The sequence below is a fragment of the Zingiber officinale genome, chromosome 11B (genome assembly GCF_018446385.1).
Source record: "Zingiber officinale cultivar Zhangliang chromosome 11B, Zo_v1.1, whole genome shotgun sequence".
Lineage (NCBI taxonomy): Eukaryota > Viridiplantae > Streptophyta > Magnoliopsida > Zingiberales > Zingiberaceae > Zingiber > Zingiber officinale.
In genome coordinates, this window is record NC_056007.1 from 36,790,783 (window position 1) to 36,862,871 (window position 72,089).

At 34.9% G+C, this 72,089-nt stretch overlaps 1 protein-coding gene across 2 annotated transcripts; it reads left to right on the plus strand.

The window, feature by feature from the left end:
- Nucleotides 1–5,022: 5,022 nt before the first annotated feature.
- On the plus strand, nt 5,023–54,069 carry LOC122033671 (peptidyl-prolyl cis-trans isomerase CYP71-like). 2 transcript variants are annotated; one of them, XM_042592766.1, is made up of 14 exons: nt 5,026–5,296; nt 5,419–5,504; nt 23,585–23,673; nt 44,225–44,464; nt 44,596–44,717; nt 44,913–44,988; nt 45,123–45,230; nt 45,315–45,491; nt 47,552–47,769; nt 47,918–48,050; nt 48,936–49,159; nt 52,960–53,113; nt 53,192–53,298; nt 53,624–54,069. In XM_042592766.1, the coding sequence occupies exons 1-13, from the start codon at nt 5,127–5,129 to the stop codon at nt 53,273–53,275; spliced, it is 1,881 nt and encodes a 626-aa protein (XP_042448700.1). In that variant the 5' UTR covers nt 5,026–5,126; the 3' UTR covers nt 53,276–53,298; nt 53,624–54,069. The 2 variants fall into 2 exon arrangements, with proteins under 2 accessions (XP_042448701.1, XP_042448700.1); XM_042592767.1 differs by lacking the exons at nt 52,960–53,113; nt 53,192–53,298; nt 53,624–54,069 and adding an exon at nt 49,803–51,164 and having other exon boundaries at nt 5,023–5,296.
- The last annotated feature ends 18,020 nt before the right edge of the window (nt 54,070–72,089 follow it).

The window sequence follows — 72,089 nt, forward strand, 5'->3', positions numbered from 1 at the left end:
CGAATCCTTTGAAAAGTTCAAAGAATTCAAGAATGAAGTATGTAACCTTGGCAAGAGTATTAAGATACTTCGATCCGATCGAGGTGGTGAATACTTAAGCCATGAGTTTCGTGACTACTTAGCTGAGTGTGAGATTTTATCTCAACTCACTCCTCCTGGAACACCACAGTGGAATGGTGTATCCGAAAGGAGGAATCGTACCCTATTAGATATGGTACGATCTATGATGAGTCACACAGATCTTCCGACATACCTCTGGGGCTATGCTCTAGACACGGCAGCTTTCATTCTCAACCGAGTTCCATCTAAGGCCGTGATAAAGACACCATATAGGATATGGACTGGGAGAGATGCCCAGGTGTCTTTCATGAGGATTTGGGGTTGTGAGGCTTACGTACGACGTCAAGTCTCAGACAAATTAGGACCCTAATCCGACAAGTGCTATTTCATTGGATATCCCAAGGAAACTAAGGGATATTACTTTTACATTCCCAGTCAGCACAAGGTAGTTGTGGCAAAGACTGGGGTCTTTCTAGAAAGGGACTTTGTTTTTAGAAAGACTAGTGGGAGCGCGTTCGATCTTGAAGAAGTTCAAGATGCGAACAATAGCACTAATGCCTCGATGGAAATTGAACTGGAACCACAAAGTGTTGTGGATGATGTTGTTCCATAAAGAGTTGAGGAACAACAACCAGTTCAAGTAGACATACCTCTTCGCAGGTCTGATAGGGTACGTCGTTAGCCTGAGAAATACTCATTTCTCTTGTCTGACTATGATGACATTATGTTCATAGAGGATGAGCCCACCACCTATCAGAAAGCTGTGATGAGACCAGATTCCGAGAAATGGCTAGAGGCCATTCTCGGAGCTGGAATCTTCGATTCGATGATGCGATCAAACAGTTTGGTTTCATCAAGAACAAAGATGAGTCTTGTGTCTACAAGAAGGTTGTAGAAAACATAGTTGTCTTCCTCATATTGTATGTGGATGACATACTACTCATTGGGAATGACATCCCTATGCTTCAGTCTGTCAAGACCTGGCTAGGGAGTTGCTTCTCAATGAAGGACTTAGGTGAGGCATCCCGCATTCTTGGGATACAGATCTATAGAGATAGATCTAAGAGATTGCTTGGCCTAAGTCAGAGTACATACATTGATGAGGTACTCCTACGGTTTGCCATGCAGAACTCCAAGAAAGGATTTCTGCCGATGTCACATGGCGTGAGTCTTTCGAAGACTCAAGGTCCCTCTTCTAGAGAGGAGAGAGACCGCATGGATCAGATCCCTTATGCCTCAGCCATAGGATCGATCATGTACGCCATGCTATGTACTCGACCTGATGTCTCGTATGCTTTGAGCAGATACCAGTCAGATCTAGGTGAAAGTCACTGGATAGCGGTCAAGAATATTCTTAAGTACTTAAGAAGGACTAAAGAATATTTCTTGATATATGGAGACAATGATAAGCTAGCTATAAAGGGTTACAGTGATGCTAGCTTCCAGACCGATCAGGATGATTAAAGATCACAGTCGAGGTTCGTGTTTTGCTTGAATGGTAGTGCTATGAGCTGGCAGAGTTCACAGCAGTTCTACAACGTTTCCATCTCATTCGAGAGATTATCGATAGAGGAGATGTGAAGATTTGCAGAGTATCTATAGAAGCTAACATCGCAGATCCCTTGACCAAGGCTTTGGCACAGAGAAAGCATGATGGTCACACTAGGTCATTAGACCTTAGAGCCTATACTGATTGGCACTAGTGCTAGTGGGAGATTGTTAGTTAGAGCCCTAGAGCCAATCATTAGATGATTGTATGGACTCATGTATATCATATTCTTATATATATATTAAGGCATTTGGTTTTTGGTTATTATGCTTATTTGTATTAGTGCCAGATAAAATAAGTATAGTAACGTCCTTGAGTAGAAGGTTCTTACCTATATCAATCGATTGGTTGAATCGATAGTGAGATGATATAGGGAACACTACTCTAAATCATTCTTAGTCGAGTATTAACATTCAGGGACAATGTTAATAAAGAATGTAGGTCAACTCGATGACTTGATCTCACAAGTCATAGATATAGAGATATTAGTTGATACATGAGAATATTGAATGACCCGCCATGAGAATGTATCATGGATCGTTATATGAGTGTCATATACTTTCTCATGGCTATTAGTATGACTATTAGTCTTTGAACCTGAAGTCACCATGGATCCCTACATAAGGAGTTATGTACTTTGTTTCATCAAACGTCACCCGTAACTGTGTGGACTATAAAGGCGATTACTGGGTATGTAACAAATTATGCAGAGGGATGTGAGTGATGTAGATGGGATCTATCCCTCCCATATGACGGGAGCGACATCGGTATTCTTGATAGAGTTAGACCACGAAGTGCATGGCCATGCCCAAATGAGTCAACATTAGATGTTGAGCTCATTTGATCGAGTGAGTCTACTTGGAGTTCAAGATTTAGATTGATTAGAGGATGACACGGTCTATGCCTCATATTGATCAATCTAGATGTCTAGGATAGAAGGACAATGTCACATATTGTGAGGAGTCACAATTAGTAGTCACAAGGTGATGTTGGATCTTAACATTTCTTGTAACTTGGGTAGCAATGATGTATTGCTAGATGCCGCTCATTGCTTATGTTTCTAAAAGAGTTTAGAAACATTACCAACGTTATAAGAACCTATTGGGTCACACACAAAGAACATGTGGATGGAGATTAGGTTCATATGATGAACCAATTGGATTAGGTTCATATGATGCACCAAAGATTGGATTCAAAATTAGACTTATTGAGTTAGACTCAATTAGATTCAAATGTTGAATGAGTCTAATTTAAATTTGATTCATTGGGTCAATTTATATTAATGAATTAGATTCATTAAATTAAAATTGACTTGAATCAAAGGTTGGATTTAACTCAACAAGGAAGAGAATTGGTCAAGTTTGACTTGACCAAATGGAAGTTGAAACATCAAGTTTGACTTGATGTCTTGCCACATCATCATGAAGGTTGACTCATCCTACTTGGCATGACCAACCTAGCCACATCATTAGCCACATCACCACCTCATAATGGTATGCCACCTCATTGGAGGTTACACATCCAATTGCTTTTAATGTGGGCGGCCACATTAATGAGGGGCTTTATGGTGTGGCCGGCCACACATTAGATGGTGTGGCCGGCCACACATTAGATGGTGTGGAGGTTTTTGTTTTGTGTATTGATGTGGTGTCATTATTCCTTCTTCTTCCTTGGGTTCCCCTCTCCTCTTGAGTTGCTGTGGTCGTGGCTATCATGGTGAGGAGAAGATGTTGAGTTGTTTCCAAGAGCACAAGGGAAAGTGAAGGTCACAAAGGAGGGTACTAAAGGAGTGTATGTGATTCTCTCTTCTATTTCTCTCTTTTCTCCTTTTTGTTCCCATCCGAGAGCTCTAGAAAAGTGCTAGCACACTTGGGGCTCTCTTCTCCATCTTTGAGTGGTAGAAGACCACTCCTTGTTCGTGTGGATATCACTAGAGGAGTGTCTACATTGACACTCTCGAGATCCAACGCTTCCTTGGACGAGCGGGACTAAACGAAGGGCACGCATCGAAGGTAAAATGGTTTTTCCTTTGTAGATCTACTGTAGATCGTAGTATAAAACTCGTATTTGTGTTTTCGAAATTTTTCCTTGCACGGATCTACGGCTTTGGGTGATTCGGGGTTTCCGCGACGCGAAAAGCGGTTTTCGCGGCCTGAAAAACCCAACACCAGCCATGCAGAATCAAACCACGGTCGTGCCAAAAGGCACGACCGTGACACGGGTCATGCCCTGCTCTATTTAAGGGGAATTCTTTCCCTTCTTGAGAAGAGGAAGCTTCTCCCCTTTAGGAGATATATTTTGGTTCAGATCTACGTCTTCTCCACTTTCTGATTGAAGATCTAGGGTTGTTCTCATCATCTCCTTTGACTCTGGAAGCTTGGGATTACATCCAAAGAACACTCAATGTCTTGGATAGGTTTCTTCTCCCTACTTCTCCATTCTTCTCCTTAGATTGGATTTTGAGTTTATGATTTTATTGTCTTTGGATTCTTTCCTCCTTGTTATGGAGTAGATATTATTGTTCTAGGATTAATAGAGTAATTGTGATGTAAGATTGATGTATACTTTTGGATTTGTCAATTTCCTTTCCATATGACATTACTTATGCCTTGTATTCATTCGATCTAATGTGTGCATGATGTGTATGTGCTTAATTTACATATTTGGTTGAATAATTATGTGGTTTTGTTCACCCTATAGAGGGAATACTTTAGATCATATGACCGGGGATCTTAGTGACAACAATAATCATTTAACCAAACATCTAGAGCATTGTTTCGAAAGGAGGAGTAATTCTCTATAAGAAAGTGTAGAATTATGCTTACCGAGCTATTTTTATGTTTACGATATCAAGTGTTTTATGTATTCTTATGGATGTATGCCCGGGGGCTTAGTGACAAGGGTAATCCTTTAACCGGACTTTATAGGAATCACTTCCATTAGATAGTATCGGATGTTAATAGAGATGACACTTCAACATGATCACCACAGGGAAAATGTCGGTAATAATTAAATCTTCCTATATGTGGATAGGAATAGAGGATGGGTAATCGGCGATTCTTAATTTATTGATTTGTATTACAATGAAACCGAACTCTTATAACGTTTCCTTCAACGTTTCCTTCAACTGAAGGTCCTCACCCAATTCTCAATCCACTTTCCCTCTCTCTCATTCTCTTAATCTTACTCCTCTCCACTTATGTAATTCTTAATCATCTATTGTTTAACTAATTTGTTGTTATTAATTTTTAGTGCTTATATTCAATTTTTATCATAAGAATCGATACTTTTTATTACTTAATAATATACATTGTACATAGCAAGACACAATAATGAACTTGTGAAAAAAAATTATATTATTATTATTATTATTATTATTATCTGCTGCTTCTATCTGATGTTGTGATTGGCTTGGAACCAAAACCCCACAGGCCTTTGGAACCCTAGTTGAGGTTCTGCTTCTTCAAGTCTCGCCCACCAAGCCATTGCGCTACTCTCGTTTGTGAGATTTCGAAAAATGGAAGAAGGAAAAAGGAAGCCGGCGGCGGATACATCACTACCGACGCCACCGGCGGACGATGGAGACGAGGAAGCGATCGTAGGGCCTGGTCCCGCCCCGCGCTCTCGCCCCAAGCGGCCTCTCCACTTTGAGCAAACCTTTCTCGACTCACTTCCCAGCGCCCACATGTAAGACTCCGCGTATCCGTTCGCCTTCTCTACTACCACTTCGTGTATCCAATTTGCTATCCGCTGTCAGCCACCGTGCTCTTCCTTTGATTTTTGATGATAAGAAGCATGGCGTTTTGCAGGTATGAGAAGAGTTATATGCACAGGGACGTGGTCACTCATGTGGCCGTCTCATCTGCCGACTTCTTCATCACTGGAAGCAGTGATGGTGCTGTGCTTCCTATCTCTTTTTTATCGTGTCTTTTCTATCTAGTTTGTCCCAACCTCTGTTAATTTTGTCTAGAACGTTTTAAACTAAAACGGAAGGAGAAGAAGACAAACCATAGCTTTTCCTTCCGAGTATTTGAAATATCACAGTGCATGACTACAAACATATCCACAGCCCCAAAAATCTAATATTGGAGAAGAAAACAACACTGCCTCTTTTTTAATATCACTTAGCTTGTAATTTAGAACTTTGAGAGTCTTTCCCATTCATAACCATCCAATCCTACTTCTGCTTTCTTGCACATGAATAGAATAATATTCTTTATTGATGATGAAGCAAACAGGTAGTGTCACATGCGAGAGTATTCAGAAGCTCATATATACAGCTGTTACAAACTGAAAATACCATATATAAAACCAGAGATAGATTATTTGTGTCTTCTATAGTCTCTACTCACAAGTGCTCTAATACCATTTGTTTAGATTGCAGATCGGTGTAGCACCAATTTTGAAATTAACACTACTAACAAAAAACCAGTGATAGAATCAACCCTCAAGGTAGATGCTCAAATCAACCTCTCAAACCCCTCTTTGAAATCCAAATTTGATATCTGCACCTACAGAATCACCTCCATCCTGAAACCATGTTGTGAATTTTTGTCTCCCATGGTAGAATAACACAAATACACATGAAGAACATCTACTATGTAATGTTGTTCTTCATACGTCTACTCCATGAAGAAAAACCAAGTCTACAATAAATTAAACTACAAGCGAGAACTAGTCAAACCACTGCACACATGTCTATAGCTGCCTCTCAATCCTTTGTAGACTCTTATCTATGATAAAGAAAACAATGAAATTTGAATCTTAAGTGGTTATTGGCATCAAACGCTCTCTCCAAGAAGAAAACTGCCATATCTACTAGAACTTTGGTCACCCAGAGCCCTCTACAAACAAGGGGCTCCTTTAGACTCTGAGATGCTTCAAAGGTGAGAAATGTGGGAGCATTCTCCTATGCACCCCCACCGTCCCACTTGAAAATCATTAAAATATTATGTAAAGCCCTAGTTAGAGGATTTTTTTTTTTTTCAAATAGGTTGCAGTTATCGTGTTGCAACCATGCTTGACCATTACACTGGGCTACAACTTTTGAAACTAGGCAGTTGGCTGTAGCTCTAGCTGACTCACACCTATTCTTAGTTTTATGTTTTGTTTGACTTTTAAGTACTACTTTCTTGAAGTACTTAACCATTCTTCCTAAATGTAGTGAAAGGTATGTTTAAGTTTTTTCTGAGAAAGGAACAAATGAGTTGACTGATCAACTAACTTGTAAACATTGTATTATTCTATTTTAGACTATACACCTTGCATTAATACTCACTTGCTTCTCACAACCTCTTGGTTCCTGGGCGACAAAAACTTGTGTTTGCAGTTTAAAGCTTGAATTCATGACTCATGAGAATTGAGAAACCAAAATGCATTAACAACCGCATTACACCAAGTGATGCAGTTATGATAGTATTCTAGATTGTTTATTAAATGTTCATAGACTCTGGTTCCAAGCAAAACAAAGTACAAGAATATACTATACCTTTTCTTATTAAGAATTTGGTTTTTATTATAATCACATGTATGATGTTTGCAATTTAAAGCTTGAATTCATGACTCTCATGAGAAACCAAAATGCATTAACAACCACATTACACCAAGTGATGCAGACATAACAATATTCCAGATTGTTTATTAAATGTTCATAGACTCTGGTTCCAAGAAAAACAAAGTACAAGAAAAATATACTATACCTTTTCTTGTTAAGAATTTGGTTTTATTAGAATCATTTATTAGAATCACATGTATGTGTAGGATTAATTTCGGTGCTAGATAACACCCACTTGTTTTTTCACATATGAATATGTTCAATCGCAACGGAAGTAAAGTAAAACGATAGATATCAATTATGTAATAAGACACCAGAGTTTTAACATGATTCACAACCCCGATGGTTGCTATGTTGACGACCTAAAGAGCTCACAAAAAAACCACTACTTTCCTCCTTTATGGTCTTAACTAAAGTTGGAGAAACCCATTACAATGTACTTTCTAATTGTCTTACAGGATATATATAATTAGTGCAAAGACAATCTATAAAGAAAGGTTACAACAACAATACCAACCAAGCCTTATTGATGCAATGAATAACTATCAGTTTCATTGATTCTTGTACGAATACCGGAAGCTACTCAACGTTTGGGAAGAAACGGCGTGACCGCATATTCTTATTAATCTAAAATCAACTAAACAATGATTTAAATAGACTCAAGACCCTAATATTGCAAAGACGAAAATACCTTCAAAACTCTAACTTGATAAAATAATAAAAAGACTAAAATTGTTCTTTTGTTCCCTCATCATTTTCCCCCATAGTGGAGACAATTCACCCTCAAATTATTGGTTATAAATGGAAAGGAATCAAATGCTTAACATGAAAAGAACTTATCCTCGAGTTTAGAGTAGTGTTAAGTAGTAGCTCAGGAGGATGATCCTTTGCCATCAATTCGACAAAAGTGAGGGGGCTGCTATTAGGTGACTGAATAAGGGAGATCCATATGTATAAAAGTTTATCGCTTGACGAGGAGGTGCCATATGCATGCTAAGATATTTGGCATACAATTCAAGAACAATCTTATATGGATTATAACCCAATCTATATAGGTCTTGCTTTGGTTGCACTAAGGTTTTAAAATCCGCTAGCTAGTCGGGCATTGGACCAGTGCCTAGCGTCTAGCCACTTAGGCGGGGACTAGGCATTGCTAGACTGATTCCACGATATCAATATAAATTATATAATAAATCACATATTATAACTCCAATATATTAACATCAAATTTAAAATTAGTTTAAAATTATACAACTAATAAAATATCACATATTTATTCTACTTATTCTCCATAATTTTCAACAACTTATTTTTCATTGGACACAAACTTAATATCATCATTGTGATCCTCTTCTTCGGATGCAAAATCATATTTGTGAAGTTCTCTCACTCTAGAGCTTCTTTGGGTTGTAGATTTTCATCCGCTTCTTGCTTCATCAATCATTTGTTATGTGAGCCCAGAACCTAGTTCAACTTCATTATCTTCTCCATTATCCACAATCTAATCTTGTGCAAGCATCTTTTGCAAGAAGGACATCAACATTTATTTATTTTTTTCTCTTTTTTTGTTTGTTCAACAATCTAGCATTAAATTGGAAAAATACTAGATTGTTTAACCTATTGACATCCAACCTATTTCTTTTCTTTGTATGAATCTGAAAAAAAAAAGAAAGTAAATATTATAATTAGTGATATGAATATAAACTTTAAAAATTAATACTTTAATTAAAGACTTAAAGTTTAAAGTTTACTCATCCAAATTCACTCCAATTTTTTCCACCCATATGAATTTGTAGTTAATGAAAGTATTCTCAGTGCCATTTTTAGCAAGTTGGGTGTGTGTATGTACTCCACAATGCACATGGATAAAATGTATCATCATTTTTTTACATACTTTGCTACCAATATTTTTCCAAATAACTCAGTCTTGTCTTTGTATTTTACAAATTCCTTGTTAATAATTGTTTTTTGTAGATCTAACTCATCGACATTAAAAATTTCTATGCATTCAAAAATACTCGTCGCGACCTCCTTATAAAGAGCGAAATTATTATCTTTATAGTAAAAATAGAGATTCAACAAAAATGCAATGGTATGCAATGATGTATCAAGTTTATCCTTTCTTTTTAACTCAATAATCACTATGATAGACTGATAATTTAATTCCACGTTATTCAGGGCCACCTTGATATCATCTTTATCTTGAATAAGCTCCCTATATAGAAATCTCATGGATGACTTTCTATGTCTATCTACTAATTGAAGAACTCTTACCAAGGAGGAAATATTTTAAAACGAAGTGTCACACTATTCCAAAAATTTTTGGTCATCACAGTAGAGTAAGCCAATTTCCTTTTATTTGTTTTTGACTATTTACATGTCTCCCACATATCACTTATAAACATGGCTCTTAAACTAGGTTTTTTTTAATCAAATTTTGCCATGTGAGGAAATTTGATGCAAACCTGGTAACTCTTGGCCGAACTATGTCTCTCATCTTCGTGAAACTTTTCATTAATGATAAAGTCTTGTGGTGAACATTAATCAAGATGGTAAAATACTTGGATTACTCAATAACCTTTTTATATCGTGGAAGTTTGCCAATACTTTCAAGTATGAGATTAACTGTGTGAGTTCACATGAACTCCAAAAGATCCTAAATCATTTTTCTCTCATTAATTTAGCTGCACCTAGTTACAATCTGAACAATATTTTGAGCTCCTACTTGTTCAACACACTTTTCAACATACTAAAAAATAAGTTCAATTGTATGTGCCTCGTTTGAAAGCCCTTTACACTCTAAAATGTAGTACCCTGCTTACAATTAACACATAAATTTAAGATACTTCTTGTTCTATCACTCTATGCATCTGTCATGATCGAGCACCTATTCTTTACTCATTATTCTTTATATTTCTTCAACAGTTGTATTGTTCTTTCAACTTCAGCTTTCAACAGTAGCTTCTTAAGTTGATATTGAGTTGGAGGCTTGAATCCTGATCCAAATTGACCCATTACCTCCATTGGTTGCTTAAAGCTACCATTATCAACAACATTGAATGAGATTCCATTTTTATAAACTCATCTCCCAACATATTGTTGAACTTGTTGAGTTCTCTTTTTAAAAAGTCTCATTTATATTTTTTGGTGAAACACTTTACTCCTACTTGAACCTACATTTTTTGGAGCAATTATCGATGTATATCTATCTATGGGGCCAAGTGGAGGAGATTTTTTAATTCCATCCATCCCTTCAATTTCAGGACCTTCGTCTAGAGAAATAGTCATCTTTCTACAACTTTGTTCTTTCATTGTTTTTTTTTTTTTCTGTTCCTTTCTTCTAAAATGACCTGTTTGCATTTATTTTTATCTTGTTGAGATGTTTTTTTGACAACTAAATACAATTCCAGGTATATTTCCCTCCTTGATCCTATATTACCTCAACATCATTTTCTCACACAACTTGCATTTAATTTAGAGTCATTAACAAGTCTAAGAAAAAATTATATGATCTGAACATGCTGCGTAACTCCAAGCAATATCTTTTCGAGTTGATGAAATTATTGTATTTGACATGATTAAGATTGAAATCAATAAATGAAAAAATTTAGTAAAATAAAATTATCATAATATAAATATGATTTATATGAATTAATAAAATTTATTAATTTTTTAATGTTAAATATAAAATTATAAATATGAATATGATTTAATGAATTAATAACATTTATTAGAATTTTTTAATTTTAAATATAAAATTATTAGAATATAAATTAATTAATAATATTTATTAGAATTTTTTAATTTTAAATATAAAATTATGAATATAAACCTAATTTATATGAATTAATAAAATTTATTAATTTTTTTAATTTTAAATATAAAATTATTAGAATATATATATGATTTATATAAATTAATATTTATTAAAAATTTTTAATTTTAAATATAAGATTATCAATATAAATGAATTAATAATATTTATTAGGATTTTTTAATTTTAAATATAAAATTATATGAAAAAGAAAATATTTTTTTATGTAGACGCTTTTGGCGTCGCGGGACATCTCCGACAGCGCTGGAAGCGTCCCGCGACGTGTCCAGCACCGCCAAAAGCCTCCTGTGACATGTTCAATGCTGCCGGCATCTTCTCGAGATGTGTCTGGCAGTCCTGCGATGCATCTAGCGCCATTGGAGGTGTTGCAATGCCGCGAGCATCGACGATTGTTTTATTTATTTATTTATGACTTATTTAATTCAAACAACTCCTTACTTAAATGGGATAATTAGAATAAACTTTTATAAATCCTAATTAAATTATCTCAAAAAATTATATAAAAAATCTATTTAAAATTAAAATCTTTTGATATTTATTAATTTATTTATATTCTAAATTATAAAAAAATCAAAAATATATTCTAAATATATTGTCAAGCCAATCTGCATTATTAAATTTATATTCTATATTAATAAATTATAAAAGAAAAAGTGAAAACTTACCGATTGGTGATCGGACAGATGCTTCCGGAGGAGGTGAGCAGTCGAACCAACGCGAGGGGCAAATGAATTGACTGAATGATAGATTTAGGGCTTTAAATGAAAAAAAGAAAATTTCTGTGATGTTAGGCGCCACATAGGGCTGCATGGGCGGCTGGGCCGCCTAGGCTGGCCGCCCAACACCTTTTTGGTGCAGTTGGCGGCCACTAAGCGCCTAGGCGGCACTTAGGCCACATTTTAGAACACTGGTTGCATCACATATTTAGGCAGACCTTTAGAAGCATTGTTGACATTGACCTCTCTTTCATCATATTCTACGTAAGTTGAAACATGCGATCCTTTTTGTGATGGTTCTTATCCTCCCTCATTATCAGGAAAAAGCTAGGAAAGCTTTTCTAGGTTCATATAAAGAATGAGCATGTGCATCCTTAATTGAGTGACCATGATGCCATCCTATTTTGAGCAACAGTTTTTACACTAATCTAATTTGATACAGGAATTACTATTTCACCAGGTAGAATTGAACTATTGTTCTCATGACTACCATTCAATTCTGAGTCGCTGCCCTCCATTTTATCAGACTCACACGTCCTTGATTTATCAGATGAAATAGTTTCTTAGTTGCATTGGTTGCTTCAAGTCATATGAGGTAGCAACCTCAGCCACCTCTTTAGTTGGTGCAGTACATGATTGAGATTCCTCAATGCCCACCTTTTCTGATTCTTCACTGCCTGAAGCAGCAACTGCAAGTTGACATACATCTCTAGTAGCAACTTCTGAGAGACATGTACATCCATGTTTGGACGAGTGCAATCAATAAGCTTGCTTTTATCTGCTGATGTGCTTCTCTCTTCAAGTTTGCAATCTGTGTACTAATCCATGAGATCTTTATCTGTCACTTGTTTTTTTTTTCTAACTGAGAAGTTCCTTCATTGTTGTGTTTCATCACATCATCAGGCTCAGACTCAGATAGAGTTCTACCTCTTTCTTCCTCTATTAGTTTCCCTGAATTAATGCAAGAATCTCCATATTTATGGGATTTTGCAGCAGTATGAGATTGTTCACCCTGACTGCTTGGCAAGTTATTGTTTCGCAATTTCTAGGAAGAATGAGCTCATTGGGGTATGGGGCTTTGTCGATAGCAGGTTGCTTGCTGTCGCTTGTCGGACAAAGTGGGCTTCTGGTCTTCAATCATCGCTTCATCTCGGTCTATCTCCTCTTCGTTGGGGTCTTCCTCTTTGTTATAAATTGGATCACCAACTATTTCGATCTTATCGTCCACATCTTCTTTATAAATAAAAACTCTCTCCTCATCAAAAACATCCTCTTCCTCCATGTTTATTCGGCAATTGTTATTGTATTGGACAGGACTTCCTCTATTCAAGATTTCCAACATCGTCGTCATCCTTTCTATTATTAGCCATCCACAAACAGGAGAAATCATCCGTTCATCATCTCTCAAAACCACTGCTCCATATCACAATTAAAAGTGTTGTCGATGCATTGTTGTCTTCTCGGTGGGATGATTTTACAAGATTAACTCGGCTTTGATACCAACTGATGCAGTGGCAAACTATCGTTGCTTTGCGCATGAATACCGGAAGCGATCTTCTAAACCTTGTTGATTTCGTAGAATTCCAAGGCAACCAAACTCAACGTTTGGGAAGAAACGGTGTGACTGCAAATTCTTATTAATAAAAAACTAAAAACCTAAAACCAACTAAACAATGATTTAAATAGACTCAATACTCTCAAAATCCTAACTTGATAAAATAATAAAAAAACTAAAATTGCTCCTGTTCCCGCATCATTTATCCCATTAGATGGAGTCGACTATATGAGTCCTTCTGCGTCATTGGCTTTATCCCCCACTGTATCATCATTTATATTTAAATAAATTTTATCTTATTTTATTATCGATAACCAAGTCTTTTTTAGTATTCCTCGTTTGATATGTATATTTGTCATAATTTTATATCGCATAACTAAAACATTTATTGATCATCTAAGTACATGTCTATACCATCTTAAATGTGTCTCAGAATTTTCTCTCAATAAATGCAACATTGACTTTCTGTTTAATTTTTATTTCTTATCCTGTCCATTTCATATGTCCACACATCTATCTTAACATCCTCAATCTACAACATTCATCTTCTGCTAATGTGCTCGAGTCATAGCTCAACATGTAACTTCATATAATATATCAGGTCTAACTATTATTTTGTAAAATTTTCCTTTAAATTTTAGAGGTACTTTAAGATTACATAGAACACCTAACATTACAATACTAATAAAATGAAATTTACATAGAATTTTAGTAGTCGAATAATCTTGATCTCTTTGCACAATTGCTGTTGATAATTTTATTTCATCTCCGTTCGAGTGTCTGTCATATAACAGTCAACTATGGACTGAGAAGTCTACATTCAAGTTAAATTTTGAGCCTTTTGTTCGTCCACTCCATTTGTTGATTGTAAGCCTTTCTGTTTGATTCCGAATTATTTCAGTCGATTTTTCAAGTTAACTTGCAAACATTCTATTTGCTCCTATGCCAAACCACAAATTCAAATCATGGTGAGGTAATCATTAGTCGACTTTACATGGACACCAATATGCATAACTATAAATCTCACGATTTTTGTGGAATCAATTAGTCAATTTCATATATCACCAAGTCGATTGATCTCATATATCAATTAGTTGATTTATTTGAATTCAAGGTTTGTACTATCCTTGTGCAACAGTTGACCCTCTGTATCAAACATCATGACTCAACCTATATGCTAGTCGAGTTCGCCTAACTTCGAGTCTCCCCTCGTTCTCGGTATCAAACTAAAGTTTAGTTTCAAAACATTATGTGACCTTTATGCCCTTTGGACTTTCGTGCTTGGAGTCTCCTTATCTTCAAGTCTTCACTTGCCTAACATTCGTCCTCGGCTTGTTGGGACTTCCATCTTGCCAATATTCCTCTTGGACTTCTATGCCTATCATTCAGCCTCCCTCACCTGCAAGAAGTTTCATTTGTTTATCTAGCCATCTGCTTTGCATGCTTGACACACCATATCAGATTACCATAATCACGTAATTTAAATCAAGGTCCAAACATCAAAACTAATGCAACACACATGTTTGAGTGTGATTGCATCTTAGTTGATCAAAGGGGGGAGAGTAGATAATCATGCTGCCTAAAACCTAGAGTATAAACCTATAGTATACAAAAACAACCACGTCGTATCCCATTAGATGGGTTGACTATATGAATCCTTCTACGTCATTGAGCTCTATCCCCTACTAGATCATCATTTATATTTAAATATTTTTTTTGTTTTATCGTTGCTAATCAAGTCTTCTTTGGTCTTCCTCTTCCTCTTTCTCGTTTAATGTGCATATTTGTTATAATTTCATATCGCCTAATTAGAGTATTTATTGAATGTCTAAGTATATGTTTATCTCCTTGAGTTTTCCTTAATAGGTGCAACCCTAACTTTCTTTCTAATGTTCTTATTTTTTATCCTGTCCATCCTGTATAACCGTACATTTATCTTAACATATCTTTTGCTCATATACTCGAGTAATAGCCCAAACATTCAATTCTCTAACTGTCGTTTTGTAGAATTTTCCTTTAAATTCTAGAGGTACTTTACGATCGCAAATAGCACCTGATGTTCTCCTTCATTTCAACCATCCGATTTGTATTATATAAAAATATCTCTCTTAATCCCTCAATCCTTTTGCAAAAATAATCTTAAATACTTAAAGTTTGTTGACAATTCGTCTTTTCTTATATTAACAATACTAATTACGTCTAATATTGCTAAACTTAAATCCTATATTGTTTTTACTCTATTAAGCTTAAAACCTTTCTCTTTCAGTATTTCTCGTCAAAATTCGAGTTTAGCATTTACTCCTTCACGTTCTCATCTATCAAAATAACATCATCTGCAAATACTTGCACTATGAAATTGTGTCTTAATGTATCCAATCATCCATGATTAGTGTAAAAAGATAGAGACTTAAAGCTAATGCATAATATAACCCTATCTTCATAGGAAACACTTCGGTTAATCCACTTAGAATCTTCACTTTTGTTATTACATCATTATAAATATCCTTAATTATTTTAATTTATGCTATGCTAATACCTTTCTTTTCTAGAATTCTCTATAAAATTTTCGTTGGGACTCTATCATAAGTTTTTTCTAGGTTCACGAATATTATGGGTAAATCTTGCTTTTGTTCTCGATAATTTTAAATCAGTTGCTTAAGAAGATGTATAGCTTTTGTTATTAACCTTTCAAGCATAAATCCAATTGATTTTCCATCGTTGTGGTCTCTTTTAGTATTTTTTTTTCTATTACTCTTTTCTAAAGTTTCAAAGTACGACTCATTATCATTATACTCTTATAATTCACATAATTTTATGTCTCCTTTTTTTTCTATATAAGGGGATTAGAGTACTCATGCTCATAATTTTTTTCATTTTTAATTTCAAGTTAAATAACTTCGTAAGCTATTAATACGTGTTGCTTCCCTAGGCACTTTTATACCTCTATCAAGGTAGCATTTTTTTCATTTTGTATCATATTTAAAGCTTATTCTATTTTTGAAATTTGAATTCTACTATAAAAATTTAAATTTCTATAGTCATACTAAAATTACTTAAGTTAAGTTGGTCATCTAAATTTTTATTAGAAAGTTGATACAAATACTTCTTTCAACGCTATTTTCTTTCCTCATTTTTATTGCATTCATCTTTCATGTATCTTGTTTGGATAAAAGCTTTTGTCTCCCTTTCTCTGATTTTAGCTATTTTATAAATGTTCTTTTCCCCTTCTTTTATATCTAGATGTTGATATAAGCATTTAAAAGTTTCATTCTTGGCTTCATTCACCGTTTTCTTGGTCTCTTTCTTGGCTACTCTAAAGTATACTTTGAAAAGTTTTTTTCGTTCTTATAAGTGTATAATAACTTATAAGTTATTTTTTCTTCACCTTTTTTTTTTTGTACTTCTCATTCCAAAAAAAATGATTAACCAGGTCAGGTAACGTCGAACCTGGGGCGATCAGCCCGACCCAACGGAAGTTTCCCATCGATCGTTATACTTTCTCATTCCAAGATTTATTACTTGGTGGTGCATGCCATTTTATTCCAAGTTGTATTCGAGTTACCGTGTATTTCTCCTAATACTTGTACTCCTACCCTCTTCTTAAATATGTTTTTCTTCCCATTCTTTAACTTCCATCATTTAATTTTAGGACTGACACACATTTTCTTTCTGTTGATACTATGCTTGAGGTACATATTCAACACTATTAATCTATGTTGTGTAGTTAAGTTTTCTCCAAGGATGATCTGATAATCTTTACAAATGTTTCTATCGTTCTTCCTAATCATAGGAAAGTCAATTTGCAACTTATTATTCCTGCTTTTAAATGTAATCAACTATTCTTCTCTTTTTTTGAAAAATGTATTACATAATATAAGTTCGCATTTTTCATTTATTGTTCCAAATCCATAATCTCCATACCTAAAACCTTGAGTATGAAGAAAAAAAAAATGCACATTGCGATCTCTATACCATTTTGATTCTATTCAAAATTTAGTTTGTACTGCCTGAGAAGTATATAAAATGTCATGAGTGAAGACGGGAATTGAGATCAATCAATGTTTCACTTGTGCTTTGATGAATGTTGAATCGAGTCATCCTTATCCACAGCCAACCTTTTTCTTACTAATGGATGCTGGATTAGTTATTCTTTTCATGTCAGATTTATAAACAATTCTAGTCCATTGGCCATCTGTTAACTTTAGTCTCTTGTTCATAGATTTGCTTTAACAATTGACAGAACGATTATTACATTTCTCACTAGTTGCATAGTATTATTCTATTATCAGCACATATCGAAACTCTTCTATTTATCAATTTAAGCTATTAGAATCATATGAAAATGTATTACACTCATATTCCATGATTGAAATTAAAAAGTGATCTCCAATGTAAATATTATCCTCTTGTCCATCAATGTTTCTTTCCTTATATTGTAATTTTCTATTTAACAATTATCAAATTTTATTGGAATAGAGTCATCTTTGAAGCCACCCACACATCAAAGCAAAGCATCATGCACAAGATACAAACCCAAGTGTATAAGTTTTTGTTTTGTTATACCTTGCGACCCAAATTATTTTTTTGTGCAAAGGTTAGCTGGCTCACAATGAGTGGGTCCTATGCTTCTCTTTTGTGAAGATAGAGTTGTTGCTCATAGGAACAGATGATAGACATATGTAATTGACTTTGGGCTTGCCCAATCATTGTACATGCTTCTTCTGTTAAATGAAAGTTTACATTTACCGATATAAACTTCCAATAAAATTATAATAATTATAATATTCTATTTCTAGTAATGATTTGATGATTAGTATCCATAATGTGATAGGATATACAAGGTCTGTTAGATTGTTGGGATTGAATTAAATGATAAAGTATACAACAACAACCAAATCTTATCCCACTAAGTGGGGTCAACTATATAATCCTTCTATATTATTGGGCTCTATCCTCTATTATATTATCATTTATACTTAAATAAATTTTATTTGTTTTATTATTGCTAACTAAATCTTTTTTTTGGTCTTCTTCTTCTTTGTTTTCATATTTGTCATAGTTTTACATCTCCTAACTTGAGAATTTATTGACCGTGTAAGTATTTGCCTGTATTATCATAATTGTCTCTTGGAGTTTTTCCTCGGTGCAATCCCGATTTTCTCTTTAATGTTTTCATTTATTATCTTATTCATCCTTGCATGTCCGCACAGTTACCTTAACATCCTCATTTTTATGACTCTCATCTTCTGTTCATGTACTTGAGTCCCAACATTCAGCTCCACATAACGTAGTAGGTGTAATCACCGTTTTGTAGAACTTCCCTTTAAGTTTTAGATGTACTTTACGATCGCAAAGACATCCAACGCGCTCTTCTATTTCAATTATCTTGCTTATATTATATATAAGACATTTCTCTTAATCACTCTATCTTTTTTTAAAAAATAATCATAAATGCTTAAAGAATCTAAGTTTAAAACCTTTCACTTCATTACTTTCCGTCAAGATTCGAGTTTAATATTTATTCCTGTCTCATCTACTAAAAGAATATCATCTACAAATAACATGCACCACGATACTGTATTTCATTTAATTTTCATATTTGTTATAGTTTCACATCGCCTAATTTGAACATTTATTGGTCATTACAAGCCTGTACCATCTTAAATGTGCCTCTCGGAGTTTTTCCTCAATAGGTACAATTTTGATTTTCTCTCTAATATTTTCATTTCTAATCCTATCCATCTTCGTATGTCCGTACATCCGCCTTAATATCCTCATTTTTGCGACTCATCTTCTGTTCATGTACTTGAGTAATATTCAACGGTGTAACCACTATTTTGTAGAACTTTGCTTTAAGTTTTAGAGGTATTTTACGATCGCAAAGACATCCAACGCTCTCCTCCATTTCAATCATCATGTTTGTATTTTATGTAAGACATCTCTCTCAATTCCTCCATAGTTTTATAAAAATAATCATAAATGCTTAAATCATCTCTTTATCTTTACACTACTAAGTCTAAAACCTTTTGCTTCAGTCTTCCCACCCAGATTCGAGTTTAATTTTTACTCCTTCATGTGACTCATCTACCAAAATAATATTATTTGCAAATAACATGCATCACGATACTGTATCTTGGACGTGTCTAGTGAATTCGTCCATAATTTGTGAAAAGATAGAAGCGATCCATAATGTAACCCTATCTTTATGAGAAATGCTTCGGTTAGTCCGCTTTAAATTTCACTCTTGTCATTATATCCCTATACATATCTTTAATTACTTTAATATACATTATGCTAATGTCTCTCTTTTCTAGAATTTTTCATATAATTTAACTTGGAATTCTATCATAAGTTTTTTCTATGTTGACAAATATCATATGTAAGTTTTGTCTTTGTTCCCAATACTTTTCAATTCGATTGATAGTGTTCAATCGATTGGCCAATCGATTATGAAGGCTTCTCTAAGAAAAAAATATGCATAATTTGATTTAAGCATACAATGAAAATATTCTGAAATAGCAAAAATACACAAACTGACAAGGAGCAAAATATTAATCAAAATTCAAAATATTAATTTTTGTTCAACTTCAACATACAACCAAAATTGAAAATAGCAAAAGGACACAAAATAACTCATATAATCCTATATCCCTAATTCTTCTTCTAGTTCATCTCTATATTTCTCCGACACTTCCTCGGATTCAAACTCAAAATCCATGACATCTTCCTTTCTTTTTCTTCACCCGTTACAAATTATTCTTCGTGAAATTTTCTTACATCTTTAATATTTGTCTTAATATCTTCATCTTCAACGTCAACAATCCATCCTTGTTCCATAGTTGTTTCACTAGCAAGTAGCACATCAATTCTTTTTTCTCCTTGTCTTCTCTTTTTGTTTATAATATTGGCATTGAATTGAATATAGATTAAATTATTCAACCTTCCAATATCTAGTCTATTTCTTTTCTTTGTATGAATCTATATTAAAGAAAAATATTAATATTGAATACATATTTAGACATTTAGTAATTACTAATTAGTAGTAAGTACACAATAAGTAATTAAGTACTTATCCCCTCAAAAGTCCTCCAATTTCCTCACAACTAGAAGAACTTCCAATTAAAAAAGGATCCTTTAAATCATTTTTTGCAATTTAGGTACACTATTTTCAAAAAGATACCACCATCCAACTAAATAAAAATAAATCAAATAATAACAATAAGTAAAATCATGAAATAAGCAATAAAAATTACAAAATAAAGTAAATTATTATTTAGTTCTTACTCGAATCATATTTTTTATCATTTTTTTCATCTAATTATAGCCAATGCTCTTCCAAATCCCTTCGCTTTGTTGATATGCTTCAACAACTTCACATTTCTATCAATATCATGGTGAAAGAATGCTTGAATACAAGTGAAAAATCCATTCGTGACCACTTCTTCATTTCCTATACTCTGGTCATGAAAGGAGTAATAGGAATTCAAGAGGTAGGTTACCAAATGTAGTGGGCTATCAAGTCAATTACGACTTTTATCATCAATAATATCAATAATCAGATGATAGTGAAGCTCTTGATTTTTGAATGCTACTTTAATCTCCTCTCTTGCTAAGTAATTCTCCATATACAAAACCCATAGATGGCTTCTTATCCCCATCAACAAGACGAAGCAACTTAATTAAAGGGGCAAACACCTTCAAGCAAAATCTTACCCCATTCCAAAAAGAGGCACTTATAGTAATATTATATGCCACCTTCCCCTGCACTCTTTGAATGTTGTCAAGCATTCCATTCTTCACTAGCAACCATAGCTTTTAGTTCACTTTTCTTCTCCATTAAGCTTTGTAAAGTTAGAAAAACGGTTGCAAATCGTATTACTCCCGGCCTCACTATGTCTTCTTTTTTTTTTGATAAACTTTCTCATCATTGACAATGTTTTATGATGTGCATAAATAAAGATTGTTAGCTCTTTGCTTGCTCAATCACCCCTTTGAACTTAGGTTGACTCTCAATTCCTTGAAGCATAAGATTCACGGTGTGAGTTGCACATGAAGTCTAAAATAGATATGGTCTCTTTTCCTTCAACAAATCTTTTGTCGCCATATTATTCGAAGCATTGTTCGTTTCCACTTGAACTACATTTTGGGGTCCAACTTCTTCAATGCACTTGTCCACATATTCAAATATATAATTCCTGGTGTGTGCTTCATCCGATGCTTCCCTAGAAGAAAGGAAAGTTTTGCATTCTTTACAATTGACACACAAATTCATGATACTTCTGCTGTTCCGGTCAGTCCAAGCAATCATTCAAAATCCATTCTTCTTCTTGCTTCTTTAATAGACTTTTAGTTTTGACTACCTCTTCCTTCAATAAGAGCTCCCTTAATAGGTAATGAGTTGGAGGATGATAACTCGGGCCAATTGACCAACCGCTTACGCAAATCTCTTGAAGCTATCATTGTCAACGACATAAAAAGGAATACCAGACTCGTACACCCATCGAGCTAAATATTGGTACACAGTGTGTCCTTTGCTTCCAAAATGCATCAATAATATTTTGTTGTTGTTTTGTCTTATTACTTCGGAATACAGATATAAATCAATCCATAGGGCCAAGAGTAAGCGGGTTTCCTCTTGTCCTTAGACTCCCTTTATCTTCCTCGTATTCTTCAATAACTTCTCTCATCTTTATTTCATTCATATTCTTTTGTTTTTTTTTGTTCTTACTTCTTTAATGACATTCTTATACTTCACTTTATCCTTATCCAAAGACTTCTTACACGACAACGTTTCCCTTGATATTGACAATATGTTGTTTGATCCTATAAATTCCACTACTAGTAATTTTTCCACACAACTTACATTTCAACTTATTCAAATTATTAGGATCCACCAAGTCTGTAAATTTCCATCCAACAACATTTGAATTATGCTTCAAAGAGGTATTAATCTCCAACATTAAATTAGATGCTTCAGAAGATATAGTACCCGACATTTTACTGCACAAGTCAAAAATCATTTGAGTTAAGCAATGGTTATCAAACATTTAAAAATCAATTATTAATTCAAGCCAAGCGAAGCAACAACATACAAGATTTAATAATATACAAATATACAATTAAATTTTATTAACCAACTTAAACTTGGGGATGTTACTAACCTGGTAGAAGAAAAAACTACTGGAAGAAAAGAATGAGGCTAACGAAGGCCGGAAATGAGGGAACAAGGCACTACGCTCTGGCCCAGCAATTAGGGCTGCTTTCCCTTCGTCTTTGGCAACCTTGGCTAGCTACGACAAGCTCCGGCGGCTGCTGTCAAGAAACAAGACAAGGTGCTGGTGGTTGTTGGCTGGGATAAAGGCAGCAGCTAGGGCTGATGCTTTGGTTAACTGGTTGTTGGAGAAGAAAATGGCATTAAAGATGCTGCTCTTGGATAAAGAACAAAAAGGGGAGGCAAAAGAGGAAGAGGCGACGGTTGCTCGAATAGGAAGAGAAGCGGCAACTACTCGAAGAGGAAGAAGAAGAGGCGTTGCTGCTAACCTACTTTAAAAGTTAAAACGATTCAAAAATCAAAATATAAATCCGTTTCGTCGCCGCTAATCGATTGGTAGAAATTTAGCAATCGATTCACAAGGTTCAGTCGATTAATCAATCGATTCAGCATTTCTTGTGAAACTCCTGTCAAACCCAATTGATTGGTCAATTAATTCAGCATGCTTTTGTTTCTCGTGAAACTCATGCCAATCGATTAGATGTGTTCAATCGATCAGCCAATTGATTCGGCAAACTTCTGTTTCTCACAAAGCTCATGTGAATCGATTGGCCAATTGATTAGAAGTGTTCAATCGATCGTCGTTTCTTGCAAAACTCATGCAAATCGATTGGCTAATTGATTAGAAATGTTCAATCAATCGGCCAATTGATTCGGCAGGCTTCTTTTATCGTGAATCTCATTCAAATTGATTGGCTCAATCGATTAGAGGTGTTTAATCGATTAGCCAATCAATTCAGTAGACTTTTATTAAAAAAAAATCGGATGGCCGCGCCTAAGCGGCACCTAGCCGCCTAGGCGGCCGACTAATGCGGCGACGCCTACCGGTGTCACCTTTGCAAAAGGCGGGGTGGTGGGCACCCGCCCAGCACCGCCGCCTAGGTGGTGCTAGGCGGCGCCTTTTAAAACGCTGTATATTAATTGTAATGTCTGTTTTTGTATAATATTTTGTTGGACTAAGCAATTGTACTAACTCTATGTATTATGTTGTGCACCTTTATGTATCTTGAAATTGATCTCCTCCATGATGTTTATTTCTTGTAGGGCACTTAAAGTTCTGGAAGAAAAAACCGGTGGGAATTGAGTTTGCTAAACATTTCAGATCTCACCAAGGTCCAATAGAAGGCTTGGCTGTGAGTGCTTGCTTATTTTTCATGTTCCTCTGGTTCTCATTTATTATATATATAGATATAATCTTACCCTAGCTATCATAGGTTGCTGTGTTTATTCTCTTCATTATTTTTCAAGTCCAATAACTCTTAAATGGTGCTCTCATGAACTTTTAACAGTTAAATTTCTGAAATATTTAGGCATCTTGTCATATCATTTTATGGTGTTGTGGACTGATATTTGTACTCTTTTAGCATTTGTAGACAATATTTAATTGCTAGTTGATTGGTAATAGTTAGAAGGCATTTCTATCATGGTCTATGCCTTAATAGCATTTGGAGGTGCCTTTTTCCAACCTCATACAATAACTTACATTAAAGCTAGCCAGTTCTAAGTGAGAACATAAACATGGAAAGTGAGAAAATTTAGGGAAGAGTGATAAGATTAGTTGAAAAGATTCTTTTTATTTGGATAGCAAGTTAAGAGATCCAAGTGTTATATGTTCTTCCATTACTTCTCTTCCTAAAATTGGGAGATGGGAATTTCATGACTTTTAAAGTTTGTCCTTGTTAATTCTTTCGCTTGTTGTACCTCCTACCAAGGTTTAAAATTTCGAGCCATATCAGAGTTTAAGTTTATGATCAAAATGATACGACTTCGGTACCGTATCAATAAATTAATTTAAAAATAATTTTATTAATATTTAATTAGTCTAGATGATTATTATTGAGTTAGATTTGATATTATCTCGTGAAATATTTGATGCTTATTGAGTAAAAGTTGATTTAGGGTTAATTAAAGTTTACCAAGTAAAAAGGATCGAGTAAGCTAAAATTGGATTAATTTGAATTTATTATGATTAGTTTAAAATTAAATTAAATTTATATATAAAATAATTTAGTTCATTAGCATATTTTATAAGGTTAGAAATTATATTATGCTATTTTTTTTATCTTTCCTAATAATATGTATCCTTCATTTTTTTCCGATTTATCCCGTGAACACATTAACTATGGACAGATGGAGGAGAAAAAATATTTAGATTTGATATTGTTTTGTAAAATATTTGATATTTATTGAGTAAAAGTAGATTTGGGATCAACAAAAGTTCACCAAGTAAACATGGTATGATAAATTTAAATTGGAATAATTTGAATTTATTATGATCTGATTAAAATTAAACTATCATCAGATCAAGTCACATCTCCCACTGTTAGATCATGTTGAAATGCTCCTGCCAATGTAAAGGGCAACAGACAACGTGGGCAACCAACGATGTGGTGAACACTCACTGTCAATACAATTGTTGCTAGCATCATGCTTTGGAATCTCGTACCATGCAGGGCGACACAAATCTAAATGTATGTTCCATTACACAAATACAAATATACATAAGCACAAAGATTCACACACAAATATAAACATACATAAACACAAATATAAACACACAAAGACAAACATTCACACAAGTGATTTCTTTAGAGAAAAACTTAGCATTAGTGATTTTTAAGGAAAAATTAATATAAATGATTTTTAATCAACCCTTGCTCTCACTGGACGATCCCAAATAGACATGCCTCCTCAAGTGCATATGCGTAGAGATTATTGAATCTCATTTTTTTTAATATAATACTTGTTGCTTAAGTATCCCATTATAATAGAGAGATAAATTTCAACATGTATTGCACTTTTATTTTGAATTGTGTCAACTTCATAAACATGACAATCAGATGTACCCACAATGACATTATTAAAAACAAAATGGTTAAAGATATTCTTAACTATTGAGCTAAGCTTCAAAAAAGAATTATTTCATTAGTTTTTTTTTAATACAAGTTCTCAATGTTGATTCAACTTTCTCGTTAAGACTAATCCTAGCCAACTCAGTAAGGGCAATTTCAACACTTATGTTTACACGTCTGTGACCTTACCTTATGATAAGAGGATTTGACAATTGTTGTTTTGAGAACTTATAACTAAAGGGAAAAATTGAGCTAGGGTGTGCAAAGCCAGATAGAGACCAATTGAAGCTTCTTAGTGCAAATGGCCTTCTGCACTTGTTGCAAGCTGGGATTGGTTCATATGTCAACGCGCACTATCAAAATATTATATTCCATATTGTCACAAATCTCTAATAAGTACCTTATGCATCATTTCAAAGTTAGGCATCTTATGAATTTAATATCTATAATTTATAGGTGGAGCTCTAATTATATAAACTTAGAAAATGAGGAAGAAATAATTTCTTATACAAAAGAATATGTACACGACTCTCTTGTTTATAGAGAGAATTTACAATAGAAAGAAACTAATGAAAAAGAAATTAAATAATAAGGAAACTAATTAAAGCTAATTAAAGCTAATAATTGACAAATGATCCTTTCCTATTTTTCCTGATTTGTATATCTTTGATTTTAATGATGATAGTATTTCCAACACTTCCCCTCAAGATAGCCAGCTTGCTAGTTAGCTTATCAAATTGTTTCTTGTGTAGTCCCTTCGTTAATACATCAACTAATTGTTCATTTGTTGGAAGACATGTTATGCATATTACTCCAGTGTTGATTTTCTCCTTGATGAAATGTTTATCCACCTCTATATGCTTTGTGCGATCATGAAGAACAGGATTATGAGCTATGGAAATAGCAGCTTGGTTGTCACAATAAACGTTTATAGGAGTTGAAAAAGAAAGCTTCAATTCCTCAAAAATTCTTTTGATCCACATTACCTCACAGATTCCATGGGTAACAGCTTTGAATTCTGCTTCAACATTACTTCTGGCTACTACATTTTGTTTTTTTACTTCGCCACGTAACTAGCTTCCCACCAACAAAGGAACAGTAGCCTGATGTTGATCTCCTATCCATAACACTCCCTGCCCAGTCTGCATCTGTGTAGACTTCGACTTGAAGATGTCCATGTTTCTTGAATAATAAACTGTTGGATCGAATAAGTGCGATAGAGGAGGGGGGGGGTGAATATCGTGCTTTTAAAACTTTTCTTTTACTCTTTAAAAGAACAAAGTCGTGCAGCGGAAAAATAAAGAACAGTTCGGTTACTTGGTTCGAAGCCTAGGTCGACTCCTACTTCAAGGACCACGATCCTTGACCGTACTGATGGGCAATTCATTAAAACCTTTCTTTCCGAAATCCTCGGAAAGAAGCAGATCATACAAATGCAAATAGAAGATAGTAACAGACTACTATCTTCTTTTAAATCAAATACAACGCAAGCTTTAAATAATTATACCGACAAGAGTAGAAGATGAAGCTCGGTCGGTCGGATGGAGTAGCTTGCTTGAAGATGTGTAGAAGACTTGTAGTACAAGTAGCTTGCGCAGGGATTAACTTCGAACCGATTAGATTGCATTACCCAACCTCGGACCTTGAGCTCTCTTTTATAAGAATCGTCGATGTTCGGTCAACCGATCCCTAGTTTCAGTCGACCGAACCCGCTCCTTCGCTAAAATATGATCTTCGAGCATTAATTGATCTTTAATGGTTTGGTTGACCGATAACCTTATTCGATCGATCGAATGGTGAACTCCCCTTCTCGCCGAGATTCGCACTTAATGCTCCATTAATGCTTTCATTGTTCGGTCGACCGAATCATGCTGTGATACCATGTTTGTGAGCCTGATCCGTTTTGCCAATTTTGCCTGTTCGGTCGACCGAACCTTCGTTCGGTCGACTGATAAAATGCCTTTTTCGGTCGACTGAACCTCCTGTTCAGTTGACTGAACCCTTGGAAAAATGAAGGTTTTTGAGTGCTGGACGCGTGGCCGCTGACAGAGCTTGATTCCGAGTTCTGAGTCAAAAGTTATGACCCTTTGAAGTTCAAGGGGTCATATGATTCTGCAACACAAAGTTAGTTCGATATAACAATAATATTCCTGCAAAACAAAGTTAGCACAAAGTATATATGAATAGTAAGATGTATGAGTAGTATTAGACAGTAGAACTGTCTTGATCTTAATTTAGAAACCTTCCCGGTTTCTTCAATTGGATCAACGACCGTAGGTTGTTCCTAATAGGAACATGACCTCACTGTCGCTTCTCCAGTTGCTTACCTCAACTTACCTGCCAAACATTGGTCCTCCAGACTTGTTTGGACTTTCTCTGCTCAGTGTCTGATCACCTGATCCACTAAGGTCTTTCTTGCAATACTACATTAGCCAGCAACAATAATAGTAATACAGAATGCTATGGTAAAATTAAACTTAGAATCACTAAGATCTGCCGATCAACCTTGCTTGGAGTTCACTCCTCCAAGACTTCTCGTTACCTAAGGTTATCTCCCCCTAGGATTTTCTCCATCTGACTTCACTCACCAGAACCTAAGGTTACCACCCCCTAGGGTTTTCTCCACCTGGCTTCACTCACCAAGACTCAGTATTCGGCTATCCAGGGATCAGGTCCTCCAGACTTATCCACCTGGCTTCCACGATCTACCGAGATTTCCCTTACCTCAGTATTCGGCTATCTAGGGATCAGGTCCTCCAGACCTATTGAATCCACTTGACTTCCACGATATACCGAGATTTTCCTTGCCTAGCCTATAACTAGGACTTCCCTTGCCTAACCGCAGTTAGGACTAGTCACTTGGTTGACTTCCCACCCTTGCTTAGCCATGACTAGGACTTTCCATGATCAAGCTCCATTAAACATAAACATATTTGTCGGACATTAAAACCTTGGAGGTTGATTGTACCAACATAAACATCTTCCTGGAGTTCCTTTCAAATATCTCAATATTCTATAGATGGTCTCGAAATGTTCTGCTCTTAGTGAGTGCATGAACTGACTTACCATGCTAACTGCGAAAGCGATATCAGGCCGCGTATGAGACAAGTAAATCAATTTTCCTACGAGTATTTGATAAAGGTCCCTGTTTTTGTCTTCTTCAGCCCTAGCAGCTTGTAACTTCAACTTAGGCTCAATTGGAGTCTCAACCATTTTACATCCCAGCAAACCTGTTTCTCCAAGGAGATGAAGAATATATTTTCTTTGATCAATAAATATACCTTCCTTGGACCTTGTAAATTCCATTCCGAGGAAATACTTAAGGGCTCCTAGATCTTTAATTTGAAACTCTTTTGCAAGTCTCCTCTTTAGGTCTGCTAATTCTGTTTCATCATCATCGATTAAGATAATGTCATCAGCGTAAACAATTAAAACAACAACTTTACCCCTTTTTGAATGTTTATAAAATATTGTGTGATCTGCTCGACTCGGCAAAAAACCATAACTAATAACAACCTTTCCAAAGCGTTTAAACCATGCTTTTGGTGACTATTTAAGTCCATATAATGTCTTGTTTAATTTGTACACTTTTTCATTGCCAAGTCCCTTCTCAAATCCTGGCGGTAGACTCATGAACACCTCCTCTTCTAGATCACCATTAAGAAATGCGTTTTTAATGTCAAGTTGATGTAGAGGCCAATCTGAATTTGCTGCAAGAGATAATAGAATTCTGATAGAGTTTATCTTAGCAACTGGAGTAAAGGTCTCTTGATAGTCAATCCCATAAGTCTGAGTGAAGCCTTTAGCCACTAGTCTAGCTTTGTACCTTTCAATGCTTCCATCAGCTTTACATTTTATTGTAAACACCCATTTACACCCAACTCGTTTCTTGCCTTTGGGTAGATCAACTATCTCCCAAGTGCTACTTCTCCTTAAAGCATTCATCTCTTCCATGACTGCTAAATTCCAACTCGGATCATCCAACGCTTCTTGTATATTCCTTGGAACAAACAAGTGTGAAATCCTAGGAGTGAAAGCTTTATGGTTTTTTGACAGTCTTTGGTAGGAAAGATAATTTGCAATATGATGATTAGTGCAATTTCGAACACCTTTTCTAATTGCTATAGGAACATTAAGATCGGGAATAGTAGGTGAAGAATTAGACATAATAAGAGGAATCAAAGCTGGACTTGTGATAGGGTTACCTGAAATTTCGAAGCCAGAGCTCGATTTTTCAGACGAGTGTTGTGCAGACTTGACATTTGAGTCTTTATTCCTCAGATGAAGTCTCTTACTAGTATAAACTTGAAGCTCAGAATTCAGATCACGATGATCAATTTGTAGTATTTCTCCCCCTGATCGAGAGTTTTCAACACTAGGCACTAGAGGTGGGTGATTATTTTCAAGATTGTCGGAAAAATGATATTGGGAAGTGGGTTAGAAATGTCCAAAAAATTATCTTTTTCTTCATTTGTCATCTCCCGAAGAGAATTTTTAGAAAAATAGGATTTTGTTTCTAAAAAGGACACATTCATGCTCACAATTTTTTTTTTGTTTGAGGATCAAAACACTTATACCCCTTTTTGTTTGACGAATAACCTAAGAATACACATTTTATAGCACGTGGTTCAAGTTTTGAACAAAATTGACATGGAACATGAACATGGACAGTACATCCAAAAATTTTCACAGACAAATCAGAAAATAATATAATTTCAGGAAATTTTTTTTAAAGACAATCAAGAGGTGTTTTGTACTCTAACACCTTAGTAGGCATCCTATTTATCAAATAAGAGGCTGTTAAAATTGCTTCACCCCATAAATACTTAGGACATTCATATAAAACATCATGGCATGTGCTACTTCAAGTAAATATTTATTTTTTCGTTCTGCAATGCCATTTTGTTGAGGGGTATCTCGGCAAGTGGATTGATGAAAAATACCTTTTTCATTCAAAAAATCACACAAGTGCTCATTAAAATATTCTGTTCCATTATTAGAATGTAAAATACAAATTTTGGTTTGAAATTGGTTTTCAATCAGAGTGTAAAAATTTTTGAACAAATTTCTCGCTTCCGATTTTTTATTCATTAGATAAATCCAATATAAACGTGTATAATCATTAATAAATGTTACAAATCAATTTTTTTCAGAAAGAGTAGTAATTTTAGATGAGTCCCAAACATCACTATAAATCAGGTAGAAAGGTTTGGAGACCTGGTAATTTTTTGGCAAATAAGTTGAACGATGAAATTTTGCAAAAAAATAATTTTTAGATAAGGAAAGTTAGGATGCCCTAGTATATAGTGCCATAGCATTATTTTTTCTCGAACTGAGTTTGAACTAACACTGTTAAGGCTTTGAGCTTTTTTATTACTAACAGGTATTTCATCCAAGTAGTAGAAACCTTCAATCATCCTAGCACACCCAATCATCATCCCCGAGTTCTGGTCCTGCAATTTACAATGTGATTCAAAAAATATAATATGACAATTAGAATCTTTAGATAGTTTACTAATAGACAAGAGGTTGCAAGCTAATTTAGGAACATGAAGAACAGAATTGAGATTAAATTGTTCGGTGAGTTTGATAAGTCCTTTGCCTGCAAAAGGTGAAAAACTACCATCGACAATTCTAAGTTTCTTATTTCCAGAACAAGGGGAATAAGTATCAAATAGGTGAGAGCAACTAGACATGTGGTCTGTGGCTCCAGAATCTATGATCCACGGAGAGGAGTTTAAGCAAGAGAGAGCTTTAGACATGTGGAGAGCTTTAGGATTGCTACCTGTTTGTGCCAAGGAAACACTAGGAATATGAGATGAGAAGTTGGATTTTATCAGCTTCAAGAGTTGATCCATTTGCTCTTTGTTGAAGGGACCTGTGTCGGCTTCATTTGCGGTAAGAATTCCACAATTCTTCTCTCCTTGCTTGTTATTTTTCCAGTTGGCAGGTTTGCCATGAATTTTCCAACATGTCTCACGTGTATGGCGAGGCTTATTGCAGAAATCACACCAAACCCGAGGCTTATCATCATACTTGCGTTGGTAATTTGTAACATTAGTAAATAAGGCAGAATTTTTAACTGACTCAGTGGTACTCCTTTTTCCGAGCATGACACTCCTTAGACTTTCTTCTCTTCTGACTTCAACAATACTTCACCAATGGATGGGAGAGGCAGTCTCCTAATAATCCTTCCTCGTACTTCATCAAATTCGACGTTGAGACCAGTAAGAAATTTGTAAATACGACCGTCTTCCATGGTTTTCTTGTGGTGGTTGCAGTCATCAGCATATTTCCATTCGTATGTGCTGAAGAGGTCAAGATCCTGTCATAATCTTTTCAATGAATTGAAATATTTTGTGACAGAATCATCTCCTTGACGCATTTCCCTTAACTTTAAAGTCAATTAAAAAACCTGAGATTGGTTACCCAGGTCAGAATACATCTGAATAACATTATCCCACAGCTCTTTTGCAGTAGGATAACACATATAATTGGTACTTATATCCTCCCCATGGAGTTGACTAGCCATGTCATAACCCTGGAGTTTTCAACATCCCATATGGCATGCAGCGGATCATTAAGAGCAGGAGCCTTCTTGTCACCCATGATATAACCGACTTTTCCTTATCCACGGATATACATTCGGACGGATTGTGACCACCAGGGAAAATTGTCACCATTTAGGCAGATGCTGGTGATCTAGACTAAATGAGAGCTGGAATGGTGTTGCAGGGTCTCAGAAGGTTTTACCATAGTGGCAGGGATTGTAGTGGTTTCGGACATGACTTCTGACATTGCTCTGATACCAACTTAGAAAATGAAGAAGAAATAATTTCTTATACAAAAGAATAGGTACACGACTCTCTTGTTTATAGAGAGAATTTACAATAGAAAGAAAACTAATGAAAAGGAAATTAAATAATAAGGAAACTAATTAAAGCTAATAATTGACAAATGATCCTTTCCTATTTTTCCTGATTTGTATATCTTTGATTTTAATGATGATAAGATTTCCAACATATAACATCATAATTCAATCTCGTCACTCACTAAATATTCTCACATAAAATTTAATAGCAATATTATTTTCAAAATCTAATTAACACATACCTTAGACTTGGTTCCCTCTTGAATAATTACTTATCTATGAGTCTAATATTGCACATAGCCCCTTCGCAAAAATAATCACCAATGATTTAAACCAATTCTAGTCCATCATGACTTAGGTGTGTTCTAAATGGTGGTCGAGGTAGCTGCCAAGCCAATTGTAATCGCCAGGAGTCGTCACACTTGGCTACCGCGACCTATCTGGACGCATTGCTTGGGCCTGACGACCAGTTTGGATGTATTGCATGAGCCTCAACGTGTCGCCCTTGCCCTGCGACGAGTCTGAACATGTCGTGCAAGTTTGGACGCGTTGTTGGAGCTTAGCGACGGGCTTGGAGGCGTCGCCCTGATCCGATAACAAGCTAGATGTGTCGCCCGGATCCAGCGACAGGCCCAACACGTTGCTTGGGCTCGGCGACGCGTCTAAACTAGTCGCGTGGTCCTGGTCCGAACGATCCCGGCGACACATCAAATTCATCGCTCGACCGAAATAGGGTATATAGGTAAGTTGGAAGTTAGGGTTTAATTAAATTACTTTAGGTTAATAATTTTAATCGATTCCTAATTATAATTGGGATAATTTAAATAGACTTAACTAAAGACTAATAAAATTGTCCTATATATATATATATATATATTCCTGGAAACGACCTCTTGCAAAAAATAGGATAAGGCTGCATACAATGGATCCTTCTTCGGGATTCCGCATGGAGGGAGCTTCGTGCATCGGGCTGTCATATATATTATATATATATATATTTTAAATATTTAAATTAAATATTTAATTTTTAATTAATATATTTGATTAAATGTAAATATGATAAAGAATAATGATTATTTATAAAAAATAGTAAAAAAATTTCAATCGCTTAGGTGCCTAGGCGTGGCGGTAGGTGGTCGCTGTCACCATTTACAACATTGACTTGGGTGCATAAAAATCAACTCGCTCCCACAACTCAACTATTTGACTAGAATCATAGAATATATAGAATATACGAATCACAATCAAAATTGACAAATCATAATGAGGATTTTTTTTTCATATAGTGATACACATATCAACTATTACATTCAATAAATGTGACACAACCTCTAACCTAATCATAAATTATATTATCTAGGCCGTCAAGGTGACGATTTCACTGTTTGCCACAGGTAAATTATATTATGCACCTCAACAAAGGGAGACAATGTTATATTATATAAAATATCAAAGAATTAACGAATTAAAAATAATCAAAGTTTTCATGGTTCACCAATTTGACCTTATTAATCTTTTACCACGATTTCTTTTAAATTTATTCTCTCAGACGATGTCATCATTTCTCACGTTTCCTCTTATAGACTCATACAACTATTTCCTTTTTAATTTCTTAGGAAATCAAATATATACATACATGTGGCAAAAAGGCGATTCGCTCGCCCCCAGTGCCCCCGCCAACCCGTCCCTAGGCCAACACGGAGGAGGTAAATCACGGGTGACTATTAGCCATTAGTGCAAATGACTAAGACATGGGGGAGGTTATGCTCGGTCACGCCGAGTTTCGACCCCAAGACCTCATGTGGCAACACCCCATACATACATGTTTTATATGATAGAGGACCTTCAATCTGCTTAATGAAGCATGCATCATATATAACGATGAACAACCTGCCATTGATCCGGAACAAACTACATCATAATCATATATTATAAACATATAGGATGAACAACCCACAATTCATGGGTAAAGATATATTGTATATAAATGTCTACCCAACATGAAATACATGAACTATCAATCAAACATTATTATTCTAGCACCATTCAACAATCAAACCAACAAACATTCAACATTCAAATCAGCAAACATTATTATTCTAGCACCATTCAATGATAAACCAACATATGTTTTTCTCAACATCTAAGTGCATCAAGAAGTCAAACCGTCATCAACCATCTAATATATCAAATCCATGATTGAACCATGACCATTCATTAAATTATGATTATCAGGTTTATGGTATGATATGGATTGTTTGTGTTGGCGTGTCATTGGTAAAGGCTGAAATAGATATTTCCCAAGAAATGAATCATCTCACAAGGATTGAAGATCAGATTTTAAAACAAAAAGAAAATTCGAGATTTTAAAAAATTCCTATAAATGAGTTGATATCCAATTAAAAACTAGCCATAACTGATTAAAATTTAGTATTGTTTAAAAGACGAGCTGCCTTGGTGGTTTTAGCAAGCATAAGATAATCCAGTTGCTTGGTTGTCCTTGTTAAACGATCTTTTTAAAAAGCGACTTATGCGAACCACTTAGGCAACTCAAGCAACCCAGATAGTCAACCTAGGTAGTTCAAGTAATGTCACGTACGAGGGTATACTTATATGCAAGACCATAAAATATCCTTTAATAATAATGTAGGAAATAATCAATACAGAACCAATTAAAACCAACATAAATACCAATGCAATATAAAATCACTAAGTTTTTAAATGTTAATGAGTGGATGTATGCATGTACATGTGAACATATTAAACTAAACAAGATACAAGTTATACAATTATAAAAAAATTCAAAGATTCGATGAGGAGAGAAAACTATAAACAAAGGCCGTGGAAAAGAAACGAGTAACTCGAAAAGAGATTCCAAACTCAAGTGGGATCGACAGCCAAGACCTCTGAGTGACACGATATATCTTTGATAACCTGGAAGTCAAAGGAAAAGTAAGGGGTAGTGACTTAGCAGGTATAAGAAGGATAGTGTAAGAGATCAAAGGAAACAGTCTTAAGTAATATTACTTACTAACATAAATAAGTGCACCAATATAATCATTTGCTAATAAAAGCATAAACAACAATATAACCCTCGACTAACCTGTTCAACCAGGTATAACTAATAAATTGGTACATACAATACATCCAAAGACCTACATAAACAAATATGTAACAAGCATATAACAAGTACTAACTGAGGAAGAAATGCTTTACCACGGACTAATTTTGTGGGTAGTCAGGTAAGAATTAAACTAATAGTCACTGTCTGTGGGATAAACATTGTACCACGAATGGACCCCATGGGTAAACATGATATATATCGGTAGCTATTTAGTTACGGACTATAGGAGAAACGTTCTACCATAGACGGTACCGTAGGTAGTTCAAATATATAAGTAGCCACCATCTGTGGAAGAAAACTCTACCACGGACGGGTTAGTGTGCAAGTAGCTATCTAGCTATTAATTGTAGGCAAAACATGCTACCATGGACGAGTCTTGTGGCCGTCAAAGTATGTAATACATACAAAGCAAGAATAATAAGTAAATAGTAACAATCATATCCAATAATATAGCTCTACTAGCTATACTATAGTCCGATAATATCATACATATATAAACAATCCAAGCATGAAGAACAATGAAATTGCATAGATATCAATATAGACTAAAATAAAAGCAAGCCAGTATAAAACTCAAGAAGCAAATAGAGTAGAGTTGAGATAAACAAGTAAATACTACCTAAACAACATAAATGAAAGAAGATCATGCAATCAAAGATCTAAGGAAGCCAAAGATGAACTACTGAATATCCTAACCGTCTACAAGCTAGAGACTTGCGTCAAGTTCGAATCCTACAAGTACAAGATACGAAGCCAATCTAAGTGCTAGAGTAATCCTAATAGTAAAATCAAATCAGTTTGATTATTAGTTTAATTCTTGCTCTGATTCTAACTAATTATTGTCTTAATTAGTCAATCAATTACTCATCCTATTGATTAATAAATTTTTAAATAAGTTAACTTATTAATTGATCAATTTATTAATTCCTTCGTCAATTGATCAACTAATTTATCGAGCTGTTAATTAGATCTGTTACTAAATCTTAAATCAACTAATGAGCCAATTAACTTTTATTAATTAAGTCTAATCAGTTAGATAATTTCATATTAAAGTGGCTAGATAAAGCAAATCCCAACAAATTATATGATCAAACATGTGTCCAAATTACTTACGGACCAATAGCTTAAATAAATCAATTAGTTTAACAATTAACAATTTAATTAATTATTTAGTTTATCAATTAACCATATTAATCATTAATTATCAAACTGAGTAATTAATTAAATAAATCTTCATTAATCATTTGATTCAAACAACTTTATCATTCGTTATTAATAAAACTAATAACTAAAATCATCCAATTACTCAACTTATAAATAATTCAATTGGAATCAATTAACTAATCAACTAATAGATCAATTAATTAATATATTTGTTAATTAATCAAATTATTAACATTAAACCCAAATAAATTCTAAGTTAATTAAATCAACCTTATGATTGATTAATCTATTAAACTTAATCAATAAATCCTTGTAATGATCAATTACCAACTATCATTATACAATGTTAACTAAACTTAACCAAACTCTTGCCCTAATCGGCGACATCTTCTTCTACCATAGGCAGTTGGTCGTGGCATGCAATTGGTGACGGGAGATAAGGGTCGGTGATTAGGGAGGTGGCGTGCGTGCGACGGGGAGGGACCGGGTGACGACCGACGATTAGGGAGATAGGCAACCGGTGCGGTGACGACGCATGGGCATTGGGCATAGGCATTTGGTGGTCAGGCGCACAACGCCACGAGCGTGTGTGAGAGCGGGGCAATGAAGAGGGAAGGGATTAATTAAAACCTAAGGTTTAGTGATTAGAATCTAAGTTTAAATCCAATCAACTCCTCACTTAAATAGGATAAGTCAAACTTTCCTAAACCCTAGTATAAATTCATTTAAAATTTGAAATAAATATATTTTCTTATTAATTATTTCCCTAAATAAATTCATTTAGGTAAACTTTTTAATAGTTTCTAATCTTATCATCCTAATACTCATTTATTTATTAAATTATATATATATATATATATATATTCTCGTATATAATATTCTCCCACACTAACAAAAATTTGATTCCCAGATTTCCTACTTAAGGTGTAATAACACTAACGTATACTCTGCAATACGAGTAAAACAAAGTGCACACTTTCGTATTATAAATATGCTTTGGCTAAAACTATGGCGTAGCAACTAGGTAGTATGCCCCTACTAATCCATTCTAGTATCTTGAAAAGTTCCTAAATGTTAGGGAGTAAGGTTCTCTTTAAAAACTACATGATGATCTACTTCTAAAATAGATAATCATTATTCTGCTGGTTAGGAGTCCACCATGCTTTCACTACTTCCATATTGTTGTCCAGCTAATTGTTGTGGGTAAAATCCATTAGATGTAAATAGTCTTCTCAGGTGTCTCTGAAGTTCAATGTGCATGCTTATAGTAGATCCTCCAGTGTTTGAATGGTGCGTTATATCCATTTGTCTATCTAAGGGTGGAATGCTGCACTAAAAAGAAAGCAATGTAGACTTAAGTCATTGGAAACTCTGCTAAGCAATCCAAAAAATCATTCTTATGAATCAGTAGGAAATGAACGGATTTGGTTAATCTTTCCATTCCGGTAAAATATCTTCTAAAGTAAGCCTATTAGTATGATGTTTTGCCTTCATTTGTTGACACGTTAACATCATGCTATAAAGTCCTCAATGTCCTTCATATTGTTCCATCAGTAAGAGTGTTTTAGGTCTTGATACAAGTACCTCTAGGATGAACCGCGAATCATGATCGATATACTTCTTGGAGTAGGTCTTCTTTAACTGGGTTCGCCTCAAGAGTACATAGTTGTCCTTGAAATCAGAGGCTCTCTTCTTCATCGTGTGAACAATCTGTCTGCCGTCCTGAATCCCGTTTATTACTTAAGAATTTAGTGTGTTGATCACCAATTTATGCTCCTCCTTTGATCTTGAATAGGTTGGAATATCATCTATAAAATGATGACAATTGACCCAAATACTCTACGAAGACCATTCATCAAATCCATAAAAATGGCCCAAACGACATTACCGAAAGCTCAAAATGTCTGTACCGTGTGTAAAATATCGTCTTTTGCACGTTTGCATTCCTTACTTAGCTAATGATAGTCCAATCTTCAATCGATCTTAGAGTACACACGTGTCCTTGAGTTGATCAAATAGATCCTCTATTCGCGGCAAAGGGTATTCATTCTTGATGGTTACTAAATTAGGTTGTCTATAGTCCGTACGCAATCTCAGTGATCCATCCTTTTTTTTAACAAGAACATGGACTCCCCACGGGGAAATACTAGGATGTATGAATCCCTTGTCTAACCACTATTGCAAAGAGCTATACCAAAGGAGACAGAGAAGTACTATCTCTTAAAAGGCATCTCAAAATAATCACCATGTGATGTTTTGTTCCACGAAGATCGTCTTTTGCGTTTTCCACCATGTGGTGCCCTGGCCTCGTAGGTGATAAGAAGCTAGCTCTATCTTTTTCGCATCGATGCAGGTCATATATCAGAATGTACCTTTTAGGTTATCCAGCAAGGTACGCCAACAAGGTACAAGCGGTCCATGGTCAAAATCTCCATGGAATAAGATATATCGATCCTTTATTGACTAGGGTAGTATTGGTATACGCTCTTTGTCTATTACCCAATTGATAGTGGCAGGTACATTTGTTGGTGCTCATTGAGACTTTGTTCCTTGATCTCCAATAGGGGTTGATGGCTCCGACCCCTGCTTTCCGACTCGATATCAATTGATGCCTCAAGAATCTATATTCTCTACATCAAGGTCGGGTATCATAGTGTCTGGTCACTTTGAAGGCCCCCCTAGACCACGACTGTGAGTAGGGGCTATTTCACTAGGTGACATACCTACTATGACCAAGTAAATGAGTACCTAATAGAAAGGTACATAACCAACTAAATGAGAGAGTATAACTAGCTTTATCTTAATTTTCTATGATCTAAAACCCATCTAACAATTAACTAAAAGTAGTCAAAACAAAAAGTTAAGATACTGACGGGAGGTAATATTAATTTCCTATAGTTAAGAGATATCCTTTGCTTGCCTTGATGTCCTAAAACTTGAAAAACCATAAATTGAAACAAGATGGAAATTCCAAAACACAAAACCCACAATTCGAAATCGTAATCTAAGCTCTGATACTAATGAATTGTCACGCCTTGAGGGTATATTTATCCGCAAGATCGGACAATACTCCTAGTGACAATATAGAAAATAATCGATACAGAACCAATTAAAACCATTACAAACACCAATGCAATATAAAATTACTAAGTTTTTAAAAGCTAATGCGAGCATGTATATGTACATGTGAATATATTAAACAAGATAAAAGTTTTACTATTATAAAAAAACTCAAAGTTTCAATAAGGGAAGAAAACCATAAACAAAGGCAGTCGAAACAAAACCAAGCAATCCAAAAAGAGAATCCAAACTATAGTGGGACCGACAGTCAGGACCTTTGAGCGTCATGACACATTCTCTACCTGCTAACCTCGAAGTCAAAGGAAAAGCAAGAGATAGTAAAACGACTCAGTGAGTATAAGAATGATAGTGCATGAACTACATAGGGTAAGAAGATCAAAGGAAACATTTATTTACTAACATAAATAAGTGCACCAATATAATCATATGTTAACAAAAGCATAAACAATATAACCCCTCGACTAACCTGCTCAACCAGGTATACAAGAACCTACACAAACAAATTCATAATAAGCATATAACAAACACTTATTGCGGGAGAAACACTTTATCATGGATGGGTTCCATGGACAGTTAGGTTAAGTAAATAGTCATTATTTGTGGGAGAAACATTTTATCATGGATGGGTTTGGTGGGCAAACATGATATATATTGGTAGCTATCTAATTACGGATTGTGGGAGAAATGTTTTACCATGGATTGACAATCTAGATATATAAGTAGCTACTGTCTGCGGGAGAAATATTCTATCACGGACGAGTCTTGTGGGTAGACAAGGTGTGTAGGTAGCTATCTAGCTATTGACTGTAGGGAAAGCACGCTACCACAGACGGTCTCGTGGACAGATAAAGTATATAACACATACAAAGCAATAATAACAAGCAGTAACAATTACATCCAATAGTAAAAGCTCTACTTGCTACACTATGGTCTGATAGTATCATATGTATATAAAAAATCCAAACATGAAGTACAATGAAACTGTATAGATATCAATATAGACTAAAATAAGTGCAAACAAGCAAGTATCAAACTTAAGAAGCAAATAAAGTAGAGTCAAGGTAAGCACGTAAATTCTACCTAAGCAACATAAATGAAAGAAAATCATGCACTAAGATAAAAAAATCTAAAGAAGACAAAGGAGACAAAATAAATAGAAAAAATAAAAAATAAAAAAATAAAGAAGACAAAGGAGGAGCTACTTATCTCAATTGTAGAATGTCCTAACCGTCTTCAAGTCAAAGGCCTGCTTCAAGCTTGAATCGTAAAGTACAAGATACGAAGCCAATCTAAGTGCTAGAATAATCCTAGCAGTAAAATCAAATCAGTTTGATTATTAGTTTAAATTTTCCTCTGATTCTAATTAATAATCGTCTTAATTAGTCTATCGATTACTCATCCTATCGATTAATCAATTTTTAAATAAGGCAACTTATTAATTGATCAATTTATTAATTCATTGATCAAAATCTGTTACTAAATCTTAAATCAATTAATGATCCAATTAACCTTTATTAATTAAGTCTAATCAATTATATAATTTCATATTAACGTGGTTAGACAAAGTAAATTTCAACTAATTATATGATTAAATAATGTGTCCAAATAACTTACGGATCAATAGCTTAAATAAATTAATTAATTTAATAATAAAAAATTTAATTAATTATCTATCAATTAACCATATTAATCATTAATTATCAAACTGAGTAATTAATTAAATAAATCTTTATTGATCATTTAATTCAAACAAATTTATCATTCGGCATTAATAAACCTAATAACTAAAATCATTCAATTACTCAACTTATAAATAATTCAATTGAATAAATTAATCTATTAACTAATCAACTAATAAATCAGTTAATTAATAGATCCGTTAATTAATCAAATCATTAACATTAAATCCAAATAAATCCTGTTAAATAAATTAACCTCATGATTGATTAATCTATTAAACTTAATTAATTAATCCTTGTACAATTACCAACTATGATTAATTAACGATAATTAAACTTTAACTCTTACCCTAACTAATGGTGGCAGGCGGCCGACCGTGGCATGCGGTCGGTGATGGGAGATGGGGGTAACAGTGGCAACGCATGCAGCACGCAACGACTTGTGGCAATGGCCCGCGCGCGTCAAGGAAGGGATTGGGCGACGACAGACGATTAGGAAGACAAGCGATTGGTGCGGCGACGGTGCATGGGCACAGGGCAAAGGCATTCGATGGTTGGGCGCATAGCACCGTGAGCGTGTGCAAGAGCGGGGCAATGAAGAGGGAAGGGATTAATTTAAACCTAGGGATTAACAATTAGAACCTAAGTTTAAATCCAATCAACTGCTCACTTAAATAGGATAAGTCAAAGAGACTTTCCTAAACCCTAAAAGATTTATCTTGATAAAATATCCATAAATTCATTTTAAATTCTAAAAATTCTAATAAATTTTGTATATTCAAATAAATATATTTTCTTATTTATTATTAATTATTTTATTATTATTTTCCTAAATAGATTCATTTAGGTAAATTTTTTAATAGTTTCTAATCTTATCATCTTAACACTCACTTATTTATCTATTAAATTGTATGTATATCTATAACTTTTTATGAGTTGCCACTTCATTTAGAAAACAACCCTATTTATTTCTATTAGGCCATCCAACAACCCCTTATTTGCCTGAGCCTCTCACTTAACCATCAAGTGGTGTGTCCCCCCTTTGTGACTCATCGTTCTGCTGATCTCTCTTCTCTTTGTGTGTCATTTTTTAAAGTCCTCAAGCCAATTAATCTTGCTCTCTCAGTCTCTCTGCATGCGTCATTATGTAAACATCTCAACTTAGATCTATCTTCTTTCTGTGCGTTATTTTGTGTACATTTGTTCTACATATTTATAGCAAGTTAACTTGTTCTAAACCACCTTGAGGGGGAGTGCTAGGGAGTTATATGGAAATATGTAAGGGCTATGGGCTTATGTGTAATATTCATATGAATAATCTATACAAATAGAAAGGATTACTTAAGGATCTTTGTGAAACAGGAAATCTAAATTCTCTCAACAATATAGAATCTTAAATAATAATTTAATTTTATTATCTGATTAACTTATATTCATAAATATGATCTTAATATCTTATAATATTTTATTGATTCTAAGTAGCCGACCCCACCTAGTGGGATAATGCTTGGTTTGTGTATTGCTTCTAAGTGAGTTTTATTATTTTAATTAATCTGTATATAATACTAATAATATATATTATTTAATACATAAAATAAGTAATAAGAAGATCAATATTTTTGACATAATATAATATGATACTATTGATATTATGATAATATATTGTCTGAAACTAATGTAGTTATATTATTTCTTCTATTTATTATTAATGATATATGTTACTAAGGGTTAAGATATTCTGTCTCATATTTAATGTTTTATATTTAATGAACATTGGATGTCTAACATTTATTATTTCATATATTAAATTGTTTTACTCTTCCCTTTTTGATTTTCTTATTAGCCATTTGCATTTCTCTGATCCTACCAATCCAATATGATATTTTTTTTGAATATTTGATATCGACTTAGATTTTTTTTTAATATAATATAACCATGCATTAAACCATCAAACAATCAACACTAATTCATAACCATCCATCAACACAAACCAACAACCAAAAAAAAAAAATTCCACAACATCTTACCTTGCTACACACTATATACAATATCACTATAATCCTTCCACAAAACATTCGAGAGAATCTACCATTCTCCCAAAACCTCCATACTGATGTATGATCAAATTACAACACCCGCCAAAATGGTTGATCATTAGCAATTCATTTCTCATTCTCTATGAATAAAATTAAGCACTCCTAGATTTACTCAGTTAAAATCGATATAAAATGTTAGTGTTCATTTGTAGTTATGTAACATCAAGGGGTGTATTGGTAATTTTACTATATGAATAATATTTATTGATGACTGGTTACTTTTTGATCTGAGTTAGAACTAGTATGATTTCAGATTCTTGGTGGCACCTCTATGTCTTCTCTCTCAAATGTTTACATGTAGACATTGTAAGCTTCTAGTACTGCTTCACCATCGGTTGATCGAAATAGACCATCTAACTTAAGCTCATTTAAATCTGTCTGTCTCTGCCTCTAGCTTGTGGCATTCTAGCAGTCTTTGTTAATTTAATTCGTATGGGGCTTAAATAACACACTATGCAACTTCATGCATGTGATTACAAAATATGTTTGTATAACCAATTGCATAGGACGTAGTTTATGTACGAAATGCATTTACACTAATAATAAATGTTTAGTAATAGTTTATCGAAGTAAAAGACATAGACTAGTGGTTGTACTATGGATACATCTAAGAGAGAGATGACTTGTAAGGCCACCAACTTTAATAAACTTTTCGTGACATCAAAAGTTTCAAATGGCAAAACTGATATTTGTACTACCAACAGGATGCATGTGTATTTCCTAGTCCTACTATGAACTAGAGATCTCATAGTATTGTTTACTTCCAACTTCATGATAAATTGGATTCCTTTTAATCATGGTTTGTTCAGTAATGCAGGTTAGTGTTGATGGCTTACTCTGTTGTACAATATCCAATGATCCATTCATAAAGATTTATGATGTTGTTAACTATGATATGATGTTTATGATGCGCCTCCCATATGTGCCTGGTGCAGTCGAATGGGTATATCGGCAGGGTGATGTGAAGGCCAAGCTGGCAATTAGTGATCATAATTCTGCTTTTGTTGGAATATATGATGTGCGTGAAGGTTCAAATGAACCTATCATCTCAAAAGAGGTAATGCAATACTTTTCACTTAAAGCATTAGAAGAAACTTGAAGTTAGACCGTTTTACTCCGAAGCTTCAGATGCAACAGTTCTTGCTCAGCATTTTCACCAAGTATATATATTTTATCTTCTGTTTGCAGATTCATATGGGACCCATAAAAGTTATGAAGTACAATCATGTGAATGATATTGTCATATCAAGCGACGCTAAAGGGATTATTGAATACTGGTGTTCTGATAAGCTTCAATTTCCTGAAATTGGGTTGGTACTATGTGTTTTACCAGTATAGCAGTTGAACATTGCACAAAAGGATTCTGTCTTTTTCATCTTGCAAATAATACTCTTCATGTCTTATCTATTGTGAAAAACCCATGGGCTATCTTTATAGTGAATAGGATGGTTTGATCAAAATAGGAATTAGATATTGACCATCTATGTTCTCTCTTTTGCTTGCAGTGTAAGTTTTAAGTTTAAAACTGACACAAATCTGTTTGAGATTGCAAAGTGCAAGACAACAGTTTCTGCCATCGAGGTATTGCAGTTAACCATATCTTGTCTTGTACCCCACTATAATGTTTTTAGTTTAAATGACCAATTAGAATGGTGTGTTTTGTATACGATATATTCCTTTTTGTTGTTTGTTTATTCCTTGATTCCATTCATAAGGTAAGCCGAGATGGCAGTCAGTTTTCCGTAACATCTCCAGATCGCAGGATTCGTGTATTTTGGTTCAAAACTGGTAAACTAAGGCGTGTGTATGATGAATCTCTCGAGGTAACCTTTTTTTACCATCACTCAGAAGCTATCATTGAGATAAACCATTGCTAGGATTCAAGTATTTTGAATTATTCATGTCAGGTGGCACAAGATCTACAGCGGAGTGATGCTCCTTTGTATCGCCTTGAGGCTATTGATTTTGGGCGAAGAATGGCCGTTGAGAAGGAAATAGAGAAGACCGAAAATGTTCCACAGCCAAATGCAATTTTTGATGAGAGCTGTAACTTTATTATTTATGCAACTCTTCTTGGCATAAAAGTAAGATTCTAATTTTTAGTTATTGCTTCAATTGTCCTGTTTTCTACTGGTTATATCACTAATTATATAAATTGATTTTTGTTCTTATTGCTTTCTTCTTCTCATATCCTAATCATAGTTCCAGAGGGTTGATTGGTTGTATACACAATACATTTCCTCTTACTTTGTGGTTGTTTACTTATGGGAGGGACAGTTCCTTTCTCTTACTCATGAATCAAGTAAGGACAATGAATCTTTTTTTATCATGCTCTTTCACAAGATAATTTCAGGCAGAGATTTCTGTAGTGGAAGAAAGTATTTTGTGATGTCTTCTTGTGTTGATTTCAGTCTCTTAATGGTCTGGACAATATTAATTTGGATCTAGATCGCCCACCAGTTATTGGTTGATTATATGTAAAAGTTGTAGGATTGATGCACACGTGAGAAGGGGGGGGGGGGTTGAATCACGTGTGTTTTTAAAAACAACGTCTTTTAATAATTTAAAACAAAGTGCAGCGGAAAGAAAGAAAAAAAAACATGAGAAGCAGAACACGAGACTCGGCCGGTTACTTAATTTGAAGACTTCTGCGACTCTTGCTCCAAGATCCACGATCTTTCAGATCGTATCGATGGGCAATCCACTATAAGCCTCTTTCGGAATCGTCAGAAGAGTGAATCGAGTACAAGTACAAAAAATGAAAAAGTATAACAACCTACACTTTCTTTTTGCAAGTATGAAAGATGTACAAAATATAAAATCATTACCATAACTTAGGAGTATAGAGTCTGAACGAGCTCGTTTGTCGATGTATGTATATAGGCAGCGGTTGGATGCCACGGAGCAGTAGCGTAGCAACAGTATGGTGTGCTTGGAGCAGCAGATGAGTCATATTAGCTCGGGAAGAAGTTGATTTTCAGTAGCTGGTCGAACGGTTCTTTTAAGCAATGTTGAGGATGCATCCAACCCCATCCGAAGTGCCTCCAGGTGTAAATTTGATTCCTTAAGCTTTAGTCGTGATAAGTCGCGCGGATTGCGACTTTTATCCACTTGAGGGCGTCTTCCAGGCGCTTTGAGGTGCCTCCGTGCCAAGCTCCAGGGCACCTCCAACCACATGGGAGCTGCCTCCGCGCCTTTCAGCAAAGGGTCTTCAGCCGAGGTGCCTCAAATAGAACAGGTTACCCGATCACTGTTTACCCGAGTTGTTCTTGTTCATTTTAGCTCCTGTAAAACACGTTAGTTCAAAACAAAGTGTAACCTGCAAAACCGAGTTAGCACAATAATATAATAACAGTATTAATTAGATTCTATTTTTCCAAGACTAGGATCTAGCCTTAGTCTCAACTTAAACTTCCAAAATGGATCTAAGTTGGACCAGCGTCTACAGCTCTACAAGGGCTCGTCCTCACTGGATCTCTCCTCCAGTTACTTACCTGACCTTACCTGCCAAACATCTGGTTCTCCAGACTTGTTTGGAGTTTCTTTGGTCCCACTTAGTGTCTGGTAAACCTGATCTTCTAAAACTTACTTGCAACACTGAGTTAGCACAATAAATATAAAACATTAAGATAAAATAGTATTAGCAGTATTAAGAATTCACTGTCTAGTCGGCAGGACTTTCCCTTACCTAACCTCCAGTAGAACTATTCACCTAGTAGACATCTCACCTGCCTAATCTTCGGTTAGGACTTTCTTTGCTAGTGATCTAGTCCTGACTAGATTTCTCTCTTCCAAAAATCAAGTCCTGTTTGGATTAACCCTTAGTCAATCTGGAAACATCGAAACCCTAGAGGTCAATTGCACCAACAAAAGTTACTTCCATCTTGCATACTATTTATTTTTTATATACTTGGTAATCCTTGTAAAAAAGAGAGAGGGTAAAATCAATAGAAAAAAGATTAACAATAAACAACATATGACCAGCATTAAATAATAGTGAGTAATCATATGACTCAACAGTTTTCTAAAAAAATTCTGGACAAAAAAGAGGTGGTTTTGTGTCCTTTTTTTTTTTTTTTTGGGGGGGTTCATGCTGGATATTAATTTTAGCCTTACCAGTATTTTGATTGGTTTTACGTTACAGATTGTTAATTTACATACAAATAAAGTCGCACGGATACTTGGAAAAGTGGAGAACAATGATAGATTTTTAAGAATTGCTATACATCAAGGTGACAAGAGTAGTAAGAAGGTAAGAAAGATTCCTGCAACAGTGGCAAATGTCAACGAGAGTAAAGAGCCCTTGACAGATCCTACACTTCTTTGCTGTGCTTTTAAGAAACATAGAATTTACTTGTTCAGGTTTGTTCATTTATCTTTCAATTTTCACTGGTATTCAATCTAAGCTATTGGAGTTTCTGCTTTGCTATGAAATATGTATCAGCAGAAATTGCAACTCTTTCTTGTTTTGTGGCATTTTTCACTGAAAATTATATTTTGCTGGAAATAGCCGAAGGGAACCTGAAGAACCTGAAGATGCTACAAAGGGAAGAGATGTGTTTAATGAGAAGCCCCCACCTGAAGAACTTTTGGCAGTATCTGAGTTAGGAAAAGCAGTCACAACATCCCTTCCAGATAATGTGGTAAGAACACATTTGTTTATACTGTTACTCCGTACAGCAGTATCTTTGTACCATTTAGCCTTGCTTTTTTTTTTTTTTTGTTGTTGTTTGCATACTTTTGACAATTCTAAAGCTGACTTATTGAAATAAGCTTTAGAAACCAAACATTTTTAAGTCAGGCGAGACTTAATCCATTTAATGCAACTATACTTTTTCTGATGGATATACATGGTTAGAAAGGAATAGGTAAATTTGATGGATTTAAAATTGGTGCTAGATTGTGTTCAACAAGAAGAATATTGATGATGATATCATTCACCTAATGGTTGGGTGGTGAAAATGAGAGAGATTTCTGAATTTTATGCAATTTCAGTGTTGAATAGTAAAGGCAACACATTAAAAAAATAATTTACTATATATAAAAATGTTGAGGTGGATGAGCAGAGTTATTAGGAGATATAAAATGACAAAAAATTAAAGGGAAACTCAAAATATGAGTAAAAATAGGTTTAGATGACAATAGCATACTCAAAGATTATGAATACATAGCTAGATAAATTGATAGATAATGAAGGGGTGAGGATTAAATCCAAAAAGGAGACCAAAGAAAAATGAACTTAAGATAGAGAGATCCAATAGACTTGAGAATTACTAACAGCTATGAGCATATTATCAAAATAAAAGACCCTATAGTCAACCCTAGATAATTGGTTGTGATTTCTTCTCCCTCTTTTTTGTGCTTCTATACATGAATTATAAGACTTAACTGTGAAGTTAATTTTGCAATCACCTAGTATCTTTATTTTCATTGAACCTTGCATAACAATAAACATTATCTTTTAGAAAATTTAAAATATAAGAAAAGAATGTGATCTCTGTTTATTTTGACTTGATTATTCTTTCTAGGTGCTACACACATCGCTGGGTGACGTTCACTTGAGATTATATCCAGAAGAGTGCCCAAAGACTGTGGAAAACTTCACAACACATTGTCGAAATGGTTATTATGATAATCTCATCTTCCACCGTGTAATTAAAGGATTTATGATACAAACAGGAGATCCATTGGGTGATGGCACTGGTGGACAATCTATATGGGGAAGGGAATTTGAGGATGAGTTTCACAAAAGGTCCATCTTCTATATTAACTTAATTGCAGCTTCCGTATAGCTTTGCTATTCTAATTCTGGTGTGTTTTGCATGTTATCAACAAGAAGTTTTTCTCTCACTGGTCACAGAAAGTCCACTGTCTATATGCCCTTTAATTGAAAATTGTTTCTATTTCATTGTACTGCTTCTGCAACTTGAATGTTGATTTGACTCATGTTACTGCACATTACATGCAAAGGACCTTTTGGAAACATGATTTTCCTTTATTAGTTGTTCTTTACCTTGGGTGGTCACAGTTCCAATTTTTTTTCCTAGTAGTGATAACTATCGCATGTCATGTTTAATTCTAATCTCATTGATGATACAGAGTGATAGATAATCTATCTCTGTCTCTAACATAGCATGCATCTTCCTCTTGTATTCTCAGAATATATAATATAAGGATCAATGCTTACCAAGGTTTCAAATCTTATACTGTTATCACACTGTGCCAGTACAGTTATGAGTTTTATACAAATACAAAGTATGTAAGGTGATCTTGTGATGTGTTTCGTGTGGGCAATTGTGCCACCTCTATGAACTGAGAATGACACTGACTGTGGTGTTACATTCTTGGTCACTGAAGTAGTTGTTTATACTCTTCAAATTGTTTATTAACTGTAGGGGCCCTACTATCAAGAACACCATACGAGGAACTTAGAGGAAGATGCCATTCTTTAGTAAATGCAGAGGCTGAAATAAGCAAATTCAACATCAGAAATTGAAATCCAAGCAAATTCTTGAAGATTCGTGGAAACACAAAAAGTTAATTTTCAATGATTATTCTAGATCCAGAAAAAACAGAACACTCAGTAGAGAATGAGACCTCAAAATCCAAGAGACTCTCACTGAGCTGTAATCTGTAGAGACAAGAATCAAAACAGGAAATCCGAACAGAAATAGGCAAATCTGAAATTCAATCCAGGAAGCTGCTGCAGGATTGAATCTTAGAAAATCTGCACTGGTGCCATAAGCAAATTTGGAAAATCTCCAGCAAAAACCTAATCTGGATTAGAGAAATGTGAAATAATTTCACTGCAGGAATAAATCTTCTACTGGAACACTAGGAGAGAACATGCAGAAATAAATTTGTTGTTAAGAAGGTCATGGAAAGGCACCGGATTTTTGTTGTTAAGAAGAAGGCCAAGGAAAGGCACTGGATTTGATCAGTGGAAGATGAGATCTGATTATTCACTGGAAGGAACAATCTACTGCATGGAAAAAATCTGCTATTAAGAACAAACTGCAGCAGATATGTTCTTTGAGTAACTTCAAGCACATGCCCATTTGGTGACCTACTCCACTTTTGAACTAAAAAAAAAAAGGGCAGCCCAGTGCACGAAGCTCCCGCCATGCGGGGTCCTGGGGAAGGATCCATTGTACACAGCCTTACCCTGCTTTTTGCAAGAGGCTGTTTCCAGGATTCGAACCCGTGACCTTTTGGTCACATGACAACAACTTTACCTACTCCACTTTTGAACTATTTTAGAAAAATTAGAATTCACAGCATCCATATGGTTTATCCCTTATCGAAGGGATCATAATCCCAAAGCACGTAATATAAGAAGTAAACTACACATGGTAAGAAAGCTGGGTATATGACTTCTTTAGAAAATCAGGAGTCATGGACATCAATGGTTTGGAAGAGCTATGTACAACTAAGCATGCATTCACAGTATAATTGTTAGCGAACTGGAGGCTCCCCACCATAGACAGGATTGGACTTTATGGAAGACAAGAGGTGCACATTCTGTAGAGCAGCAAGGAGGCACAAGAGCATCTATTCTTTAGATGCCGGCCTATTGCTGAGCTATGGAGGAGGATCATGATGTGGCTGCACATGCACCAATATATGTCCACTTACCAGAGGATGCCCAGGGTTTTCAAGCAGCACTACGAGGGACCATGTATGGATGGAAGGAACTGAAGCATGTTTGAGGAGGTGAGGATTGATGTAGAGGGGATTTTTAGAAAAGTGCAAGTACATGTATACAGGACCTTGGATGTCTAACTCGGACATGAGTTGGCATGCATGGCCAACATTGTACATTTTGACATGTTAATGCAATGACATTTACCTATTAAAAAAAAAATTACACATGCTCTTTCCTAGAGTACCGACAACATGTCTAATAAAAATAGACAAACTCCAAATTATGTAAAAGGAAATACGATAAGAGAAGTAAAAAAGTACACTTGTGGAATTTAGAGTTAGACCTACCATATTCTCCTAAATATCCAATTTCTTTGACGATGTCTCAACATAATTTGAAAAGTGAAGATGTTGATCATATGGAGATAATTCTCAATAGTCTAGTAGTCTCTTCATATTGTAGCACAAAAGAAATTATTGTTTGCAAAGTAAAAAATAAATAAATTGTCACATAGAATAAAGTTAATTTAGGCAACCCAAGAATATTGAGCATATTTATAGTGTTAAGGCGGTGTGTTCGTGAGCAATTATTTTCTGTTCCAGTTTTTGAAATGTCATTTTATTCAAGAAATTAAATTGCGTGTCGCGCCGGCCTCTGCGAGGGGCGCCACTTGCGGCAGTAGCCGTGATTTTTTCATCTTTTGATTTTTTTAATTTTTATTTTAATTTTAAAATTTAATTAATTTTTTATTTTAGAGGTTGAATTTTTTATTTTTTAAACAACTATTTATTTGTTCCTATTAAATTTCCCCTTCTTAATTTTTTTTCTCTTTTTATCGATTAATTTTTTTCTTATTAATTTTTCTTCATTCATTCATTCATTATATTTTTTTTTCTCCATCAAATAAACAAAGAAAAAAAATGCCTCTTAAGGTAAATAGAGGGAAAACAAAACCTTTTGAGATGATTATCCTTTTCCCTTCTTAGATAAAAAAAATAAATTTAAACTTTATAAAATATATTACTACTAACAAATTTTATCTATATATATATTATGCAAGGTGCGCCCCGTGTCCGTGACTTTGAGGGGCGCCCCACATGAAAGCGGAGCCCATGTGACAGTCATGGACACTGGGCACGCAACATTGGCACCTAGTATAACAAATTCCTATATATATATATATTTGATTTAATTTTAAATTGATCTAATCAAAATATATCTAAATTAAATATAGCATAAACCTTTTAACGGACTTCAGTTAACCTAAATGGACTTTTTCTCAATAAGAATATCAAAATATAAACTAACATTTAACATCTCAAATATAACTTAATAATAAGAATCTATAATGATCAAATATTAATAAAAATATTTTTAATTAATATAATTTATATTTTAAGAAGTAATGAAATTGTATCAGCACCACACGATATGGTACCAAAATTGAAAATTGTATCGTTCCAGTCCAGTCATATATTGAAACTTAGGGGGTCAAAATTTTAAACCTTGATCTGATTGGTCATGATTTAATTAAAAATGGCTAACCATGGAAATACCCATTTAGCAGCACATCAGGGCATTATGTTACTTTTTTGTAGTTGGAGACACTTCCACACTAAACATGTTAGTGGTCTATCTTTAGTTTAAGTATGATGTGAATCAAGGAATAAGTATGATGAAGTGGATTATCATCTGCTTTTTTGCATGAGAGTGATGGCTACGAACTCATGCTCTCGGATTTTCTTATGCTGAAAATTCACTAAAATAATGTCCTTTCTGTTTTTTATTTGTTTTTGTGTTAAGGATGGTGAATACCCGCTGCATCAATCATCACAATACAATTCTTTCTATAAGCTTTTACTATGACAATACATGCAATTGATGTTATACTTGTTTGCGGTTTACAGCTTAAGACATGACAGACCTTTCACACTGTCAATGGCAAATGCTGGGCCAGCTACCAACGGTTCTCAGTTCTTCATTACCACAGTGGCTACTCCATGGTTGGACAATAAGCATACTGTTTTTGGTAGAGTTGTGAAGGGAATGGATGTTGTTCAGGTACACTAATCTGTGAGCTATATCTTCTATGACTATTTCTGATCTCCTGAAGTTCTTTCTTTTGATGTATCTCTACAGGCAATAGAGAAGGTTAAGACTGATAAGAATGACAAGCCTTATCAGGACGTAAAGATATTAAATGTTACAGTTCCAAAATCTTAGAACATAAGATTTTGATACTCGAGGTGTGTGCTCTTCACACCCTGTATGGTGCAAATCCCCTTGTTTATTGTAGAACATCTTCACAATTTTCTGATGGTCATTGTGGTTTTTACAGAATAATCATACAAACGTAGATATTGGTTCAAGCCATCTACTAACAAGTATATATGCATATAACTATAGTTGTACTATGGTCCTGATATCCGACTTTTTTTCTTGATTCTGTACTAATATTAAGAATTCTTACATTGGACCAGAATTTGGTAAAGAGACCAATCTAAATCCTTAGTTCCAGCTTGTATATCCAAGTGCAATATGGACTTAAGTATCAGTATTTGTTGCCTACAGGAGACTGCTGCTCTAAAGCCGTAGAAGATTCATCATCTTGGATTGATCAGCTTTTTGGTTGTTGCCGGAGGCATCAGAAGGGCTCAATGTTGTTTCTTCTGTCTTTGTTGGAGTTGAATTAGCTTGCTGCTGTGGATTGGCTCAATTAATGACAAACTGAGGGCGTGCATGAAGCTTGTTGAAGCTAGTAAAATGGTGTGCTTAATCAATGTAACACTAAGAAATTTTACCAAGGAAATAGGAATAGGTCGATGATTAATTTGCCAGCGGAAAGGTCTGTTAGCCACACCCTGGTATTGTAAACTGTATTGGCAACAATGCTCGACCCTAGCAGTTTTGCTCTAAATTTCACATGCTATATAAGATTTCCTGAACCTTTTCAAACATTTCACTTGTATACAAATATGCAAAAGTTAATTGTAGTTTAATCGGACATCTTATTGCAACGATGTGATCTTCCCCTTCCACATTTTCTGTTAAAGCATTTGAAGCTCTTTGCGCACCTGTTAATGCTATGTACTGATGCTTTATCCAATCGAGAGCAATTGTACAATATGATTTGTTACTGATAGTTTTTGGGTTTTGATTCATCCTCTGGTAGCGTCTATCTGATAAACTAATGCAAGACCCAAGTTTGGATCGGGGCTTGTCAAGTAATCGTGCTCGAGGCTGAGCATGAAGTTGGGCTTTATTGAGAAAGAAAGAAAAAATGGAAATGGAACTGAAAATCCAAAATTTACACGTGAAGAGTGATCCAAAATTTGAAATTCAGACGGGCTGTATTAGTTAAATTGTCGTGGATTTCCACACGGGAATAATTGAGGGTTTTCCTCTACCTTGCAACCTGGTGCTTCTCATTTGGGTTGATGTAGCCCACGGAAGCAATTGCCTCTCTATCGTGGCTACGAAAGAAACATGACTCCATGAATACAATTGGTGTAAACTTTATTGTTGGTGCAACGGCTTTTAATCAAGGTTGACCATTGTTTAAAATTTGGATGTTTGAGTAATATGTCAAGTGGTTGTAGATGAGATGTTAAATTTTAGAGATACGATTGATAGAAAGTCTGATAGGTTAATGTTGATCCAAGGTTAAGCATGTGTGAGAAAGTCCAAGTAAATTAAAGTGATCGAACACTTGGACAAGTGGAAGCCTTAGTAGTGAGGTTAAGCGATAGTCCTAGCAGTGACGTTGGACAAGTGGAAGTCTTGCCAATAAGATTGGGCAACTCTGTCAATGGAAAGCCAGACTTCTAAATGAGTTAAGAGGATTCTAATCTCAAAGTGTGAAAATTAAATATATATTTTTGTCAAAAATTAGAGAGTTGATCGATTAAAAAATAGTAGGTTGGTCGACCAAAAAACCAAGAACTAATCAATTACAGATGACCTGAAAGTTAATTGATCAAATATGGTAATTTAGTTGACTAAAATAGTTAGTCGATCAAAGATAATAATTTAGCCGACTAAAATGTTAACAAAAGCTTTGGTTTTGAAGTTCATTCAATTTAGTCGACCAAATATGGTAAGTTAGTCAACTAAAATAGTTACTCAACTAAATTAATATTTAGTCGACTAAAATGATAACAGAATAATAAGTCTTGAATTTTATCCAATTTGATCGACCAAAGTGGCATTTTAGTGTACTAAATTTCGAATCAGCGACAGTGAGGTCCAGATCTAGAAAAGACGATCTACGTTGCTGTGATTTTGGTCGACCAAGAAGCAATTTTAGTCAACCAAAATCAGGTATATACATTGATTTCATGGAGATATAGCCATAATTGCTCATGTTCAGTTTTAGAGGGAGTGTCGCTGGATTCCTGGGCATAATCGAGCAAAATCTACAACGACCAAAAGCGATTTACAATGATCTTTTATAACTTTTCTATCGTCACATTATACTTTATTATTTTGTTTTCTTATTGTATTTTTTGCGTGCTTTGTATTTGTTGTAAAGAATAGAAATTGTAATAGATTTCTTCGCCTTTGAAAGGTATCCAAAAAGAGGAAAATACAACCGTTTAATCGGGGTTAACCCACCAAAAGGTCATAGGCCGTGAAGTATGAACCACGGATTCCAAATCACGTAAAATTGTGATATTGTTGTCTCTACTTTTATGTTTATTCTTTTATTTTAATTTTCACTATTTAAACTAACAAAATATAGAGACAATCGAACAACAACAACTAAGCCTTTTTCCAAATACGTGAGGTCAACTATATAAATCATCCTTTTGACCATCAAATTTAATCATCTACTATATCATTATTTATATTTAACTAATTTTTATCTTATTTTAAAATTTATTTAAACTAGGAGACAATTGAATAATTGCCAAAATCGATAAGCACACCTATTCACCCCCCTTTAGTCGCATACATGATCCTATAATTGATACTAGAGCATATGGCTTTGAAGAGGCTTAACAACCTTTCAAGCATGAGACTAGAGGAAGATGAAAGAAGTAACTGTTGGACTCTTGATGTTGCTAGAAGGAGGATGAATAACACATTTCGATTTGATTGTTGAATTTGCGCTTGTCAACATAAAGTTATTGTGGGCGAAAATATAAATGAAACAACACAAATAGAACACAAGCACAAATATGAGATTTTATTTGGTTTGGAACACCCGATTTCGACTCCACGACCTAGATTCCAAGTGGTAACACCACTATTCTTCCTCCTCATTCACCTTTCGGAGGTAGAGAAACCTCTTACAATACCTATTCTTATAAGAAACATAAATAAAAATACAAAGATATAAATGAAAGTAAATACAATGTAAATAAATAATTTTACAGAAGAGATCTTTGATTTGCTTGCGCTGTGGTTCCTTTAGATTGCTTTGATGTTTGTATTTCTTACATATTTTTTTTAAACATTGTTTAGCATACATTTTGTGGCATTTCATGAGTATATTTATCATTCTTGCATCTTACTTTTTTTTTTTTTTACCTATTTTACTCTTTCAGTTTGGAGAACTGTTTTTTTTTTTTTTAATATTTTTCATTGATAGGACGTGTTTTCAGAGTAAAAATGAAATATTTAGGCCTTAGAATGAGAAGTTATGGCAAGGAACACACTTTGGTCGTGTCCCATGACATGGGCATGTTCCTCCAATTAAAGTTAATGGAAGAAAGGAGAAAAATGACATCTCCAACAGAAGACATGGTTGTGCTTCCCAAACACGGTTGTGCCTCCCAAGAATGACTGTACCTTTCACTATTGAAGGAATAGCCGTAGGAGCCAGTCGCCAAACACGATCGTGCCTCCCAAGCATGGTTGTACCTTTCTCCACTACAAGGAGCAACCAATAAGACACGGTCATGCCTTTCTCCACCTGGATGATTAGTACCCCAGACAGGACCATGCCACTCAAGCACGACTATGCTTGTTGTAATAAAACCAGAACCAGACTCAACTGTGTCTCTTGGGCATAGCTATGACTTTTACCACCAGAGCTAACCAGGTCAAAAGACATGGTCACGACCATGTCGTGGTAATTCCACCCTAATGATTGGGTGCTCTCCAATTAATTTTAATGGTTGGAAGGGCTATAATGTTGGGGATTTCGAGATACAAAACCTATGTTTTCCATAAAACAGGCAGTGGCAGATTGCTTGAAATTTTTTATGCATCCGAAATAAACAAGCTAATACATGTGCAAGACATAAACGTAGATCAAAAAGGTTGTTTAGAAGTTATACCTTTCTGATGATGTTAGATGAAAAGAAATCATCTAGCAAACCTCACAAGACTTGGCTTCATTAGTATCCATGCTGAGATATTTTTAAGATGACTTTGCAAGCCACAAGTTGTGTCTTTGTTTGGAACTAGCTAAATAGAAGAGATGACACAAAGGGGAGAGAGGCCGGCGATACAAGAGGAGAAGCCATCCTCACACAAGGGAAGTTGGCCAACTAATCCAATGGCACAAACCAAGAGGAGGAGAAAAATAAAACCTAAGCCCTTTGTCCCATTGAGAGGTCTTTATATACTTTTTTATTAAGGCTTGAGGAACAAGCCTAAGCCCATATCACATATGTAGGCCCGACTCACCTATAAGAGGTGTGAACAAAACTCAAACCCATGTTGCATGAGTAGACCTAACTCGCCTCCAAGAGGCGTGGCCAATAATGTTTCTAGCACAGCAAATACTTTCCATATTTATCTTTTGCCTAGTCTAACCAGACTTATCTCTCTCTCTTTGAGAATCTTATTCTCTAACTTATTTTTTGGTCTTTAAGATATACTCGTAGTGGGTGTGACCTAATAGGTTTCTGGTTAAGTTGGCCATTCATAATTAAGCATTAATTATGAATAGATTATGAGTGCCACATAATAATACATCATAACCCCTAATTGATCAAAAAATCATAATTGATTTTAGAACATATTCTAAACCCTTTAGTAGTTACAGTTATTAGTGCTTCTGTTCCTTTCACTCATCTTTTACCCAATTAATTCAAGACATAGTTTATGTGTTAATTCCTACTATGCTGACTATATCACAACTAGTCCAAGTTATTGTTCCTTGTCCTATGATTCAAATTACTCAAAAAATATTGACATGTGTTGTCTAATTACAAGTGTATGGTTTAGTCGTGTAATTAAATATCGATCCCAAAGGGATTGAGTTAAACACTAGTGACTTACCACAATTAGTTATCTAAATGATTGATCTGTTGGTAGGTTTATGCACTAAAAGAGAGAAGGAGAAGTAGAGAGAAGAGAATTAAGAAAGAGATTGGTTTAAGGGAGTTGGTCAATAAAGGATATTCTAGGATTTCAATTTCATTGTAATGTTAATTAATATACTATGAATTGCCCATCTCCCATTCTCTATCCTTATGCACATGTAGAAAGTCTAATTAGATACCGACACTCCCCCATGATGGTCGTAATGGAGTGTTACTCCTATTGTTATCTGATGCAACTAAGTAGAAGAGGTAACCTAAAAAGTCTGGTTAAAGAAATATCATTTGTCACTAAGGGTCCCTCAGTCATACAATTGATAGATTACACATAACACTTATTAACATAAGATTAGGGATAATCCATTAAGTCTAATTAGATGTTTCCTTGTAAAGAAATGCTCTCCCTTTTAAGGTGACACCCTTAAAAGTCTGGTTAAAGGGATACCCCTTGTCATGGGGTACCTCGGTCATACAATCTAATGCATCCCATCTACAGGGTGAGTAATCAATATATCCATTTAGTCAAACATGACATATAAGCACAATAACATCACACACACATTTAATCAAATATGAACAAGACATAAACATGCCATTCAAATGGAAAATTTATAAATCCATAGAGTTTACATCAATCACATCTCACAATTACTCCCTTAATCCTATAACATGATAGATCTACTCTATAAAGTAAGGAAAAGAACCCAAAGATATTAAGATCTTTGGATACAATCCAAAGATTGGGGTCTTCATGTAACACCCCTAGAAAGCCTAGATAAGAAAGTAAGAATAATGAGAGTTTGAAGGTAGTGAAAAGAAGGTGTAAATATTCTAAGTTGAATATTAAGATGGGAAGGATTTAGATGATTAAAACTTTATGAAAGAAAATAAAGTTGAGAATATAAATCATCTATATTTATAATACATGGAATTAATGTAAACAAAAGGAAGGAATATGAGATAATATATATGTGTATGAAATATTTATGCATAATGCATAATATGGTGATATATGAATTATTATGTACAAAAGAATATCAATAATATGTTAGAAGAGAAATAGGATTGAACCTTGGACCTCTTGTAAGGAACATGTATAGGATATCAAAGGGGATAGGAGAATTATTGATAAGGAGAGAAAGGACTAAGTAGTTAAGAATAAGAAAGGATTCTTTTTACTTAAAAGGAAAAGGAAGTAAAAAGAAGTAAAAATATACATAACCAAGTTTTGATCCTTGGTTCTCTTGTGGATGCATGCATATGTTAACCAAGTGTGATAGGAGAAGATATTGTAAGAGGAGAGATAGGAATTTTAATTAAAGGAAAGAAAAGAGAGAACTCAAGAAGCATTTCTCTAGAATATTCTTATCATTAAAGAGGAGAAATAAATAAGGAGGATGAATCAAGTCAAGTTTTCCTCCCCTCATTTTAGTATAAATAGGCATGGAGGGGTGGCTTCATCCTCAACTCACTCTCCTCCTCTTCTCCTAGAGGTGCCGAGACACTCCCTCTTTTCTTTCTTTCTTTTTTGTTGCCGAGCAACACAAGAGGAAGAAGCCTCCTCTTGTGATATTATGATATGAAAGTTGATTAATGCTCTCAGGTTTAATTGGAATGTAGAAAATTAGTTACATGATATAAGACATGTAAGATCACAAGAGTCCTAGCTTGTTTATGATCCAATTTTGTGTATGATGTTCTTAGTAACTTTTGCCATGATATTTACTTAGGATTTCCATGCTTTAGGCCACTTAAGAAACCTAGCTTAAGGACTGGTAGGTTTCGGCCATGAAGGAAAATAAAAGAAAAAGGGAAAGAAACCTAGGAAATGCTATACATAATGAGAAAAAATGAAATTATGTTACGTAACATGCCATGATATGTTATAGCATAGGAAATGCTATACATAATGAGAAGAAATGAAATTATGTTACGTAACATGCCATGATATGTTATAGCATAGGAAATGCTATACATAATGAGAAGAAATGAAATTATGTTATGTAATATGCCATGATATGTTATAGCATAGGAAATGCTATACATAATGAGAAGAAATGAAATTATGTTACGTAACATGCCATGATATGTTATAGCATAGGAAATGCTATACATAATGAGAAGAAATGAAATTATGTTACGTAACATGCCATGATATGTTATAGCATAGGAAATGCTATACATAATGAGAAGAAATGAAATTATATTATGTAATATGCCATGATATGTTATAGCATAGGAAATGCTATACATAATGAAAAGAAATGAAAAAGGGAATGCATGAAAGATTGTTAGGGACATGATATGATAGTTATGCATGATAAGTTATTTTTGTATGGTTTGTACCAAGGGTGGGCTCCGTAAACGCCCCGGGGTCGATGGAGTAAGACTCGGGCCTAGTATGTATGCATGGTAGGGATGGAGTAAGACTCGGGCCTCGTCAGTAATGGGCCTCTGAATGCCCTAGGTCGATGGAGTAAGACTCGGGCCTAGTATGTATGCATGGTAGGGTTCAAGACTTGCTACCTTGGACCTACCTATGAAGCGCGCGCATTATGTATGTGGTACAAACCGGGATCCCCTCTAATGATGATATTAATTTCAAGTACTTATAAGTATAAGTTTTCAAATTCATGATGCATTGCCTACATATGTGCTTGAATTATCTGATGATTAGATATAATGTCATGTGATATTATGATATGAATATGAATATGATACCCTTGTATGTCGTATGCTTATGATACCTCGCATGATATTGATATGCAATGATATGAATTCAGTTTTAGTGAGTAGGAAAGGAACTTACTGAGCCATGAGTGCTCATAGCTTACTTTCCTTGTACCGCAGATATGGGGGACGGATATTCGGAACGACGGAGCAGCAGGAGGAGCAGATAGTGATGTGTGTGGTGGTGGCTCGGCAAGAACGATTCGGACAAATTAATATTTTTAATTATATGATCAATATATGCACATTCGAACTAATCAGAATATGTGATATCATGCTTATTTAAGAAAAAGGAATGATTTAAAATTTTCCGCTGTTATAGTATAACTAAAGCATGTACGTAAGTAGTATAAGATCGTAGCGCCGCCCTTGGGTAAGAAGGGTGGGCGTTACACTTCAGATACAATCCAAGCTTCTGGAGGTGGACTCAATATCGGAAATAACTTCGGATCATCGATGGGAGCACGGATGAAGATTGGATGCTGACCAAGTGGGTCTCCCCAAGGGGAAATCCCTTCATCCCCTTCAAAAGGGGGAAGAACTCCCCTTATATAGGCAGGGCATGATCTTTGCTTGGGCCGTGTCATGGCTATGCCCTTGGGGCACAACCAGGGCATTTGTCGCCATCTCTTGGAGGGGCACAACCATACATTGGGGCACGACTGGCCTCTGGCTTGGCTCTGGAAGGGGGCATGACCATGTGGTTTCACAGGACCACCCCTTAGATTACAGCTAGTGGGTGTTGGTTGCTACTCGGAAAACCTAGAGGTTCCACTGTACAAAAATTTTGTATAAAGGTCTGAACCTTTTCCTAGCTACCATGTGTTCTTTTAAATTAAATTTTGGATCGCCTGCGGAACTTAACACGTTTGATCCAAAACTTAATCTATTTGTTCTTTTAGGTTTAGACTTGGATCTCCTGCGGAACTTAACACGTTCGACCCAAATCACCTTAAGTTATTAATTTCATTAAATATTAATTTCCATAATTGGTTCCCAGTACTGACGTGGCGAGACACATGGCCTTCTTGGATATGAGAGCAACCACCACCGACTAGACAAAACCTTTTATGGAAAGCTAATATTTAATTTCCTAAAATAACTTTAGGTTAACCGAAAAGAACAATCAAATCACAAGGAAAAGAAAAACAAAAGAACACTATATCGAAAACAAATTCGAAATACTAGAATCGTATACCTCTTGTATTTAGTATTATTTCCAAAAGTAACTAGTATGATGCGGAAAGAAAAATACTAGTTATACCTTTTAGAAAAAACCTCTTGATCTTCTACCGTATTTCTCTTCTAACCTCGGACGTTGTGTGGGCAACGATCTTCCGAGATGAGAACCACCAAGCACCTTCTTCTTCCTTGTAAGTTTCGGCCATCAAAACTTCTTCTAGGATGAAGAGGTTCGGCCACCACCACCATGCTCCAAGGGATGCTAGAAAAGAGGCTTCTTTTCTCTCCTTCTTCTCCTTCTTAGATCCGGCCACCAAAGCTATCTCCACCATGAGAGAGTTTCGGCCACACAAAGGAGAGGAGAGAAAAGAAAGGGCCTGCCATACCCAAAGAAGAAAAGAGGGAGAAAAATAATAGACACATTCACCATGAAGCCTCCTCTACCCCCTCTTTTATAATTCTTGGTCTTGGCAAATAAGGAAAATTTAATAAAAACTTCCTTAATTCTTTTGCCATAGAAAAGGAAAATTTATTTAATTAAAAATAATTTTATTTTCATCATGTTAATGGCTGGCCACCTTAATCCCTTTAATCAAGGAAATTTTAATTCACACAAGAATTAAAACTTCCTAATTTGTTTCCGGAAATTTATAAAAAATTCTCAAATAATTTTTCCCTTCATGGTGGTTAATAAAAAGGAAATTTTATAAATTAAAATATTTCTTTTAAATATGTGGATAAAAAGAAAGTTATCTCTAAAAAATTAAAATCTCTTTTAATCTACAAATAAGGAAATATATCAAATCTTTTCTTAATCTTTTGTAGAAACTTATAAAAGAGAATATTTAATTTTAAACTTTCTTTTAAATCATGAACATGATTAAAATTGAAAGTTTTCTTAAAATTTAAAATCCTCCTTTAATCAACAAATAAGGAAAGATTTCAAATTTTAAACTCTCTTTTAAACATGTAGATGATTTACAAATAAGGAAAGTTTTTACCAAAAATTAAAACTATCCTTTTAAACTACAAATAAGGAAAGAGATTAATCTCTTCTCTTAATCTTTTGTAGAAAGTTATAAAAGGAAATTTTTAATTTTTTAAACTCTCTTTTAAAATCATGATATCCACATAAGAAATAATTTTAATAAAAATCCTTTTTAATATTCTAGTGGCCGGCCACCTAAGCTTGGGACCCAAGCTTTAGCCGACCACCTACATGACTCATCCACTTGGTCTTGGCCGGCCCTAGCTTGGGTTCCAAGCTAGCTTGGCCAGCCCCATTGGATGGGTAAGAAGGTGGGTATGCGGTGGGTATAAATCTCTATATACTAGAGGCTACGATAGGGACCGAGAGGAGGGATTGGTTTTGGTCTCCTGATGAAATTAAGCATCCCGTGTTCGCCCCGAACACAACTTAATTTCATCAATAATAATTCATTCCACTAAAGAACTATTATTGAACTACCGCACCAATCCCAAATTATATTTTAGGCTCCTTCTTATTATGAGTGTGTTAGTCTCCCTGTGTTTAAGATAACAAATTTCCACTAATTAAGTAAGTTACTGACAACTCACTTAATTAATATCTAGCTCTAAGAGTAGTACCACTCAACTTCATCGTCATGTCGGACTAAGTCCACCTGCAGGGTTTAACATGACAATCCTTATGAGCTCCTCTTGGGGACATTCTCAACCTAGATCACTAGGACACAGTTTCCTTCTATAATCAACAACACACACTATAAGTGATATCATTTCCCAACTTATCGGGCTTATTGATTCATCGAACTAAATCTCACCCATTGATAAATTAAAGAAATAAATTTCAAATATATGTGCTTGTTATTATATTAGGATTAAGAGCACACACTTCCATAATAACTGAGGTCTTTGTTTCTTTATAAAGTCAGTATAAAAGAAACGACCTCTAATGGTCCTACTCAATACACTCTAAGTGTACTAGTGTAATTATATAGTTAAGATAAACTAATATCTAATTACACTACGACCTTCCAATGGTTTGTTCCTTTCCATTATGGTCGTGAGCTACTGTTTATAATTTATAAGGTACTGATAACATGATCCTCTGTGTGTGACACCACACACCATGTTATCTACAATATAAATTAATTGAACAACTTCATTTATCATAAATGTAGACATTTGACCAATGTGATTCTTATTTCTAGATAAATGTTTATACCAAAAGCTAGGCTTTTAGTATACACTCTAACAATCTCTCACTTATACTAAAAGACTAAGCTGCCATATCTGCTGCCATACATCTGATTCCCAACCCTTCAACATGTCCATCAAAAGCTCTCGCCTTAAGGACCTTAGTGAAAAGATCTATAGGTCATCATCTGATGCATTATAGGTAGCAACAACATCTCCTCGTTTATACGATTTCTCGTATTGGGTGGTACTTGCGCTCTATTGTGTTTACTTGCCTTTATAGACTTATGGTTTCTTCGAGTTTGCTACTGTACCAATATTATTACAATAAATTGTAATAATCTTTGGACAAACCAGAAATCATATCTAAATCTATCTTGAGGTTATTGAGTCATTCAGCTTTTATGGCTACCTCAGAGGCTTGTCATATACTAAACTTCTATGGTGGAGTCTAGAAAAACACCTATGCTTATCACTCTTCTATAGTTATGACTTTACCTCCTAAAGTAAACACAAAACCCCGAGGTTGACTTATTATTGTCCCTATCCGATTGGAAGTCAAAATCCATGCAACCCACAAGGACCAAATTAACTGCCTTGTAAGCTAGCATATATTCTCTAGTGCCTCTAAGGTACTTCAATATATGCTTTACTGCAATCCACTGTCCTTGTCCAGGGTTACTTTGATATCTGCTAACTATGCCCTTGGCAAAACAGATTTCTGATCTCGTGCATAGCATACATTAGGCTTCCGACAGTCGAAGCATAAAGAACTGCCTTTATTTCCTTTATCTCCTTTGATGTCTACAGAGACATATCTTTAGATAAAGTTACTCCATCCTGAAAAGTTAAGAAACCTTTCTTGGAGTTTTGCATGCTTAAAACGAGCAAGGATTTTTCTGATATATGAAGCTTGGGATAAGTAAAATATTCTTTTCTTGCGATCACTTATTACTTTGATCTCAAGAATATATACATTCTCCCAAGTCCTTTATATCGAATTATTTGGACAACCATACCCTTACTTCTGACAACATTTTGATATTATTTCCAACTACCAAAAATGTTATCTACGTATAGTACAAGAAATACCACCACGCTTCCATCACACCTTTTGTATACACAAGACTTATCCGGTTACTAAATCCATAGACTTTGATAAACCGGATGTTCTAAGACCTTGAAGCTTTGCCTCAGTCTATAGACTGATTGAGCTTGCACACAAGATGCTCTTAGCCCTTTGCAATGAACCCTTCTGGTTGCTTTATATGGATGCTTTCTTCAAGATTTCCATTAAGGAATGCTGTCTTGACATCCACTTGCCAAATAGATAAAAGAATCCAGATAGACTTAAGCATGGCTACCAGTGAAAAAGTTTCCTTTTTCATCAAGCCTTGCTTTGAAAGTTACTACCTTCCTGTCTATCCCTCTTTCCCTATTATAGACCTTTTTACACCCAACGGCTTTTACACCATTTGGTGATTCTACAAGCTTCCAGATTTTATTAGAATACATATATTCTAATTCTGTTATTCATTACTCTTTGCCAAGATGCTGCATCTTTATCTTGGAGTGCTTCATTATATGACCGGAGATCAGGTTCATGTCCTCCAGGGATCGAGTCCAAAAACTCTCCCAAAACATGAACCTATTTAGGTTGCCTAACAACCCTCCCACTACAACAAGGCACTTTCTGTAATTGTGTATCATTTGTGATACGTGTTGTAGTTTCCTTGTGGTATCTCATCTTGTACAGTTGGTACTAGATTAGACATATCTTTTATTATTTCCTTAAGAACAAATTTTCTTATGGGCACATAGTTTATTACATAGTCCTTTTCTAAAAAATGGTCATTGATGCTAACAATGACCTTATGATTTTTAAGACTATAAACCTACTTTCATTTCTCTAGGATAACCCACAAACAAGTGAATTCCTGTCCAACTTATCATTGTCTCTCTTCTGCATATGTGCTGGACTACCCGAATCCGAATATGCTTCAAAATAGGCTTACGCCTATTCAGAAATTCTATATGAGTAGAGAGTTCTGTCTTTGGAAGGTACTATATTTACTTCTGTTTCCAGAGTATATCCTTAAAATGATTTTGGTAATATTCTAAATAACTCATCAATCTACTTATTTCCATAAGAGTCCTATACCTTCCTTTTTCTACACCATTCTGTTGGGGTGTACCAGGTGCAGTTAGTTGGGATTGAATCCCTACTTTTGATAAGTGACTCCTAAATTCTCCCAAGAGGTACTTGCCACTACGATCTTACCATAGTGACTTTTACTTTAACATTTCTCCGCATCAGCCTTGTACTCTTTGAACTAATCAAAGTACTTAGTCTTGAAGTACATTAAGTAAATTTATTTGTATCTTGAATAGTTGTCTATAAAATAGACAAAATATTCAATACTACCTCTTGTCTGGATAGTCATAGGATCACACAAATCAGAATGAACCGATTTCAACATATCTTTGACTCCATACCCCTTGGACTTAAAAGCTTCTTGGTTATTTTCCTTCCAAGTAAGACTCGCAGGTTGGAAAGATTTCCACTACCAATGAACCCAAAAGTTCATCAGCTACCAATGAATCCTACTCAAGTATAACCTAGCTTTAGATGCCAAAAATATAATTGGTTCATTTTCAAAGGTTGCTTTTGTTGGAGTATATACTGAAAGCCTAAGCTTTGTAAACATTCATTATGAATAAAGAATCACATTTGGTCTAATTATCTACATTTGTTTGTAGTTGTTCATTTAATTTATATTGTAGATAACATAGTATGTGGTGTCACATACAGAAGATGATGTTATCAGTACCTTATAAATTATAAACAGTAGCTCACGACCAGAATGGAAAGGAAAAAACCATTAGAAGGTCGTAGTGTAATTAGGTATTAGTTTATCTTGACTATATAATTACACTAGTACACTCAGAGTGTATTGAGTAGGACCATTTGAGGTCGTTTCTTTATACTGACTTTATAAAGGAACAAAGACCTCGGTTATTATGGAAGTGTGTGCTCTTAATCCTAATATAATAACAAGCACATATATTTGATATTTATTTCTTTAATTTATTAATGGGTGAGATTTAGTTCGATGAATCAATAAGCCCGATAAATTGGGAAATGATATCACTTATAGTGTGTGTTGTTGATTATAGAAGGAAACTGTGTCCTAGAGATACTAGGTTGATAATGTCCCCAAGAGGAGCTCATAAGGATTGTCATGTTAAACCCTGCAGGTGGACTTAGTCCGACATGACGATAAGGTTGAGTGGTACTACTCTTAGACTTAGACATTAATTAAATGAGTTGTCATTAACTCACTTAATTAGTGGACATTCGATATCTTAAACACAGGGAGACTAACACACTCATAATAAGAAGGAGCCCAAAAATGTAATTTGGGATTGGTGCGGTAGTTCAATGATAGTTCTCTAGTGGAATGAATTATCATTGATAAAATTAAGTTGTGTGTTCGCAACACGGGATGCTTAATTTTATCGGGAGACCAAAACCAATTCCTCCTCTCGGTCCCTATCGTAGCCTCTTATTTATAGAGTTCTATACCCACCTATACCCACCTTCTATACCCACCCATAGGGGCCGGCCAAGCTAGCTTGGGATCAAGCTAGGGCCGGCCTAGGTATGAGATTGGTGGCCGGCCCTAACCTGAACCCAAGCTAGTAAGGCCGGGCAAATAAAATTAAAAAACAAATTTAATTTTAAATTTTATTATTATGTGGAAGATATATTTTAAAGAGAATTAAAATTAAAATATCTCTCTTGTAAAAGATCTACAAAAGATTAAAGAAAGAGATTAGATCTCTTTCCTTATTTGTAGATTGGAGAGATGTTTTATTTTTCTTTAAAATTATTCACATGTTGATAAAATTAAAATTATAGAAATTTCCTTTATCAACCATGAAGAGATTTTAAAGAGAAATTTTATTTTTTAAAATTTCCGGAAACAAATTAGGAAGTTTTAATTGTTGATTAAAACTTGTCCTCTTTTGTTATCCAATGATGGCCGGCCACTTGAAATTAATTGGGGAAATTTTATTTTATTTCTCTCAATTAAATCATGTCAAGGAAATTAAGGAAAATTTATTGTAATTAAATTTCCTAATTTGCCTAGGCCAAGGAATATAAAAGAAGGGGTGAGGGTGCCTTCACAAGACACAACATCTATTATTCCTCTCCCTCTTTTGTTCCTTGGTGTGGCCGGCCAACCTCTCCCTCTCTTCCTCTTGTGGTGGCCGAACCCTACCCTTCTATTGGAGCTCTTGTGGTGGCCGGATACTACTCGGAGAAGAAGAAGAAGAAGGAGAGAAAGCTAGCATCTCTTGGAGCTTGGTTAGTATTTTGTTTTTCCTCCTTGGTGAAGCTTCCTCTTTGTTGGCCGAACCTAGCTAGGAGGAGAAGAAGGTGATTGGTGGTTTCTCGTCTCGGAAGATCGTTGCCCACACAACGTCTGAGGTTAGAAGAGGAATACGGTAGAAGATCAAGAGGTTTTTCTACAAGGTATAACTAGTAATTTCTATTTCCGCATCATGCTAGTTATTTATGGAAATAATACCAAATACAAGAGGCTTACGTTCTAGAATTTCGAATATGTTTTTCGAAGTTGTGTTCTTTTGTTTCTTTCTTTTCCTTGTGATTTGATTGTTCTCTTTGGTTAACCTAAAGTTATTTTAGGAAATTAAATATTAGCTTTCTATTAAAGGTTTTGTCTAGTCGGTGGTGGTTGCTCCCATATCCAAGAAGGCCATGTGCCTCGCCACGTCGATATTGGGAACCTTTTATGGAAATTAATATTTAATGGAATTAATAACTTAAGGAGACTTGGGTCGAACGTGTTAAGTTCCGAGGAGATCCAAGTCAAAACCTAAAGAACAAATAGATTAAGTTTTGGATCAAACGTGTTAAGTTCAGGCGATCAAAAATTTAATTTAAAAGAACACATGGTAGCTAGGAAAAGGTTCAAACCTTTGTACAAAATTTTTGTACAGTGGAACCTATAGGTTTTCCGAGTAGCAACCAACAATTGGTATCAGAGCTAGGGTTTTGCCTCTGTGTATTTGGTATTAGTTTAATTATGCACATGTCATACATAATTTAGGCAGGTTAATAGTAGGATGTGCTAACTCTATGGATGCAGGATCCAACTATTATGGCTTTTAGTTAATTATGTGTGTGATTGGACCTTGGACATGTCAAGGGCAATTTATATGTGTGTGCATGATTGTATTAAAATACAGCAGGCGCTGTATGTAGTTTTATTAGGATTTTATTTTTGATCTAGATACATGTACATTCCTTTTATGGAATATATGATCAAAAATGTAAAATTCTATTTATGTCATGGATCGAATCTTGCAAAGCGTGGAACCTTCTAAGGACCAGAGGCGCAGCGGAACTCGGAGCAAGATGGATGCGACAGACCGGTGGCGGTGGCCAAATATGGCAGCTTCGGATGACAACACACGGAGGACAATTAAAGATAAAAGCCATAATAGTTGAAAATTAGATTTTCTATTTATTGCTTTTATATTGTGCTGTGTGTGCATGTTAGTTTACAAGTTTAGTAGGCTAGCATAGTTAAAATTCCTCATTTGTAAATAACTAAGTGGGAGAGGGATTTTTAAGTAAATCCCATGGTCTCCATTACTGGTTTGTAAGTGATGCAAACAAGCTTGCGCGTTGGCTCTGAGTGCCTTCCTCCATAACGGATGAGCTTGTTTGCGGATCACTAGAACAGACTTCCATTTCTGGATGACTATAGGAAGTTAATCAAGAGCGTGTGATCTTCCCCAACGGAAGGGGCATAATCTTATTAATGGACTTAGTGTCAAGTAATGGTGAACACTTAGACACATCTAATAGTATCCTCCCCAACGGAGTCACTGTTATTATTTGTGAGACCAAATAATACCAACTATTAATTTTATTTGTCAAAAAGTTAGGTTGACAAGATAATAAAATTAATGGGTTAAAACCCTCCTTTTACAAATGTTGAAATTGTATACGTCCACACTAACGTGGCATACAAAATTCACGGTGTTATGAGGTGTTGGTTAATTTAAAATAGTATTGTTTGAGGAATCAATATTATTCTAAATTTAGAGTTCTAACCAAAAGTTATTTGTGATTCTTAGGATGACTTTCAACCCACTGTCCATCATACTTCAACAAAATAGACTTACTGGACCAAATTACATAGATTGGAAAAGAAACCTGGATATTGTTCTAACTGCTGAAAGCTATAAATTTGTACTGACTGAACCTTGTCTTGATGCACCCACTGGTGAATCTACCCAAGAGGAGATTGAATATCATAAGAGATGGGTAAAGGCAGATGAGATGGCGCGGTGTTACATTTTGGCTTCAATGTCAAATGTATTGCAACATCAGCATAAAGATTTACCAACAGCTTATGATATTATGAACAATCTCAAGGAACTCTTTGGTCATCAGGATAGGGCTTCTAGACAAGAAGCTATGAGAAAGATAATGACAGCCACCATGCAAGAGGGTACTCCTGTAAGGGATCATATCCTAAACATGATGGCTTATCCGAATCGAGATACAGATCCTTGGAGGAGAAATTGATGGGAAACCCGGATCGATATGATCCTCCAAACGCTACCTAGAAGTTTTGAGCGATTCACTTGAACTATAATATGAATAAGAGGATTTATTCATTAGGGGAACTACTGAGAACAAGCGCGAAGGATTATTTCGTCAAAATTCTCAAATTCACTATCGAAAATGGTTCTACTTCTAAACCGAGAGGAAAGAAGAAGAAGAAACAAGTCGGTTCAACAAAGAAAGTGAATAAATCTTAGAGTACGTGATTTAAAGTTGGAGTGAAGAAGCCAAGCAGGCAGGACATTGGAAGGCGGGATGTCCTCGTAAGAACCAAAACAAAGGTATATCTCATGCTCTAGTTGTTGAAACATGTTTAGCGGTGTTATCTACCAACACCTGGTGTCGGGAGCCATCGATCATGTCTGCAATTCCTTGCGGGGTTCCAAGAAACCCGACGACTATCTGAAAGGGAGATTACCGTCTACATGGGCAATGCTACTAAGGTGGCAACTGTGCAGTGGGAGACGTCTACTTATCTTTTAGTAGAAATAAAATTTGGTTTAAGAAATTGTCTTTATGTACCCGCTTTAGAAAGAATTTAATTTCAGTTTCTAAAATATTTTTAGATGGATATTCAGTTTCTTTCAGTAACGATGTAGTTATTAAAAGAAATAAAGTGATTATCTGTTCTGGTGCATTAGTTGGCAATTTGTATATTTTAAATCCAATTTCTTCCACAAAGCAAAACATGAAAATTTATAACTCATCTTCTAATTCTAATAAGAGAATAGAACCTTCAGAAATGAACCAAGCATATCTTTGACATCTAAGACTTGGTCATATTAATTTAAGTAGGATTCAGAGGCTTATAGCCGATAGACTTTTGAGTTCATTAGAGTTGGAAAATTTTCCAACTTGTGAATCTTGCTTAGAAGGTAAAATGACCAAGAGGCCGTTCAAGGCCAAGGGGTATAGAGCCAAAGAAGTGTTAGAGTTGGTTCACTCTGATTTGTGTGGTCCTATGTCTGTCCAGGCAAGAGGAGGTTTTGAATATTTTGTCTCTTTC

Excerpts from the sequence above, each read along its gene's own strand:
- LOC122033671 (XM_042592766.1), top strand. The coding sequence starts at position 5,127 with ATGGAAGAAGGAAAAAGGAAGCCGGCGGCGGATACATCACTACCGACG. Across the intron at positions 45,492-47,551 it reads CAACTCTTCTTGGCATAAAA|ATTGTTAATTTACATACAAA; the intron begins GTAAGATTCTAA and ends TTTACGTTACAG. Across the intron at positions 47,770-47,917 it reads CATAGAATTTACTTGTTCAG|CCGAAGGGAACCTGAAGAAC; the intron begins GTTTGTTCATTT and ends TGCTGGAAATAG.